This window comes from Aethalodelphis obliquidens, unplaced genomic scaffold, assembly GCF_003676395.1.
Source record: "Aethalodelphis obliquidens isolate GAN/ISIS:26980383/991018 unplaced genomic scaffold, ASM367639v1 scaffold28, whole genome shotgun sequence".
Lineage (NCBI taxonomy): Eukaryota > Metazoa > Chordata > Mammalia > Artiodactyla > Delphinidae > Aethalodelphis > Aethalodelphis obliquidens.
The window spans coordinates 2018018-2088099 of record NW_020837972.1 but is presented as its reverse complement, the minus strand read 5'-3'; the positions used below and the strand labels follow the sequence as shown (position 1 = coordinate 2088099).

The following is a 70082-nucleotide window of genomic DNA, read 5'->3' as shown; positions in this document are numbered from 1 at the left end:
TCCGATTTTTGCAGTTGTGGAAGTGTCCTGGAAGAGCCCCCCATTGTACAGGTGCAGAAACTGAGGTCTGGGGAGGGGAAGGTTGCTGCCCACAGATGCACAGACGCCCGGACACAGGCCCGTGGCATGACGCACCGGTGTCCTCGCTTGTGGCACCCCAGGGACGATGCCCTTCCCCAGGAGCCCCCGCCTCCGAAGAGCGCTGGCCGGGCCCCTCCCAGAGCCCCGCCCCCTGCGTTCGAGGCTGTTCGTCCCGCCCTTCCGGTGGACTCTTGGCCTCTGTCCCGGCTTTATTTAAGACAAAGGGAGCGACGGCAACCAAGGCCGTCGCCACCTTTCTGCGGTCTCCAGGGATAATTTTTTTTTTAATAATATTTATTTATTTATTTACTGGCTGCGTTGGGTCTTCGTTGCTGTGTGCGGGCTTTCTCTAGTTGTGGTGAGCGGGGGCTACTCTTTGTTGCAGTGCGCGGGCTTCTCACTGTCGTGGCTTCTCTTGCTGCGGAGCACGGGCTCTAGGCGCGTAGGCTTCAGTAGTTGTGGCACGTGGGCTCAGCAGTTGTGGCTTGCGGGCTCTAGAGCTCAGGCTCAGTAGTTGTGGCGCACGGGCTTAGTTGCTCCGCGGCACGTGGGATCTTCCCAGGCCAGAGCTCGAACCTGTGTCCTTTGCATTGGCAGGCAGATTCTTAACCATTGCGCCACCAGGGAAGCCAAGCCCTCCAGACATGCTTTTGACCCGATGACTTCTGACCAAGGCTGCTTGGGAGTTAGGTCCGAGTTGTAGGGAGCATTCGCGGCTACTCCGAGTCCGTGCTTCGGAGGAGTGCTTGACAGTCTTCGGAATCCGGAGGGAGCGCTCGGGCATTTCCGGCGCCGAGGGGCGAGGCTGACGGTGAACGCAGGCGTACCCGCCTCCGCCTGTAGAGTCTGTCAGGCCAGAGAGCCTGACAAATTCTGTATATCCTTTCTTCTTTCAGCCTTTAGCTCCTAATTCAAAGGTGGAGTCCCAGCTGGTGCGAGTCTGTCAGGCCAGAGAGCCGGCCTACGTATTAGCAGGCACAGAAACAGGCTCTGTAACCCTGGAGCCTCCATTACTTCCTCTGGAAAATGGGCTGATGACAAGTCTTGAGAGGCTCCAATGGAACCCCGATAAGTTTTTGAGAGAAACTAGAAGACACATTGGTAAATATCCACGCTATTTAACTTGCCTCAGTTTGTTCATTGTAATTAAGGGTAATTGTACCTTCCTTTCCTGTGTAAATTGTGAGAATTGCAAACTGTGGGAAAGATACATGTAAAAGATCTGGCACCTTGTAAGCACCCAGTAAAAGGCAATGATTGTGATAATGGGCAAAGCACCCTCCTTGCCAAGACAGGAAATAAAGTCCACGTGTCTATTCCTGCTTCCAAGGACCTTCAGCCTCAGAACCAGAAGCAAGGTAGCTGTGAGCCGCAGTGAAAGCACTGGCTGGGAGTCAGACCTGCCACGGACCACTTGGCCTCAGTTTCCTCATCTGTACAACTGATGGCCTTTAAGGCCCTCTAGCCTGGCTTCCTTGAACTCTGGGTTGTGAAACGCAGTCCAAGGTGGCTCTAATTATAGATGGATAAGGTGGAGGACAGTCTATAGGAAGTCACCGTGGACTGGCATTTATTCATTCAACAAACTTCACTGAGGTAATACTCTGGTACCAGGTCCTAGGGAAGCAACATTGAATAAGAGATGCCTGTCACCCTTGCCCAAAGTACAGTTAGGAGACAAATAGCCCTTTAGAATACAGTGTTAGGCTAGAATGAGGGAAAGGCAGGGGGCTATGGGAGCCCACACGTTGCGGGTAGGGAAGGCTCCCTGAAGGCAGAGTTAACATGGAATAGCTAAAGCATAAAGAGAAGTTATGTAAATGGGGGAAGTGAATTTGGGGTGGGGGAAAGGAGGTCAGAGAAGAAGTTCCGGGTACAAGAGATTATGGCAGAATCAAGAATTTCATGGAGGGACTTCCCTGGTGGCACAGTGGTTAAGAATCCGCCTGCCAAGGCAGGGGACACGGGTTCCAGCCCTGCTCCAGGAAGATCCCACACGCCACGGAGCAACTAAGCCCGTGTGCCACAACTACTGAGCCTGTGCTCTAGAGCCCACGAGCCACAACTACTGAGCACGCGTGACACAACTACTGAAGCCCCCGCGCCTAGAGCCCGTGCTCCGCAGCAAGAGAAGCCATGACAATGAGAAGTCCGCACACTGCAACCAAGAGTAGTCCCCGCTTGCCACAACTAGAGAAAGCCCGCACACAGCAATGAAGACCCAACGCAGCCAAATAAATTAATTAATTAATTAATTAATTAAATTAAAAAAAAATTTCACGGAGGTGGGCCTGGAAGGCAGGAGAGATTTGGGCAGAGAGGGATGTGGGCAGGGGAGGGCATACCAGCTCTCTCTGTCCTTTCCATCCAGCCCTGCCCCCTCCAAAGCCACCGCCAGGAAACATTCTTGTGTCCTCTCTGTGCCTCAAGTGTTTATATCCCCACCATATGTTCACCCACTGCACACATCCTGAGTGCCCCAGTACAAGGACCACTCCCTGCACTCATGGACTCATGGTCTAGGAAGGATGTGAAGGCACAGGCACCAGGGACTCCAGCACATGCCATCACCTAGGTCCCAGGACAGGCACCTAGGTGATGAATGGGGTTCAAGGCAGCAGGAAGGACATGGAGGAGGAGGAAGTCTCGGACTGAAGAGATGAGGCGGGGCAGCATTCCCAGGAGAGGTCCAGTTGTGAGCAAAGACAGGGAGGTGGGACCGGGTGGCCGTGTTCTAGAGCCAAGTTTTGTGCTTGGCAAGTGATTTAACCTCTCCAGGCCTCAATTTTTCTCACCAAAACTTCTTAGAGTGGATGTGACACCTAAATGAGATAAGGTATGTAAAAGACTTAACAGCAGGGCTCAATCAGTGAACTTGGAAGGTTGGTCAAGGCCAGATCAACACAGGCAGTACTGCTGTAGGGACACTGGTTCAGGATGTACATCCCCAGGCCCCTCCACCAGAGATTCTGACTCAGAGGTTATGGGCGGGCCGGGGGATTTGCTTTGGTGACCAGCATTGTGGCAGAATGTTTTAAATTTTTAAATAAAAAGCACATTTTCTCCACTAACTCCCCCCGAGAGAGCAAAGACCTCAAGGTCAGCTCTGTCTCCTCCTTCCTTCACCACTAACCTCCCCAGAAGCCAGAAGGCGGTTCAGGTGCCCAGCAGAGTTTTTACCGGCGTGTGTGACCGAGTGCCCGGTCCAGGTCTGCTATGGGCTCCCGCAGTCTTCCGTCCACCCATCCGTGGCAGGCGCCTGGCTCAGGGCCGAGGAAGAGGTTTTAGAAACCTACCTGGCATGTCTCCTTGCTGCTGGCGTTTGCTACTTTTGGGTGGTGCCAGGCTGCTGCCAGGCCCTGTGTGTCCTTATGCGGACTGACTTCAAAGGGATGGGCCAGGATGTGGCTGCCCCTCAGCAAAGCAAGCTTCATGTCCCCGGAGCCCTGGCTGTGCCCATTTGTAGGGGCCTCTTTTAAGGCCCAGTAATGCCTCATCTACCTGCCAACACCAACCATCAGAAATGAACTTTTATCCAACTGATAGTTCTCCCCCTAAGCCTCAACACCCCAATTTAAACTCATTTGCATAGAATCTTTCTCAAATGTACTATGGACAGCCTTCTCCTCCAGAATAAAGAGATGAAGCACCACGGAAATGTTTTTTTCTGAGAGCCATTGTGGATCCCAGGAAGTGCAGGTGGCCCTGCTGTGAGCCACAGCCCCACCACCACCTTGCTCAGTGACCTTGGCAGGTCACTTTCTCTGACTTAGACGTCCTACTCTGTATTGGGGGATGACCCTGCAGACCTAGGGCAGTTGTTGCAGACACCACATACACAGGGGGCCAGCACACAGCAGGCAAGTGCTCACCACACAGAGGTTGCCAAAATCGTTTTCTTGATGACTCAAGATCTACACTGTGAACATCAATCATGGTTCCATGACTGCTGTCTAGTTATCTGTCTCCTCAGGGTAGGCCATCCAGAAAGCTGCCAGCTGTCATTTCAACTTCCTGACTGTACTGCCTTGGGGGCCTCCTTCCCCAAGACAATGCCAGTTCTCAACCCCCCTTGCTTCCATCAAGATGCTGGAAGGAACTCCCAGAGCAAAGCTCCAGCCAGTGTGATGGGACCAGGAAAGTGCTGGGTCCAGTTCTAAAGCAGTGGTCCTGTGGGAACCTAGCTGGGCCTTCCTATGAATGTGAGAGGTGATAGCACAGTCTTGTAGTGGAGCATACTTGCTGTGGAGCCCATCAGACCTGGGTTTGAATCCCACCTTCACCACTTACTAGCTGTGACCTGGGGCAAGTTTCCCAACCTCTCCGAACCTCCATTTCCCAAACCATGAAGTGGGGATAGTAACCGTCTGTATTTCATAGGGTTGCTGGAATGAGAGAGGCCAGGTGTAAAAGAGGCCAGGTGTAAAAGCAGAGGTACCTCACAACTATACTCCAATAAAAATTAAGTTAAAAAAAAAAAAGAGGGCTCCCCTGGTGGCACGGTGGTTGAGAGTCCGCCTGCCGATGCAGGGGACACCAGTTCGTGCCCCGGTCCGGGAAGATCCCACATGCCACGGAGCGGCTGGGCCCGTGAGCCATGGCCGCTGAGCCTGCGCGTCCGGAGCCTGTGCTCTGCAACGGGAGAGGCCACAACAGTGAGAGGCCCGCGTACCACACAAAAAAAATAATAATAAAAAGAAAAATAAAAAAGAAATAAACAAAATGAAAAAAAAAGAAAAACTTGCATAGTGAAATTATGATGAGATGGACATTTTTGCACGTATGTAAAATTTCAGTTGATATGTCATACTCAACTGAAATAATGATGAACATGTTTTGAAATAATGATGAATGAACATGACTGGTTCAAAGCTTTAAAGAAAATATTTGATGATCCCTGCAAAAATGTCAAACCATGCAATAATGCTTTTTTTATGAAATCATGTTAGTTAAAGCACAACTATTTGATTTCCATTACTGAAGCAAATAAAATGCATCCAAAAAAAAAAGCAGAAATACCTCTTCCCCTCCTTAGCTGAGAGCCTTGAGTCCTAATATTGCTTAGCCTCTTGCACTAGATAACAAGAATAAAACAGCCCTAGAGCGTGTGTAACTCCAAATGCCTCATCCAGTTGCTAGAACTTTTTCCTTAGGGAAAACGAATGAACCGTCTCACCCTCAGACTCGGGAACCACAGCCGGAGAATCATTCATCCATAATTGCTCGCAAAGGGAACCAGAGCGGGAGAGATGGGGCGGATCTGTAAATCCACCCACCAGCTCCTGACCTTTGTGGCAGAATTCAGCCTCCCACACGGTGTCATCCCAGGGCGGCAGACAGATGGGTGGGCAGGCAGACCTGCTGCAGGCTTTCATCAGCTTTGGGCCAGTCCCCTTGTGGTTACAACTATGGGCGGATACTAGGAGGGGGAGGCTTAGGCAAAACTGCACGTAGTTCAGTTTTTGCTGTCTGTTTCATAAAGGGAGTAGGGGGAGGGAGGCTGCCTCCCCTTTACTATAAATCAAGGCCTGCAAAAATAGGACAACTCTAAGGAGCGGGAGGAGGAAGAGGGGAGGAGGAAAGGGATAAGGAGGACAGAGAAACTGGGGGTGGGGGAGAGATGGAAGAACATGATAGAAGAAGAAGGAACAGAGAGAAGGGAAGGAGAGAGAGTATGTGAGGCATGATGAGCACCAAAGAGAGATAAGGAGACAGAGAAATGCTTGGCACTTCACAAATACATAAAAGTAATTGAGGAACTCAAAAAGGAAAAGGTATTACTGAGGTGAGTTTGCAAGCAATGCAATGGGCAGGGCTTGAGCCCCAGCAAAGGTGACCGCGCGCAGCTCAGGATGGCTGGGAGGCTCCAAGCCTGCGGCGGCCACCCTCCACCCTCCAAGGGCTGAGCCGGCCGGGAGCTGTCCAGATGCCTGGTGCTGAAATGACCAGGTGCTCACCAGCTTCTCAGGCAGGACTGCTCAGGTATTCGACTACTTGTTAAACACCTACTGTTTGCCAGCCATTGTTCCAAGGGCTGAGGAAAGCTGTACTGAATAAGACAGGCAAAAGTCCCTGTCCTTATGAAGCTTAAATTGTATGGGAGGAGACAAGATAGTAGAATTTTCCATGTTAGAAAAGGTCAAGTTCTATGGAAAGGAGGAAGAGAATGAGTTTAGCAAATGCACCCCCAAACAGTGGTCACAGAGAGGTGACACAGTGGTGCAGGATGCCCAGGCTGGGAGTGAGCCCCCACGTAAAGGATGTGCTGACATTTGGTCACAGGTCACAGAGGCTCTCACCTGGGCGATCTGTCAGGGGCCAGACCCCAATTCTAGCCAGCTGCCTGTTCTCTCTCTGGGGGCCTCTCATTCCTCCAACCTCAGGCCATCTGGGCCCCGACTGTGCCTGAGAAATGGATTTCCACCCACTGTGCACAGCACCAGCTTAAACTTGGATGATTTGAGACCCTGTCACTGGGTCAACTCGGGCAACTCACTACCTTACTCTGGCCTTCATTTACTCATCTATAATAGGGACAGTGATCCTTGCCAAGTTTGAGGAGGTACCAAGGAGAAAGTGGTGGCCGAGTTCTCTCTGCTGTACACATGGGGGGATTCCCCCTCACTAGGGTCTCATTCTTCAGAGTCCCCACTGCTCACCAGAGGGTCTAATCCTGTAGACACTGAATGAATGAAGTAAGTGGCAGCAATGCTTGGCTGATATTCACCGAGGGCTGTACTGCTTTACCCTTCACACTGCAGCCCTGTTCCTGAAGAACACTAACCTTGGAGGTACGCAGGAGCCCAGATGGCAGCCCAGGGGGAACAGGGGCTGAAGCCCATGTCTGAGTGGGTTCTGCAGTGAGGGCCGATGTGGGTGACACTTGGGGACAAGAAGGGCCTGTGGTCTAATAAGTTTGGGGAAGTCGGCACCTCTGGGAGATTCCCGATGCTCATCACCACGTCCAGGCTCCAAGGGTTGCCCCAAGAGCCCTGTTTAACTCCTTTAACTGTGAAATTCTTCTTTTCCTCTCCTTTTTGAGGCACACTTATCACCATCCTCAAGAAGTTGCCCTGGGAAATGCTGCACTGGGATTTGGGAAGGACTTGAGAACCCTTGTCCCAGGGAGGCAATTTTAGAGGTTTATGGGGTTCTGAACCTCCGTGTTTTGTGTGTGCCTATCACATAGCAGGCACTCAGTAAACATGTGAAGAATGGATGAATGAATGAATGAATGAATATGTTGTTCTACTCACTTTCAAATGCTAAGAATTGAGGGCAGGAAGATGAAAGTGATTTGAGACTCAAGGACTCAGGGCAGGATCATTTTTAGTCCCCTCTAGACCACAAGTTTGGCTGGAGAACTGATGGAATTTATTCATCCATCCATTCATTCACCCAATGACAACTCGGAGTGGTAAGTGTGATGTGGTGGATTAGCACTGGGGACCATGGAGGGGATAACTGACTACCTGTAGGGGTAAAACGGATGGCTTCCTGGAGGTGAGCCTGAAGGGCCCTTTGGGGGGCACTGACCCCAGGACTCCCACCCTCATGTCATTTTCCCCAGCCACATGAATCATGCTTGGGACTTCTTGCTTAGAATCTCATGTTTGTGGCCCCCCAGCCTTGACAGAATCCATCTTGGCCCCTCCCCTCTTTTACCCAGCCTCTGCTACCACTCTCCCTTGCTGTCAGCTGCTTGTCAGCCTCCCCACACCCAGAGGATGCATCTGCATTATGCAGATGACTGAAAAGACCCAAAGGAACTGGGCTCTAATGGCAAGATTCCAAGCAGAATGACAAGTAATGGGGAGCCATGTGAGAGCATGGGAGTCCTCTTGAGCCCCCCAAATGCCATTCTCAGAAGCCTCAGACCAGACACTCACCTCCATCCTCCACCAACTGCAAAGGTGCCCTTCTGCCCCCTGCAAACTGGAGCATGGCTGGATCTTTAAACAGGGGAAAAATGCTTCATCATGTTCTGCTTCTCCATGCAAAACCAGAAACTCCCTTCCCCCTCCCTCCTCCTCCCCAGCGCACTCTCCTCCCTGTAAAACGTGGTTAAAGGGACAGCGCCATCACTTCCCCATCTCTGAGGGTCTGCTTAGAACCAGGGGTCTGGGAGTGAGGTGGAGGGCAAAGAGAAAAGAACTGGCATAGGTCTTTCCTAGGGTATTTTTCTGTCCCCATCCTGGGGATCCTACAGAATGAAAACCATGTTAAACTGGAAATGTAGTGGGGTTTGGGTTAACTGCCTGAGGGAGGCTCAGGTCTGGGAGGGGAGTCTACACTGACTCCCCAGGAGGTCTCAAGGTTCCCTCCTGGCATCTGGCATCTAGGGGTGTCCCTTCAGCTCCCAATGGAGAGGCAAGACAGCCCAGGTGTGTATGTGGGAGAACGTCACAGAAAACAGGGGACCGGATCCCTAGCAGAAGGTCAAGGGGCTGGGTCTCTGGCTGCCGGTGTTTCTCCACTGGATCATTCACCCATCCCTCCTCAGCTCCCTATCTGCATAACACAGGGATCAGGCAAGGGGGAGATAGCATTCCTCCGTCCCATCCCTCAAGGGAAAGGCAGAGGCTAATTAACCCCTTCCTCCCCAACAATGAGCAGTAGGCCCTGTCCCTGGTGCTGAAGCACCAGCCGCAGCGCCGCCCCCACTCCCAAGGCACTCGACAGGAGCCAAACCCAAGAAAAAGCCAAATAACCACCAGCTGTTGCAGGGCCCTCCAAATACCAGGGTCCTCTTTTCTACGTGAATTAGGGTTTATGGGGGTGAGGGACTCTGGTACCCTGAAAGCATCCCACCACTTCTCTGGGGGGGAGAAGGGAAATCTATCATGGCACCCACTTGTCTGTTGTGGGTGTCGGGGAGAGACTACAAGTTGAAGCTGAGGAGATGGGGAGGGGAGAGGAACAAAGATGGACTTCCTAGTTGTGGGAAAGTGGCTGCTATATCCACGGGCAGTAGGAGGTTCTCCTCCCCCAATTCTGCCAGAGATCCCCCAAGTCAGAAGCTGCTGGGGGAGCAGGGGGTCTCAAGTTGCAGCCTGACCCAGGGCAAGGTCCTTTCTCTGTAAAGATGGGAAAACCGAGTGGGGGGGATGGGGGACAACTTGTCCAAGGTCATTTGCCAGCAATTGTGGAGCTGACCTCAGTGTGCAGACCCTGGCCTGAGTGACTCCTAGCCCTCCTGTCACTTCCCCAACTCCCCACAGGCATCAACTCTCCCAGCTTCATGCCAAGTTCCCCGCAGCACGCCCACTCTTGGTTCTCTGACCCTCACACACCCTGCCTTTACAGGGGACCCTCTGCCACTTCACTGAGGGCCCTCCTTGCTGGGGCCGGTTGTAGGGTCTCCTGCCTCCTATCCTGCGGAGACCACTGTGTCCCCCAATCCAGGCTTCCCTTCTCCATCCTCTGCAGTGTCTCCCACACGCCCAATTCAGGGCAGCCTTGTCGCCCTCCCCAACTCCAGGTCCTCCCCCTCTATTCCGGAGCCGGCTGCAAAGTTCCTTGAGCCCTCTCCTGGTGGCCCCTCTAGCTACTAGGGGAACAGTGTACCTCCACTCAGGGGTTTTCTACCTCTACCCTCTGTAGTGCCCACTATGCTTCCATTCAGGATTACTTTTCTCCCTCCCCTATTCCGGGCCGGCTGCAGACACTCTGCATCCCCTATCCTGAAGGTCTAACTATGAGGAAAAACCTGTGCTCCCTCTCATTCGGGGGTCCTCTCATCCTACCGAGTTTTCTATCGCTCCATCCCGAAGGCATCCTGCCCCTATTCCCATCAGGTCTCCTTGCCCTCCCCCCATTTCAGGCTCCTTCTTTAATTCCGAACATAGTAGCAGGGTCTCCCGACACGCACCAGGGGGCTCCCCTTCGGTCCACTCCGGGAGTCCTCTACAGCCTGACTGCTTCGGGGGTGCTTCTCTGACGCTGCGTCGTCGATTCCCCTCCACTCCTTGGTTTCCCTGCCCCGCCCCTCTCACTGCGGCGGAGCCAGCCGGCCCCGGGCCGCTGGGGGAGGAGGCGGAGAGGGCGGGGCCCTCCTCCCCTGCTCACCCCCCCAGCAACTGCTGAGGGGCTGGACCCCGCCGGGCTGCTATAAAAGGGCCGGCCGGCCGGGTGCTACCGCAGTGCCGCCCGCCCCGTCCCGGCCTCGGGTTCCCACTCCGCCGGCAGCCGCACCTGCTCCGGCCAAGATGAGCTTCAGCGGCGCTGAGGCGCTGCTGGGCGCCTTCGCGCCGCTCCACGGAGGCGGCAGTCTGCACTACGGGCTGACTCGCAAGGGCGGCGCGCGCTCTGCAGCCGGCTCCTCCAGCGGCTTCCACTCATGGGCGCGGACGTCCGTGAGCTCCGTGTCGGCCTCGCCGAGCCGCTTCCGCGGCGCGGGAGCCGCCTCCAGCACCGACTCGCTAGACACGCTGAGCAACGGACCGGAGGGCTGCGTGGTGGCGGCGGCGGCGGCGCGCAGCGAGAAGGAACAGCTGCAGGCGCTGAATGACCGCTTCGCGGGCTACATCGACAAGGTGCGGCAGCTCGAGGCACATAACCGCAGCCTGGAGGGAGAGGCGGCGGCGCTGCGGCAGCAGCAGGCGGGCCGCGCCGCCATGGGCGAGCTATACGAGCGCGAGGTGCGCGAGATGCGCGGCGCTGTGCTGCGCTTGGGCGCGGCCCGCGGCCAGCTGCGCCTGGAGCAAGAGCACCTGCTGGAGGACATCGCGCACGTGCGCCAGCGCCTAGACGACGAGGCCCGGCAGCGCGAGGAGGCTGAGGCGGCGGCGCGCGCACTTGCGCGCTTTGCGCAGGAGGCCGAAGCGGCGCGCGTCGAGCTGCAGAAGAAAGCTCAGGCCCTGCAGGAAGAGTGCGGCTACCTGCGGCGTCACCACCAGCAGGAGGTGGGCGAGTTGCTCGGCCAGATCCAGGGCAGCAGCGCCGCGCAGACTCAGGCGCAGGCCGAGGCGCGCGACGCCCTCAAGTGCGACGTGACGTCGGCACTGCGCGAGATCCGCGCGCAGCTGGAAGGCCACGCAGTGCAGAGCACGCTACAGTCCGAGGAGTGGTTCCGAGGTTCGCAGGCGAGCGGGGACAGGGAGGATGGGGCGCCCTCTGTTGGTCGGTCAGTGAGGGGAAGGGTGGCGTGACAGGGTGCTGGTGGACTCTGCATAGAGGTGGCTGGACTGGATGGTGCGCTGCTCAGCTTCCTCCTGCAGAGTGAATGCCCCTTAGTTAAAAAACAGTTTTACTCTGGGTCTCTTGTGGAACACCCCCCTTCCCCGCAACTCTAGGTTCTCCTTTGGCCTTCTCCAGGGTCCTTATATCTGTCCTTCAACTCTGGGTCCTCTCTGCTCCTTCTCCCGAGTTTTGGTAACCCCACTATGAGGCCCCTTTTCATCAGGTTCCCTCTACTGCTCCAGAGCGGTGCCGGCTTCTAGTCGCTGGGGCGCTCTTTGCCCTTCAAAGTAACATGGCTTCCCTGTCCAATGCTGCCCGCCCCCTTTCTTGCACACTGCAGGGAACCCTATTCAGACACCTATCGGGCTCCTCCCCACTACAGTTGGGGAGGGTGGGTCATTCTCACATTCTTTCTCCCCAGGGGGACCACCATTACAACCAATTGGTGCCTGAAGCTGAAGTGGCTTGTGGGCCCTTTAATGTCCTTGCTCCCCTTCAGAAAAGCCGGGAGCCTCCCAAACCCATCTCCCTCCCCCAACTCCGTGCCACCCCGAGTCAGCTAGGTTGCAGCTGCAGCAGCTCTGAAGCTGTGCGCAGCACCTGCAGGGTGACTTTGACCAACACTTGCCCTCTCTGGTTTTCATTTCTTTTGGGGTTGAAAGGGGGGTCGACTAACTGGGCTTCTTACCCTGGGGAGCTCCATGAGCCTTCCTGAAACTGTCTGTAAAACTTCTGCATTGTTCTTGGGAGAGGGTACAGAGGCTTCAGTGATTTTCAGACAGGTCTGTGATCCACAGTGCGTAAGAATCCTCACCCACTTGGATGGTTTCTAAGTCTTTGCCAGTACTAGCAGAGAAGAACCAGAAAAGCTGGGATTTTGATGCATTGCTTTTCCAGTTCCTTCCTCTCCTCTGCAGTGGCAGAACCATCCCCTCCCCCATCTCTGCAGCAAGGCTCCTCCCAAAGCAAACCTCTCTGCTCTCTTGGGCGTTGCCCTTCATCCATCTCAGGACTTCTGGACCACCCAGCTGGCATCCCTTCTTCCTCCCCCACTCCCAAGACTCAGGTCCTGAATGTCATTATCTCAGGATTCAGGATGTCCACATTCAGGAGGTTCAGACTAGCCTCCAGACCCCCACTGGTCCCTGAAAAGTCTTCTGGGAACCTGCAGCCCATTGCTCACAGGGGCCAGGGTGTGGCTGCCATTGGCACAGGGGCTCCTGTGCTAGAGAATGCGCGACAAGGGGGAGGAAGGGACAGAGGAGCTGGCACGCAGGCCCCAGGCTCTGCAGTGACCTTGGTCTCTGCAAAGCAGAAACCTGCAAGGAAGGGGCTATGGCTACATGGTGGCTCACGGCGCCCTCATGCCTCTAAAGGTCACAGACTCATTAACTTGTTCAACCACAAGCTCAGAGTTAAGCCCCATGGGTCAGGTTTCACATATGACCCTCAGCACTGCCAGCCTTTGCTGGGGAGCTGAACCAGGAGGACCAGAAATGTGGGCTTCTTTTGCCCTGCAGAGTTTCCAGATCCTGAGTTTGGGGAGACAGTGTGATCTTTGGAGCCAGATAGACACTAGATCTGAATCCCAGCTCCGCTGCTCAAACCGGCCTACCGGCCTTGGGCAGTGGTCATTTGCCGATCACAAAGGATACGGTGAGTTCAACATCCCAGATGGCTCCGGCACTCAGAAGGTCCTCAACCCATGTGTGTCCCCTTCCGGATCTGGGCAGTAGAATCCAAATCCAGTTGTGTCTAACCCTGTGCCCTACTCCCTTCTCTCCCAGTGAGACTGGACCGACTGTCAGAGGCAGCCAAGGTGAACACAGACGCCATGCGCTTGGCACAGGAGGAGATAACTGAGTACCGGCGGCAGCTGCAGGCCAGGACCACAGAGCTGGAGGCGCTCAAAAGCACCAAGGACTCACTGGAGAGGCAGCGCTCTGAGCTGGAGGACCGTCATCAGGCTGACATCGCATCCTACCAGGTGGGCAGGGGTGGGGCAGAGAGCCAGATTGTCTCACCTGGTTGGGTGACCCTGGACAAGTCATTGCCCCTCTTTGAGTGGGGTCATCGTAGTTAAGACCATGGGCCTTGGAGTCAGACATACCAGGGGTACCAGTATGTCTTTCTAGCCGTGTGACCCCAGGAAAGTGTCTGCCTCTCTGACTCTGAATTCCCTCAATGCAATGGGGGAAAAAAAAGCCTCCTTTGCAGAGCTATGAAGCTTAAAGAGAGAGACGAACTTTTCACGTGAGGAGTGAGTGTGCTCAGCAGGGTCTTGGTCATAGTGGGCATTCAGTAAACAATAACCAGTGTCTATGAGTGAGGGTAGCCTGGGGAAGGCCTTGGCAGATACCTCCCGTTAAAGACAACCGCCAAAAGAAAATATCGCTTTTAAAGAGCTTATAATGCAAGTAATATATGGTGATTGTAGAAAAAGGAGGCAATAAAAATCAGCCATACTGATTCACTCCAAGCAGTGGCTAAGTGGCCTTGGGGTCAGGGGAGAAGCTTCAGCTCGTATTGCGTGTGCTTCTGTGTATTGTCTCGGTTAACAGATGCCTGCCAAGCCTGTACTGTGTGGCAGGCACTTTGGAGCACTGGGGAAACGATAGGGAGCCAAAGCAGACAAGGCCGTGTTCCCACTGAGCCCTTTCTAAGCTTAAGATCTGTAAAAATTCACCCATCATCCCACTGACCTGTGATGACCATTGTTGGTGTCTGGTGTGTTTCGTTCCAGACCACTCCCCAGGCTGAGGTTATACACACAGCAGGAGTTTTGTGCCAGGTGGCTTTCACGTCCATGAATGAGATCCGTAGCTTTCACCGGGTGGGGGTTGGCCCCAGCACGCCTGGCTGAACAGGACTACGTTGGGTTTGCGTAGCCCGCCCCAGCTCCTCCAGTGCTGAGGGCCAGAATGCTGACTGGCGCGTGACATGTATGTGACTTCTCCTCCCCAGGAAGCCATCCAGCAGCTGGATGCTGAGCTCAGGAACACCAAGTGGGAGATGGCAGCCCAGCTCCGAGAGTACCAGGACCTGCTCAACGTCAAGATGGCTCTGGATATTGAGATTGCTGCTTACAGGTGAGGGGCCAGGGGGCCTTTGGGTGGTGCTTCTTAGAAGGAGAAGCCTTGGATTTTAAGCCCCACAGTGAGGTAGCCTGCCAGTCTTAGAGACAAAAAAAAATTTTTTCTTTTCGTATTGCGGTGAAATGTATATAACAGAAAATTTACCATTTAACCATTTTTAAGTATACAGTTCAGGGGCATTAAAAATATTTACATTATTGTGCAATCATCACCATCATCTATGTCCGGACCGTTTTTCATCTTCCCGAACTGAAATTCAGTGCTCATTAAACAGTAACTCTCCACTCCCTTCCCTTCCCTCCCCCCAGCCCTGGCAACCACCATTCTACCTTTTGAGAGACAAATATATTGAGAGTGACTTAGTTTCATTCTGACAGTGATTCAGAGGGTTAAAGCTCCTCACCCTCTTCCCAAATCCAGCCAGCTAGAGGTTGGCTTGGAGGGAAAGGAGGTACTTCAGTTGTCAAGGGCCTTCACAACTCTACCTCTTAGAGATTCCTAGCTCTCTGAGCAGTTGTTTCCTGGGGAAATAAAATAGGGGTGATAATAACAGTACCCACGTCCTGGGATTGTTGGGAGGAGGTGCTAATCCTGTTCCTGAGCTAATCCAGGTAACACAGGTACCACTGGGCGGCCACAGAGAAAGCCCTCAGTAAAAAGTAGCCATGAGAAAGCCAAGAGACCTCCCAGCTTAGCAGTTTCCTGCTAAGGAACAGGGCTGACCCCGTGATCCCTGGGTGATTTGCATGCCGTTAAATTTGCAAAGCACTGGTCTGTATGGGTAACCCCTACACTTACTCTGAGGTAGGTATTGCCAGGTTTTTTTAATTTATTATTTCACTGAAACAACCCTCTGAGGTTAGGACTCTTAATGACCCTGTTTTTACCAACGAGGAGACTGAGGATGAAAGAGTTTGAGTGGCTTAGCTAAAGTCACACATCTAGTGAGTAGGAAAGAGTGGAAACTGCCCCCACCATGTTCCTAAAACCCAAAGGATGAGACTATAAGGTAACAGGAGACCCTTGAAATTCAAATGGGAACATTCTAAGACCTCTTAAACCCAGGTTTATACATGTGGAATTCCTTGCTCATATTCCCACCTTTCTCTTGAATAACATTTTAGTTGAGGGACAATAAGTATAAATGTTGTTAATATAGGTGTTTTCTCTTGAGGTCCATTTTTCAGGAGAAAAAGTTTTATAAGTTGCAACCTTAGCTGCATTAAACAAGAGCAGTGCCATTAGGGTGTGGATTCTGGGTGGTCCCTGGGATGATCTGCTAAGTGACCTTCTCCAGTCTCAAAGTGCCCACCATTCACACCCCTTCCTCCACCAAAGTGCATATCACTGGATGCGGTGGACCTTCAGAGTAGCTCAGGAAGCCCCCTAACTTATTGATCGGCTCTGAGTTAATAGTAACGTGTTCCATTATCCATTCTACAGAAAACTCCTGGAGGGTGAAGAGTGTCGGATTGGCTTTGGCCCGAGTCCTTTCTCCCTTCTAGAAGGACTCCCCAAAATCCCTGCCATATCCACTCATATAAAAGTCAAAAGCGAAGAGAAGATCAAGGTGGTAGAAAAGTCAGAGAAGGAAACTGTGATTGTGCAGGAACAGACAGAGGAGGTCCAGCTGACTGAGGAAGTGACTGAAGAAGAAGAGAAAGAGGCCAAAGAGGAGGAGGAAGGGGGAGAAGAAGCAGCAAAATCTCCCCCAGCAGAAGAGGCCGCATCTCCAGAGAAAGAGGAGGCCAAGTCCCCAGTGAAGGAAGAAGGCAAGTCCCCAGAAAAGGCTGAGTCCCCTGTGAAAGAAGAAGCAAAATCGCCAGCTGAGGCCAAGTCTCCTGAGAAGGCCAAGTCCCCAGAAGGAGTGAAGTCTCCAGAGAAGGCCAAGTCCCCAGAGAAGGAAGAGGCCAAATCCCCAGAGAAGGCCAAATCCCCTGTGAAGGAAGAGGCCAAATCCCCAGAGAAGGTCAAGTCCCCAGAGAAGGAAGAGGCCAAATCCCCAGAGAAGGCCAAGTCCCCAGAGAAGGAAGAGGCCAAATCCCCAGAGAAGGCCAAGTCCCCAGTGAAGGAAGAGGCCAAATCCCCAGAGAAGGCCAAGTCCCCTGTGAAGGAAGAGGCCAAATCCCCAGAGAAGGCCAAGTCCCCTGTGAAGGAAGAGGCCAAATCCCCGGAGAAGGCCAAGTCCCCAGAGAAGGAAGAGGCCAAATCCCCGGAGAAGGCCAAGTCCCCAGTGAAGGAAGAGACCAAATCCCCAGAGAAGGCCAAGTCCCCAGTGGAGGTGAAGTCCCCAGAGAAGGCCAAGTCCCCAGAGAAGGAAGAGGCCAAATCCCCAGAGAAGGCCAAATCCCCAGTGAAGGAAGAGACCAAATCCCCAGAGAAGGCCAAGTCCCCGGTGAAGGAAGAGGCCAAATCCCCAGAGAAGGCCAAGTCCCCTGTGAAGGAAGAGGCCAAGTCCCCAGAGAAGGCCAAGTCCCCAGAGAAGGAAGAGGCCAAATCCCCAGAGAAGGCCAAGTCTCCCGTGAAGGAAGAAGCAAAGTCCCCGGAGAAGGCCAAAAGCCCTGTCAAGGAGGAGGCCAAATCCCCAGAGAAGGTCAAGTCTCCTGTGAAGGAGGTCCCAAAGAAGGAGGAGGCAAAGTCCCCCATGAAGGAGGAAGAGAAAGCCCAGGAGGTGAAAGCCAAAGAGCCCCCAAAGAAGACAGAGGAAGAGAAAGCTCCAGCCACACTGAAAACCGAGGAGAAGAAGGACAGCAAGAAAGATGAGGTGCCCAAGAAGGAGGCTCCAAAGCCCGAGGTCCAGGAGAAGAAGGACCCTGCTGTGGAAAAGCCCAAAGAACCCAAAGCTGAAGCCAAGAAGGAAGAGGCTGAAGATAAGAAAAAAGCAACCACCCCAGAGAAGGAGGCTGCTGCCAAGGGGAAGGAAGAAGCCAAACCCAAAGAGAAGACTGAGGTGGCCAAGAAGGAACCAGATGATGCCAAGGCCAAAGAACCCAGCAAAGCAGCAGAGAAAGAGCCGGAAAAGCCAAAGAAGGAAGAGACGCCAGCGGCACCTGAGAAAAAAGACGCCAAGGAGGGGAAGACCACAGAGGCCAAGAAGCCTGAGGAGAAACCCAAAGCAGAGGCCCAAGCCAAGGAGCCCAGCAAGGAGGCCTCCACACCAGGCAAAGCCAAGGCAGAAAAGGCTGAGAAATCCTCTAGCACAGACCAGAAAGACAGCAGGCCTCCAGAGAAGGCCACAGAAGACAAGGCCACCAAGGGAGAGAAGTAAGGCAGGGAGAGAGGAACATCCAGAGCAGCCAAAGAAACTCAGGAGGGTCTGGGAGCTCAAGGGTCGGTGTAACCAATTTTCATTTTTTCTCCCTTTTCTTTAAGAAGAAACTTTGCTTAGACTATGGGCCCTCCTTCACCAAACAGGAATTTCTTTTAGCAATGTGTTAGCAAGAGAGGGTCCTTCCAAACCCCGGCCCCACGCCCCAAACCCTCCCTAGGCGATGGACAATTATGTTATGATAGCTTATGTAGCCGAATGTGATATATGCAGAATGCCACATGTAAACACTTGACTATAAAAACTGCCCCCTCCTCTCCAAATAAGTGCATTTATTTCCTGTATGTGCAACTGACAGATGACCGCAATAATGAATGAGCAGTTAGAAACACATTATGCTTGAGATGTCTTAACCTATTCCTGAATGCCTTCTGTTTTCCAAAGGAGTGGTCGAGCCCTTGCCCAAAGCTCTCTGTCCTGGAAGAGCTGGAGCAGGTGGGGCTGGGCGCTGGCCACTGAACCATGCCAGGGCGCACTTTTCCACTGGAGTCCACTTTCAATTGCTTCTGTGCAATAAAACCAAGTGCTTATAAAATGAAAATGCTGCTGTTGTTATTTATTCTTTTCCCGTGGGCAGGCTGGGGGATGGGCGAGGGAGGTCTTGATCTCACTCTTAAGAATGCACAGGACTGAATGGGAATCAGAGGTCTTGTGCAGGTCTGGGACCGGTTACAAGGCCTCTCTTGGGCTATTTCCCGGGCACAGACCATGTGCCAGGCAATGTGCTCGGTGCTTTATCTTTAAAATCTTGCAGACAGGTGGCCTGGTGTGTAGTTTCTCAGTGAGGTCCGTGGACCACCTACATGAGCATCATCTGGGAGCCTTATGAATAGGCACACTCCTTGATTCCACCCTACACCACCGAATCAGAATCCGAGGGGTAGGCCTGGGACAGTGAATGCTTCACCAGGTCCCACTTGATTCTAATGCACGCTGAAGCCTGGGAACAGGTGAGGTCCTGAGGACACTGAGCCATCTATTTAAGAGTTCTGCATGTGTCCTTTTTTGTAAGGAGGGATGAGCTTTCTGAATAGGGGCCATATGTAGCTAATTCACCTGTAGTGAGGACTATAGTCACCACTATTGGGAACAATTTGTCAATAGTCACTTAACTGGACTCCAACATGCTTCTCCAGACACAAGTTTGAAAGCTGTGGTGCTCCTGTGGATTTATGTGGGGTCTTTACTGTAAAATTTTGACCTCACGACTTACTTGTAATGACTAGAATATGGCAAAGCGATGGGATGTCATTTCTGAGAGTAGATTACAAAAAGATTCTGGCTTCTGTTTTGCTTATTCTCTCTTGCTCATTCTACTTGCTTATTCAAATGGAAGAAGGAGAAGCCTACATGGCCAGGAACTGAAAGAGGCCCCTGGCCAACAGCCGGTGAGGAACTGCGGTCCTCAGTACAACGAGAAACCAAATCCTGCCAACAACCACACTGTTGAGCATAGATGCAGATTCCCCCCTGCTGAGCCTTCAGCCCCAGACAACACACTGGCTGCAGCCTTCTGAGAGACCTTAAGGAAGAAGCACCCAGCTAAACGGCACCTGGATGATAGATGTTTGTTGTTTTAAGCCACTAAGTTTTGGGGTAATATGTTACATAGAAATAGATGACTGGACTTCCCTGGTGGCACAGTGGTTAAGAATCCGCCTGCCAATGCAGGGGACACGGGTTTGAGTCCTGATCCAGGAAGATCCCACATGCCACGGAGCAACTAAGCCCGTGTGCCACAACTACTGAGCCTGTGCTCTAGAGCCTGTGAACCACAACTACTGAGCCCGTGTGCTGCAACTACTGAAGCCCACGTGCCTAGAGCCTGTGCTCCGCAACAAGAGAGGCCACCACAATGAGAAGCCCGTGCACTGCGAGAAAGAGTAGCCCCCACTCGCCACAACTAGACAAGCCCGCTTGCAGCAACGAAGACCCAGCGCAGCCAAAAAATAAAAATAAAATAGTTAACTAATACAGCTTCTCTCTCAGGAAGGCCTTCTTTTCATGGAGATCCTAAGTAGCTATGGGCTTGCACCCTTCCAGGTACAAATCAGGGAGAGAGAGATTGTGTCCCCACCAGTTCAACCAAAGTCTGAGAACTGAGTCTCATTACATGGTCAGGTTATGTGCCCATCCTGAAATTAATGGAACATACTAATTGGACCTGCTGGGTCACATGTCAAACTCTAGATCCAGGGTGGAGGCAGCCATCTGAATTATATAAACTGGACCTGACATTTCAGAACTCAGGGATAGAGAGGATTCTAAAATCTTCTAGAGAGAGAGAGAGAGAGAGGAGAAAAAAAAAAAAAGGATCAAGAACAAGAATGGTCCCAAACTTCTCAATGATGGGAAATGCCTAGAAGTCTATACTGATAAATCAAGTGTGAGGATAGATAAAGGGCAATTTAAAGCATACAAGGTCCCAAAAAGTTACTTCCCATAAACCCTTTCTCTGAAATCACTAGGGGAACATGCTCCAACAACAGGAGACTATAAACCAAGAAATAGAAAATCTAAGAATACAGAAAACAGGGACTATAACAAAGAAGAGACAAGAAGGGAATCCCCAGGATGACGACAGAGGAGAGTTGATGGACAAGAGCTGTGCAGCCCTATCTAGACTAGAGTGGGTCTGGGGAGAGAAGGGGGGGTTCCAAGAAAAAAATTAAACTGATCAATTATTTGACATGATCCACCATGTATAAAATTGAATTGAAAGCCCTTTACTGAACTATTGGAGAGTGTGGGAAAATTTAGTCAATTTCAAAGAAAACAAAGTAACTCCAAGACAAACAAAAAAATTCCCTATAAGAGGAAGTGTAATTATAACACATTAGTCAAATCAACAGGTAACAATATTTACATAAAAATAACAAAAGCAATGAATATGGATTATACCAAAAAGCAAGATAAAAAATGGGAAAGGGAAAATGGAGTGTGTAATTGACAAAAATACTCATCTCTTATACTCCTCTGGAGAAAATGCTTAATATTGATAAATGAAAAGAAAGACTGAGAAACTATCACAGACTAGAGGAGACTAAGATGATATAATGACACAGGGCAATGTGGAACCCTGGACTGGATCCTGCAACATTCGTGGAAAACACGGTGACCTCCAAATAAAGATTGTAATTCAGTTAATAGTAATGTACCAACATTAATTTTAATTTTAGTTTTGACAAATGTACCATGATCATGTAAGATGTCAACACGAGATGGAGCTGGGTGAGAACATTCAGGAGCTCTCTATGCTGTCTTTGCAACTTTTCAGTAAATTTAAAATCATTTCAAAATAAAAAGTTTAAGAAAAAAGTTTAAGATATATCAATAAATTGTATATGATTAAAAACATGGAGGTAAATACCAAAACCTAAGAGCTATGGTTGAAAATAAGAATAGGGACTTCCTTGGCAGCCCAGTGGTTAAGACTTCGACTTCCAATGCAGGGGGTGTGGGTTCGATCCCTGGTCAGGGAGCTAAGATCCCACGTCTCCCCGCCAATAAACCAAAACATAAAACAAGCAATATTGCAACAAATTCAATAAAGATTTTAAAAAAAAGAAAGAAAATAAGAATAGATGGGGGTTGGGAAGAGAAGGCAAAGGCCCCTGTATATTACTATAAGTAAATCATAACCAGTCAAAGCAAATAGGGACCCAAATAGCATCTAGTCCAATCCCATTATACAGATGAGGAAATTGAGGCCAGAGAGACAGGAGCCTGCCTAAGGCCCAACAGCCAGTTGGTAGCAGAGCTACATTTTCCTATTTGTTTTATAGAGAAAACATGAATTACATGGATATTAATTTTTTTAAGAATCTGATATTTAGTTAATTATCCTCAGTGACCCTTACTTAGAAAATCTACATTTTCTTAGTTTTGAAACCACAGGGAAGACATGAAAGGTATTAGAGCTACAAGGGCTCTCTCTCATGAATCATTGTCTCAGCTGATGTCCACAGAAGAAAAGATGGGACTTGTCCAGACTAGAATCCATGGTCACCACTTACTGAGCATCCCCAAGGACTGGGCCCTGGACTGTACACTTTATGTCCACAGTCTAAAGCAGCCAGCCCAATGAAGTGAGCACTATTGAACCTGCATTTCTCAGTTGAGGAAACTGAGGCTCAGAGAAGCAGACTTTGCCCAAAGTCCAGAGCCAGGAAGAGGTGGAGCGTGGATTTAAATTCAGGCCTGCCTGACCACAGAACCCAGGCTCGTCCTTACTCTGCCATCCTGCCTCCATCCTCTCCAGGGACATATTACATGGCCACCCCTAAACCAGATGCTGAAGGTATTTAGAATGCCAAAAGCCCCAGCCCTCCTTGATGATATCATTCTCATGGTGGCTCTAAGTGGCACAGGCAGGGCAGAAGGATCTGACCAGGATGCCCCTCCTTTTTTGCCCTAACTGGACGTGTACCCAATGCTGTAGGCAGGATTCGCTGGCCAGATACCAGCCAGACTGACTTTAACCATCTGCCAAACAAAATCATCCTCCCTCTGGGAGGATAACAAACCTTAGGAAAAACCAATAGAGTCAATTTGCTATGGAATTGCTTGTCAGATGTTAGAGGCCTGGGGGACAGAGACGAAATGTGGAAGGAGCTGACTGCTTTAGGATATGCCCTTCCTGCTGGTTAGCTGTTGGCTCTGCAGATACAGCTGAGCTGATGAAAACCATCCTTCATTTTTTTCCCAGGGGGATTGTTTCAGAAAGAAGAGGTTAGGTTCTGTCTATAATAATGAACAACTACATCTCGGTGGCTTAACACAAAGAAAGCATCTTTCTCACTTATGCTATACACTCTGGGTAGGTCAGCAGGGGTCTCTGTTCATAATGGTCATTCAAAGGCCAAGCTAATAGGGGATCCATCTAGACCCAGGCTTCCAAGTTCACTAAGGCAGGGGCGAGAGGATGTGGCACACCAGGCACAGGCTCTTAAAACTTCTACCTAGAAGTGATACAGGTCTCTTCTGACAACATTTCATCAGCCAAAGCAATCCACACAGTTATATCTAACATCAGAGGGGATGGGCAGAGCAGTCCTACCAAGTGCCTGGAGGGAGGAGAGTAGGGACTCTTTTAGGGGGAATCAAACAGAATCAAACTAGTTTAAGCAAAATACTTGCTACTGATAATAATGATTGATATAACATATTAGCTTACATAACCAAGGAGTTTAAGAAGGTTGACTTGCTTCAGATACAGCTAGAGCCAGGAGAATTCTCAAGTAATGTTCCCCAAGATCCTGTCACTCGTTTCTTCATCTCTCAGCTGTTTCCTTTTGTGTAGGCTTCATTCTCAGGCAGGACCTCTCCATGTGGTCTCCAGAAGCTTCAGGCTTACACCCCACCTGTTTAGGAAACTTGGGGGGGAAAAAGAACTCTTTTTCAATATTCCAGGAAAAGTCCAGGGGTTGATTCTCGTTGGGGCCCTCAAACTGAAACTGAGAGTTTGTGAGGTGTGGTTCCAAAAGAAAATTAGAGGATGGTTAGCAGAAGAAAAAGGAGTGGATGCTGGGCAGCAACAATGATAACTGTCCACAGTGGCTTGAGTGCTTGTAGCAGAAGATCCAAATAGGCAGTAATACCCAGTGTTTGTGGGTGTGCAGAGAAACTTGAACTTTCTGACACTAATGATTGGAATGAAAATTGACAAAACCTTCCTGGAAGGCAACATAATGAGACATATTAAAAGCCTTAAAAGCTTAGACACTCTAACCAAAGTATGCCACTTTTAGGAATGTATCCTAAATAATCAGGTCTGTACAGAAATATTCAAATACAAAATATATTCACTTCGTTTTATGTTTTGAAAAATGGAAAATACTCTGAATATACAATAGGAGATTGGCTAAATAAATTAAATTACCTCTATTTTTTAAAATATTTATTTATTGTTTATTTTTATTTATTTTGGCTGTGCCGGGTCTTAGTTGCAGCATGCAGGTTCTTTTAGTTGCGGCATGTGGACTTCTTAGTTGTAGCATGCATGTGGGATCTAGTTCCCCAACCAGGGATCAAACCCTGGCCCCCTGCATTGGGAGCATGGAGTCTTACCCACTGGACCACAAGGGAAGTCCCTAAATTACCTCTATATTAGTAAACATGTTGCTGCAAAAAAGAGACAAGTTTTTAATTTTAAAAGTAATTTATATCAATGAGACCTAACAGATATCTATAGAACACTGCATGCAACAACAGTAGAATACACATTTCTTCTCCAGTGCACATGGAACATTCTCCAGGACAGATCATATATCTTAGGCCATAAACAAGCCTCAATAAATTTAAAAGGATTGAAAATGGAGGGACTTCCCTGGTGGTCCAGTGGTTAAGACTCTGAGCTCCCAATGCAGGGGACCCAGGTTCGATCCCTGGTCAGGGACCTAGATCCCACATGCCGCAGCTGAAGAGCCCACATGCCGCAATGAAGATCCTGCATGCGGCCACTAAGGCCTGACACAGCAAAATAAATAAATAAATATTAAAAATAATAATAATACAATAAAAATGGGAGATAACAAGTGTTGGTGAGAATGTGGAGAAAATGGAAACCTTGTATCATACATTGCTGGTAGGAATGTTAAATGGTGTAGCTGCTGTGGAAAGCAGTTTGGCGGGTCCTCAAAAAAGATAAACATAGAATTAGTATGTAACTGAGCAATTTCACTCCTAGCTATATACTCAAAAGAATTGAAAACAGATACTCAAACAAAAATATACACACATGTTCATAGCAGAACTATTCACAACAGCCAAAAGGTAGAAACAGTAGAAACTACTCTTCGTTGCGGTGTGCGGGCTTCTCATTGCAGTGGCTTCTCTTATTGCAGAGCACAGGCTCTAGGCACACGGGCTTCAGTAGTTGTGGCTCGTGGGCTCTAGAGAGCAGGCTCAGTAGTTGTGGCACATGGGCTTAGTTGCTCCATGGCATGTGGGATCTTCCTGGACCAGGGCTCGAACCTGTGTCCCCTGCATTGGCAGGCAGATTCTTAACCACTGTGCCACCAGGGAAGCCCCTCAAGAGATATTTATTGATCTCCTACTGTACCCACCTTGTGCAAGATCCTGGAGATATAGAGGTGAGCAAGATAGAGGTGTGTTCTGCCTTTTCTGGAGCCTGCAGTCTAGTAGGAGAGCAAATAAAGAAGAGTAAACACAAAGGGTTATGTAATAAAATTGGTTGTATGTTACATTCTTGTGGATCTCTGTTGGCTTTTGCCACTCTAGCTTCCATTTTTTCTTTTACTGATAAAAAGAGAAACCACAAGTCCCCACTCTCATGCCATGTATTAGGGTGAATAATGATCCCCCAAAGATGTCTAAGTCCTAATCCCTGGACTTTTCATATGTGATTAAGTCAAGGATTTTGAGATGGGAGATTACCCTGAATTACTTGGATGGGCCCAATGTCATCATAAGGCTCCTTATTAGAGGGAGCAGGAGTCAGAGGAGAAAGTGATGTGATGATGGAAGCAGAGATTGGAGTGATGCACTTTGAAGATGGAGGAAGGGACCACAAGCCAAGTAAAACAGGAAGCTAGCTCTAGAAGCTGGAAAAAGCAAGGAAATAGATTCCCTCCTGGAGCCCCCAGCCCTGCCAAAATCTTGACTTTAGCCCAGTGAAATTGATTTTGCACTTCTGGCTTCCAAAATAGTAAGAGAATAAATTGGCGTTGTTTTTAGGCCAGTAAGTTAGTGGTAATTTGTTACAGCAGCCACAGAAACCTAATATAGGCCACGTGGTTTGGGTGACCCCATGTACCCAGAACTCAGAGATGAACATGTTCCAGGCATTGCGGATCATGCACTATCCCCTGGCCTCTGTGATTAGTTCACAGATTCACATGTGATGCAAGTTTATCCAATGAGAGCCAATTCCAATGATATTGTGGGAGCTGTTGGAGCAGAGAAGCCTTACCAAAGGCTACCCCGAGAACAAATAGCAGCAGAGAAGACAGCATCTTGGAATTACTGACAGTGTTCAGGTGACAATGACACGGTTTGAAGAGCTGAATCGAGCCATGCCTGAAGTCTTCCTCTGCGGGACTTCTTAGTTACCTGGGTCAATGAATTCTTTCTTTTGCTTAAAAATAAAAAAACAAACAAACAAACAACTATAATGAATGCAATTTTTTAGTTATTGTATCAACAAAAATCCAAACGTTTAATAATATTTTGGTGAGGCTGTGGAGAAACTAGTCCTCTCATAGGTTGCTGGTGGGAACATAAGCTGGTATATCTCTCATGGAGGAGAATTGGGAAATATCCTTCCAAATTATGAAAACAGAGACCCTCTACTCTGGTATTTCTACTTTTGAAAGTTTAACCTACAGATGTATTAGCATATGGGTGAAATGGCTCTGTGCACGGGTTATTTACTAAAGCAAAGGTTAGTAACCAAATATCCATTAATAAGACTAAATAAATTATAATACATCCATTCAGTAGAATATTATGCAGCTCTAAAAAAGAACAAGGAAACTTTGTATCTCTGTACTGATAAGGAAAGATATCCAAGATATGAAAAAAAATCAAGATGCATATAGTATGATATTTGTGTGCAAAAATAATTGTGTTTGCTTAAAGAATTTGAAAGGATACAAAAGAAACTAAGCAACTTGGTTGCCTATTTGTGAGGGAGATGGGAACTAGGCAGGTGGGGGATAAGATTGGTAGTGAAACCTTTCACTGTATTTCACTTCTTATGTTTTCTGGTTTTTGAAGCTTGTGAATGTATTACACTTATTCTAAAAATTAGATTAAAAAAACCAATTTGTACACTGTGATCCAAGTTTAGTAAGAAAATAAATGTGCATGAAATCAGAAAATAGAAAACATCTAGCCTATAAGTGGTTATTCTGGATACAGTGGGAAGTAAATATTGTACTGGTTCTGTGGAATCAGGGAAGGAATAGCATAATTTCAGGGTCTACCAACTCTCTGCATTGCCAGAACAGGTGCCCCATCAGGCATTTTAAACCAGTTGCTCACCCAAACTGTCACATATTTTAACTCGAGCTGTTTTTACATCCCAGCACATGGGTGAGTGATTGGATTTTAGGTCTTTTTGTAGGACTTTACATTTCAACTTGTTAGACTGGGTTCATCTTCGAAATATTTTGGGACCCCCATCCATTCACTCATTTCACAAATACTCTGAGGGTCCTTCTCCACCAGCCCCACTGGGGAGTGCTGGGGTTTCCTTTCCCACCTTAGGTCATCTGCAGAGGTGGGGGAAAGCCAAGTTAGAACAAGATGTGGTGAGAGCCCAGGAAGTTGAGGTGATCCTCTGGTGGGGACCAGGACACAGGCCCACAGACAGCAGGGAATAGGTGTGGCTAACAGGCTGTGGTTGGCCTAGTGTGACGGGTAATGAGAGCCTGACTCCAGATGAGGACAGAGCCCAGCTTGGCCACTGACTGGTGGACATGAGGCCGAAAAGGAGGGACAGGGCCAGAGAGAGTGAGGCTTCCAGAGCCTGGGAACACTCCAGCAGGGGAAAGGGCATCAGGAAGGTAAGGCCTTCCTCACTCAGGAGGCCTCTTCTCCAGGTGGAAACCTGGAGGCAGAGACAAGAATCGCTCCCCTTTACTGAGTGGTGCTTGGTGTTGGACACGGTCCTGAGTTGATTCTTAATTCCCACAACCACCCTGGGAGGAAGGTTGACTGTCACCTCTAGTTGCAGATGAGGACACCCTGAGGCTTCGAGTGATTCATGCAATCTGACCAGGGTACACAGCTGCTCAGGGGTGGGACAGGATCCAGCTGGTAGGTCTGACACCAGGCTGTAACTCTTGACCACCACAGTACTCTTGGTGTACTTGTGTTGCTGAAATGAATAAATGGCCCAGAAGGAGCACCAGCCTGAAGCTACGTTGAGCCTGAAGCTACTCTTGTGGAAAGGAAAGCCTTGGAGGCAGACAGACCTCGCTGGGCTTGCATCCTGGGTGGGCAGCTCAAGAACCCTGTGAGCAATGGACAAGTCATTTAACCCTCTGAGTCTCAGTTTCCTCATCTGTAGACATGAAGGGAATGTGTACCCTTGGCAGCCTGCAGTAATTAAATAGGACAGTGAATGTAAAATCATGACTAGCACAGGGCCTGACCCAAAGTCGATGCTTGACATCTGAGCTCAACAGAGAGGCTGCTGAACACCATGGAAAGGCCAGAGTTGGGGCTAGCTACAGAGACAGGGACAAAGTTCCTTTGGAAGCCTGGCAGCTCTGTTCCATCCCATGGATAGGGCTTTTAGCTTTGTTTCCCCAGAGTGATCATCAGGAATGCCCTTAAAATAAAAGGGGTCTTTGGATTTACTTGCAGAGAAAACAATTAGGGGAGGGCAAGCTTGGAAAAAGGGAGAGACTAGGAGACACAGAGAAATCAAAAATATGGGTAGTAGCTTTAAAAAGGCAAGAACCTGGGCTGAGTCCCAGGTGTGGGAGGATGACAGAAGGGGGCTGCCATCTGGGATGTGCCCCAGTCAAGGCCAAGGCCAAGGCTGAAGAGGAAGCTTTGAGGTCCTCCCAAGCCAGGCCCCTTCCCCCTAAACTGCCCACTGGTGACACAAAAGGCTCAGTTCAGTAACTCAAAGGGGCTGGATTGTCTTGGGCTTCTCACTAGTTTTAAAACTTTACTCCTTAAGGCCAAAGGATTCTTTTGTTCAGCTTGTTCCTTTCAAGAGGGAAAATCTCTTCTGGAGGGTGACAGGCCCTGATATCCTCTGCCCAGGAAGCAGAGCCTCCTCCCAGCCCTCACAAGCTGTCTTTGCAACCTTGTCCCAGCTCTCGGAGACTGGCTTGTGTGCTGAGTCAGTTTGGCCGCCTTCCAGCCAAGAAGACAGTGAAGGCTGCAATGCAGGGGCCATTAAAGGAACTATTTTTAGGCTCCATTTCAATCTTATTCAGCACAGGCTGTGAGATGCTAGGCTTGAAAGTGGCCAGACCAAGGAGATGCTGGCGGAGACAGAGTCCCAGGCAAGTAGGTCAGGGAAAAGACAAAGAAATCTCACTATGGGAGAGAAAGAAGCTCCCAGAGGTTCATGTTGCTGTCCAAGGAGACAGCAGGTTCATGTTGCTGTGCAGGAGACAGACGAGGGGAGCTTATCAGAGAATCAGCCCTCCTGCATTACCTGAGGAGTCACCAAGAAAAATGAGGAAAGTACAGCGACTTCCAAAAAGAGACTAGGGCAACATGCACCTGGGGAGCTCATTAAAAATATACCTCCCTGGCTCATCTTAGTTATCTGAGTCCAAATATTACAGTGGGGATGTGTGTTTCCAACCTACTCCCAGGGTAGGTGACTCTCACACACAATGAAGTTCAAGGACCTGAGGGCTGGAGAGTATCTAGGTCTAGAATTCAAAGGAATGATCCAGACTGAGGGGAAGGAAAGGCACAGGTGGTGGTGGTTATTTAACAACCCCCAGAGGTGCCATTCTCCTTTCCTCACTGGTCTCAGGCTTCCACCTATAAAGTGCAGGGTCCTGGCAGGACTAGGAGTCTCTTAGTTCATTGTCAGATGTTTATAACAGCCACCAATCAGGAGAATTTGGCCATCAGAGACAGCGGAAAGAGTGAGGGGAAGGGGGAAAAAGAGCTTTTGCTTTTTGTGCTATGCTTTTTGTGCTATGCTTTTGCTTTTTGTGCTTTGGCTTCCCCGGCCACCTGCTAACAGCAGGGACTTAGCATAACAAATACCAAGATAATGAGGACCTGCCAAAGCAAGGTGAATTGTTCTCACTCTGCTTTTCTTGGCCACCTAGGGAAAGCCTATCCACACATGCTCTTTCACATTGTGCCTTGGCTCCCACCTGCCCATGCAGACTGCAAAGCCACCCCTTCTTCCCTAAGGAGACACAAAGGCCACATGGTCAGGTGACACTTTAATAGGCTAGAAATAGAAAACCTGTCTTTGGAGACTATCAAGAGCCACATGCTTTACATGTACCTGTCCAGTTTTCCCAGCACCACTTATTGAAGAGGCTGTTCTTTCTCCACTGTACATTCTTGCCCCTTTATCAAAGATAAGGTGACCATATGTGTGTGGGTTTATCTCTGGGCTTTCTATCCTGTTCCATTGATCTTGGTTTTTGTGCCAGTACCATACTGTCTTGATTACTGTAGCTTTGTAGTATAGTCTGAAGTCAGGAAGCCTGATTCCTCCAGCTCCGTTTTTCGTTCTCAAGATTGCCTTGGCTATTTGGGGTCTTTTGTGTTTCCATACAAATTGTGAAATTTTTTGTTCTAGTTCTCTGAAAAATGCCAGTGGTAGTTTGATAGGGATTGCATTGAATCTGTAGATTGCTTTGGGTAGTAGAGTCATTTTCACAATGTTGGTTCTTCCAATCCAAGAACATGGTATATCTCTCCATCTATTTGTATCACCTTTAATTTCTTTCATTAGTGTCTTATAATTTTCTGCATACAGGTCTTTTGTCTCCTTAGGTAGGTTTATTCCTAGATATTTTATTCTTTTTGTTGCAGTGGTAAATGGGAGTGTTTTCTTGATTTCACTTTCAGATTTTTCATCATTAGTGTATAGGAATGCAGGAGATTTCTGTGCATTAATTTTGTATCCTACCAAACGTAAGATAGATAACTAGTGGGAAGCAGCCGCATAATAGCACAGGGAGATCCGCTCGGTGCTTTGTGACCGCCTGGAGGGGTGGGAGGGAGGCAGACGCCAAGAGGGAAGAGATATGGGAACATATGTATATTTATAACTGATTCACTTTATTATAAAGCAGAACCTAACACACCATTGTAAAGCAATTATACTCCAATAAAGATGTAAAAAAAAAAAAAAGAGCCACATGTGCGCCAGAGCAGAAAGCAGAGGCGCAGCAGTTGGGTCTGGGGGGAAACAACAGGCTGAGTGGGAGGTCAGCGATGGCTGAAGAATCCTTGAGGATGGTTATATTTAAATGGCTTCATCCTGCTGGGGCCCCTAGAGAAACAGGAGAAGGGAGAATAGTGTTAATACTATACCCTTTGGGCTGATAAAATAAATTACAATTCATCCACACTAATAGGGACTACTATTAGCTGTTAAGGAAAAAAAAAAAGGAATGTTGTAAGAAAAGCAGACTGCAGAACAATATGAAAGGTGTGATGCACTTCTGAAAAAATGTCTTTATGTGCCTGCAAAGGCATGAACACAAACCTGGAAGGGCCCTCACTGACGATGTGCACTTTGGGGGACAGGGCCTGGGCACCCTCACTTTTTAGTGTTTTTACCAAACTGCTCACTGTTGTTTGTTATATTTAACAACAAACATGTTTTATTTCTATGATTAAAGAAAAACCATAAAATCCTCCTTTGCAGGGAGATTCCCATGCAGGTAGGAGTCTGGGTGTGAAAAGAATCTGTACAAAGTTCCTGCCAAGAGCCACGTGCTTTATACTCATTACTTCTCAGACGCTATTTCTATCATTTTATAGATTTTAAAGATGAAGAAACAGGCTTAGGGACGTAAACTGTCTGCCCAACATTATATGGTCAGAAAGCAGCACAGCACAAATTCAAAACCAGGTCTGATGCCAAAGCCTGCTGGCCACAGGCAGGCTGACAATCACAGCCAAAGCCTGGACCCTGAGAAGCTTAGGTGCTTCAGCTCCAATCCTGAGCCCCCCAAGCAAAACTTCACACAGGGTTCTTTTCCATACAACTCCACAGTGAATGGCATCCAGCTAAAGGGTCTCTCGTTTATCTGCCTATGACTGACATTCAATGGTAACCAGGAGGTGACACCTTGGATCTTGGTCTGAGGGAGGGTGAGAGGCAGTGTGTGGTATGTGTGTGTGTAGGGGTGTGCAATCACTTACTTAAGGGAGGGCTTACTCTGCCTGCACTGTGCTTGGCACTTTGCATGCTCTGCCTGGTTTAATTTCATCCTCCCAACAACACCTGAAGTGGATGCCATTTTAGGGATGAGGAATCTGAATCTCAGAGGGGTTAAGTACAGACCCCAATCACATAGGCTGGAGCTGCAATTTGAACCTAGGCCTTTCTGGCCCCAAAGGCTTTGCTCTTTTTTTTTCGACCGTGCCGCACTGCATGTGGGATCTTAGTTCCCTGACCAGGGATCGAACCCGAGCCCCCTGCGTTGGAAGCATGGACTCTTAACCACTGGACCACCAGGGCAAGTCCCCCAAAGCCTCTGCTCCTAGCCATGACGTCATGTACCTCCCCAACATCAGAAGGGTGCAGTCATCCAGGTAAGTCTAGGCATACAGCTGATGGAGACCCCATAGCCTGAAGGTACCCAGCCACAGGCAGAGCCAGACCTTGCGTTTCCTGCGGCCCAGGCCAGCCCTTTGCAGCCCAGCCCCTTGGCCTGATCCCAGTGGTCAGCTGAATTCCAGGCCAAGAACCTCACATCCCACATCTCATCAGTCATGGAATTAACTGGATCTGAGTAGCCAAAGGAGCACCTTCCCAGAATGTCCTGCCAGAGGAGCTCAGCCTGGGAGACATACCAACCACTTCAGAAAATGGGTCCTTCGGGAACCATTAGATAACAGAATATAAACACTGGCTGTGTGAGAACTCCCACCCTGGAAATGTGCTACAGCAGGCTGGGTGCGGGGGTAAGAGCTGAGTTCTCACGCAGACACACCAAGGAAAGCAAGTCCTAGAAGGCACCAACATCTAGCCGCCAGCTCTGCCTGTCAGCAGCCACTCCGGGGCTGCAGCTGGTTATTATCAGCTAGCATGACAAACCAGGCCAGGTGGAGGTGCCAGACGGAGGTGGGAGGATGCTGGGACAGCTTCCAGGAGCTGAAGCTGGCTGTGTGAGAAGAAGGTAAGGGGCAGGTAAGGCACCTTTTAGACTGACAGAGAACAAAGGGATGTCCTGATTAGATACAGATGCTAGCCCTTCGCAGACATCATTCCTCCCCAACCCCTTGCCCAAAAGGGAAGAGATGCCTGAGCAGTGTGGACTCTATAGAGTTCTGAAACTGGCTCTAAGAACGCTAGTTAAGGAATGAAAGGGAAAGAAAGGACCCAACATCAAGGAGAAAGGAAAAGCAGCTAGCAGTGCCGTGCATGTAGACACGCTAAATACCAAGCTGTCAGGGCCTGCTGGCATTTTCTGAGCCTCCGCCTGTGCCAGGATCCATTCTGGAAGCTTTACATGAACTCTCTCTACTTCATCATGAGTTAGAAAGTAACACCTTTGGGAAAGGTTCAGAGCTGAGCTGAAGTGACTCTTCCAAAGTCACACAGCTGGTGAGCAGGAAAGCAGAGATCTGCACTTGTGTTTGTGTTACTTCAAAGCTAGTTCCTTCTGTGACGCCTGACTGCCTATAGCTGCGATCCCCCGAGATGTTTGAGTACCTTAGGAAGTATAGCAGACTCTGGGGACTGGTGGAATGCATAGAGTTTAAAAAGTTCATTTGGACCATGAAAAGCAAACCTACTGTTTTCCACAGAAAGTAGAGAAAGGAAAGTTCAGTCAAATCCTCTTGCTCACTTGGCGTGTGACCCACCTCTGGGGGGTGTGCATGATGAACAACTGGACCAGGCTGGTAGGATGGGGGCCACAGGGAAAGTTTTAGGAATAAGGGAGCAAGCTCTCCCCAGGAAATCTGGCAGCAGGATTTTAATTTCCACAGTGAATGGAGACTAGTGCACCGGGAAACGTGCGTGCCTTCCATGCCAGGCTCACCTCTGCCCCAGGTCCCTGTGAGAGGCAGGGCTGGAGGTCCCTGGACCCGGCACCCCCACCCCTCCCCTCACCTCACCTGAAAAGCCGCAGACACATTTTCTCCTGGGGAAATTCCTTGGGCCCCTCCACGCTGTCGTCGTGGCTCTCCGTCTCCAGGTAGACATCCAGCAGCACGCACAGGCGCTGCAGCTGGTTCGTCAAGAGCTGGTGGCCGGGCCAGGGGCCACACAGCTCCTTGTAGCACACATTGACTTCACTCTCCATGGCCTATGGGTGGGAAAACCAGAAACTAAGCACCACTTTCAGGCCAGCTGGGTCTGATGGTTTCACAAGAACTGCACCCAGGCCTCCGCAGGAGCTGGGCCTCTGCAGATCAAGCCGGACCGACTTGTCCCGAGGCTCCCTCTCCTCAAGACAATGGGGTCTTCCTGATCCTGACTCAGAACTTTCCCTGCCTTGCACATCCACAGACAGAGACGAAGATGTGTAGAAGATGAATCTCAAGATGAGATCCAAATCAGGTGTTAGGGTTAAAAACGTGCTCCATGACTACTGAATCAAATCCACAGGTATAACAATAATTAACAGGTGCAATGATCCCAGACATCATCTCATTCCAGCACTTTCTGTGCATCTGAGTTTATTCTCATTTCCACAGAAGCCCAAACAACAACCTTTCACAGCAGGTATTTATATTACCCCTATTTCATAAATAGGGTGAACCTGTGGACCCCAAGCTAGATAAGGGGTTGGGATGGGTCTGAGCTCTTTCTGCTACTATGTCATGCACCCTCCAGCAAACTCTACAAATCCCGGCAGACCCCTCTGCCCCGGGAATTGTGCCAGTGCCCAAGCCCTCAGCTGCGGCAGGTTCGGCCACTGCCCACCTCCCCAAGAAGGTTCTCCCTGCTCCTCCCACCACCCCCAGCAGGTCCTTACCCGAATATTGTCGTCGTTGTTGTTGGTTTTCTCCCCTTTCCAGTTCAGACAGAGCTGGAAAATGGGTGGGATGGAGGAGTAGCCGGGGTTCAGCACCACGGCAGCCTGGAGCTTAGCTGGGAAGGGATGGGAAAGGAGGAAAACTCAGTTCTGAGACCTGGCTTGTTAGCCGAGGCACGCTCCCCGCTGGACCCCTGAGGGGACACGAGCCACGACACCCCTCTGTGTCTCACATTAATCCAAGTGCTCAAAGCACATTCTGGTACTGACTTTTACTTTTGTTCTAGAATCTCCCAAGTGGAACTGCCAGGTTGCAGAAAGTGAGGTCCTGTGACTCTGGTCCCTCCAAGGACACAGAGCTGTGTGGACTCCCCAGAGTCTGGTCCACAATGAGTTTGCCCAAGAGTTCTATTTACTCCTTTGGCAGAAGTTTGTTTTCATTGGCATTTATTTGCCAGCAAGTTAAGGATTTTCCCATGTGAAGGTTTCCTGTTTTTCCTTTTCAACAATATTGGGTATTAACTGTTACATTAGTCAAATATATTTTTTCTATTCTGTTCTTTATCTATTTTGTTATGTGCAGCTTTTTCATAGCTAACATTTAATGACTACCTACTGTTTTCCAAGCATTGTGCTAAGCCCTTTGCACACATTTTATTTCATCCTAATAACGATTCTGAGGTAGGTACCATTATTATCATCCCATTTCACATATAAAAAAACTGAGGCTCTGACAGAAACTTCCTTAAGATCATCAAGCAGCTGCAAAGCAGCAATGCTGAGTTTAATCAGAACTACCTGATGCCAAAGCTGTGTTCATAATCATTAAATGAAATATTTGCATTTTTTAACTTTTTCATTTTTTCTCTGGTGATAGCCTTTGCCTTTTTCAATAGGATGACATTTATCCTCTCCATCAATGGGCTAGGCATTTAGCCACTCCTTTTCATTATTTATGGAGAAAAAAAGGAACTCTCTGACCCACCAGTAATTCAAATAAATAAGAGAACAAGAGAGTGTAAGTTAAAACAATTCTTCCCTGACAGTCACAACAACATTTATTAAAAAGTGACACTTTCCTGTTGTTTCTGTGGTAACAGTTTGCACATATTTCGGGGTTTATCTCTATTCACTAATTTTTGGTTTTTAACCCATACCGTGTAACTGTTGTCCACTTATTCATTTAAATTTCACTCTTAATTTTTCAAATTCTATAATGCATCTAATGAAAATTTAAATGATCACATTCATTCCATGTACGAATCTAGAATACTTATCATCTTTCCAAGCTTTCTTCCGCTCAACCAGGAAGCAGAAATGATGTCCTCCAATGACCTCCCACCCTTGGGGCTTTGTAAATTTACTGGATGCATATTTTGTGCCCTTTCAAAATAGCACTCTGTTGTTTAGGGATGAGGTTAAAGTATTTTTTAAAAGGGGAGAGGATGGAAAGCAAATGCAAAATTCCAAATAGCAGTCACCTATCGTCAGGGTGAGAATGAAGTGGGATCAAGGAGCCTCAACTGTATCTGAAATTATTTAATTTCCTCAGAATATTTCTAAAAACATGCAAAGAAAAAAAAAGGAGAAGGGAAGAAATAGAGACAATTGAACATCAAAGAGTGCAAGCTTTCCTGACATGTCTCGTACTGTCTTGGAACTACAGACAACTTCCTCCGCCCGGTGGCCTCAGCACTGAGCCCCTGGGGTGGGATCCTGCAGGCTGTGCCAGACCTGCCAAGGCTGGGGCCGGATGACAGCACCACAGGCAGCATCAGGGTGGCTCCAGCAGGAAACCCTGGCCGATCAGATGCCAGGACAGCTGTGAGGTATCACAGCTCTCGATGCCTCCCAAGTGAGTGTAGGGACTGCAGAGGGAGGAGGGTCCTGCACTTCACATCCTGAGAGTGACAGCCCTTCCCTGAAGAGGGGGACGAGCAAGCATCTGATTCTAAAATGTAATGAAACAAAGGGGCTAAGAGCTCAGGCTCAGAGGTCAGACTGGGTTTGTAACTAAGCCCTACTTTCCTCATCTACAAAGCAGGAATATCACCAGCCCCAGGACTGTCCTAAGGATTAGCTGATAAACCACGGACATGACTGTTGCAGAACAAGTCCTGGCTGAATGCTGCCTCTCACAACTATGACTGTTTGCTAAGTCCCCACTACAGGATTCCAGGATCTTTCGCTTCCTTTGGGCAACTCCCAGGAGTGTTTTATTCTCAGCGGCTCCCCTTGCCTAGAGCAACTGTGATCAGCAGAGCAATTACCTGTGCCCCTTTCCACGAGTGCCATATAGTAGAGATTGGTGTCCCCAGCCAGTCCCGCCTCCATGATGTCTTTGGTAAAATGCAGTTCCTAGAAGTCACCGAGGACAAGGGGTGAACTGCTGGCTCCTCTAGTCAAATCACCTGCTCTTCTGGTGGAGGAGCAGGAGCTGAAAGGTGACGTGGGCCTGCAGTCCCCAGGACAGCAACAGTGGCCTGTCACCCCTCCACCTACCGTATAATCCTCATGGGGAATCGTCACCCACTTCACCAGGCGAGAGACAACCTTTGCAGGGAAGAGGTACTGGCAGTCACTGGTAACTGGCACAATGCCGTGTTCTAAAAGAGAGCAGGACAGGTGGTGTCACAGGTAGAAATCAGCTGGGTAACTAGCTGTGTAACTAGCATCTTCTGTAGGGCTCAGATGGCCCTGCCAACTGTCCAGGTACACTCGGTACTCAGGTGCCCAGGTCAACATGTGCCAGAAACGAAGGCACACCAACCTGACCTTTACCCAGTGCTTGTGCTTGAGGCCGGACCCAGCACCAGCATTCACAGCACTTTATCCTTAATGCAAATGATGGCCTGCCAAACAAAAAAACCCCCTGCAGCCAGAAACAGAGATGTACGGTGTCTCTGCAGCAGTGACTGTTAATTAGACCAAATAGCCAAGAGGGCTGTTCTCAGAGCTGACCTTGATGGAGAAAGGACTGAAGTGTTCTGTGTTGGTTCCTCTAAGGGAAAAGAGCAGGAGGACTGCTCCAGGGTGAATTCCTGCTGGCGTTTCAATAAGCAAACGTGCCAACATGGTAAACGCTGTCCAGGATGACAATCACCCAACCCTGGGACAAAACAAACTAAGCAATGCTGATGGGGAGCAAGTAATGCTGCCCTGGAGAAAATAGGGTCCACGTGAGGCCTCCAGACGGGTCCTGGGAACTCAAAGCCTTTCCTGACAGTGGCTCTTTTAGATCAGAAAGATCTTAACCCTCACTCCTTACAAGTCCCTTGTACATGATAGGCTCTTACAAGTATTTACAGAATGAACAAATGAAAAGCCCCACATGGCCATCATCTTGGTCAAGGGCTCATCAGAATAACCTGGGACCTTATGGAAAACACAGGGGCTCAGCCCCACCCTGGAGGATGTCAGCTCAGGTGTCAGGGGAGGGATGAGGCGTGGATCCCTGGACAGCTGTATTCAAGTAAGCTGAGCGTAAGCTCCACAAAAGCAGGGCTCTGTCTTGTGCTCATGGCTCTTCTCCCAGCACTATTCTGGCTGCCTGGAATGAATTAGGTTCCTATTAAAACGCACATCAGGACTTCCCTGGTGGCACGGTGTTTAAGAATCCGCCTGCTGGGGCTTCCCTGGTGGTGCAGTGGTTGAGAATCCGCCTACCAGTGCAGGGGACATGGGTTCGAGCCCTGGTCTGGGAAGATCTCACATGCCGCGGAGCAACTAAGCCTGTGCACCACAACTACTGAGCCTGTGATCTAGAGCCCGCGAGCCACAACTACTGAGCTCGTGTGCCACAACTACTGAAGCCCGCATGCCTAGAGCCTGTGCTCCACAAGAGAAGGCACCGCAATGAGAAGCCTGCACACCGCAACAAAAGAGTAGCCCCTGCTCGCTGCAACGAGAGAAAGCCCGCGCGTGGCAACAAAGACCCAATGCAGCAAAAAATAACAAATAAATAAATAAAATAAATTTATATATATAAAAAAAAGAATCTGCCTGCCAATGCAGAGGACACGGGTTCGATCCCTAGTCTAGGAAGATCCCACATGCTGCAGAGGAACGAAGCCCGTGTGCCACAACTATTGAGCCTGTGCTCTAGAGTCCGCGAGCCACAACTACTGAAGCCTGTGAGCCACAACTACTGAAGCCTGCGTGCCTAGAGCCCGTGCTCTGCAACAAGAGAAGCCACTGCAATGAGAAGTCCGTGCACCCCAACGAAGAGTAGCTTCCGCTTGCCACAACTAGAGAAAGCCTGCACATAGCAACGAAGACCCAACACAGACCAAAATAAATAAATAATTAAAAATGTATTTTTTTAAAATAAATAAAACGCACATCAAAGTCTGACGTGCACTGACCTAGCATGATGCTCCTGACCAATCTGCTAACCTGGGCCCCCAAAAGGCTTTGGGCTGAGACAGCCCTGGTGGCCCTGAGGAGAGCTCAGACCTCTGCTTGGCAGCCTACAGCTCTCCCCAGTGGCCCAGCTAACACCTCTGCTCAACAAGAGCCAGAAAGCCAGCCCGTTTTGATTTGTCATCAGGATTCAAGACATCTGAGTGCAGGGCTCCGTTGTCTTTGTCCCTGTGTTGTCTGAGTGGCTCTCAGGTCACAGCCCTAACTAGCACCAGCTTACCCAGGGAGGCAAACTGCTTGTGGAGGGCCAAGCGGGACTGCACCCTGGTCTTCAGCAGTTTCATGGTGGTCTCCATGTGGCTGGCGCTCAGAGAGTGGTCAGTGATCACAGTGTGCTGTGGAGGACAGCGAGTGGCACACATGTTAGTAGCTCCCCATCCCTTCCTCCAGGCACCCCTCTCTCCTAGGACCTGCCTGCCTGTGGCAACCTGGACTACCCACGTCCTGAGATGCCTTCTGGGGACAGCAGGGTTTCCCTACTGTGACAGGCCAGAGGCTGAGTCCCAACAGGAACGATACAAGGTGCTGAGATCTTAAGAGGTCCCCTAGGGTTCATTTCTGGCACCTTCGTACATAAGACCAAGGGGTAGCAGCGCCTGGAGCTGCACTGCACGCAGGGCAAGGATCCAAGTTACTTTGACCTAGAGGGCTAACAGGCTCATGGCAAAGGCAAAAGGTACCTAAACACTTGTAGGCCTTGGACATTTTAGTATCCTGAGTGGAGGGAAGATAGATCATAGCCCAGAGGGATAGCATTCTGCTAGTTCAAAGTCCCAAAGCCCTTCTGGAGTCTGTATGGGACAAGAGGAATAGAGGTCCTCAGCCGAGGGGACCGGATCAGTAGACACACCTGGGGCTGCTCTTTGGGGAAGTGGAGGCCACCCATCTTCTGCACCCACAAATAGGGATGCCCTAAGTCAAGTACGTAGTCCCTCAAAGTCAGGATGCTGCAGATAAGAACACAGAATGAAATGATTCTATAAGTCATTTCTGCAGTGGTCCCCGGATATATCCCTCCTCCCACCTTCTCATCCCCCCAAAACAGAACGGTCCCACAGGCTCAGCTGCACCCACGGCCAGGCTGCCAGCAAAGCCTCTTAACTTCATCAGTTCCCTACTGTGAATTTCATCTCTCCTAGTCACTTTTCTCTTTTTCCCTTGGCAGCCTTCAACTCATTAGCAAATATCAATAAAAAGGCAGTACACTTGATCTCTTCATCAGTCCACCAATTTATAAAATATTTTTTAAACTTTAATCCTCAGAGAATTAAAATGTTAAATACATCTATTATCACGTTCCCAGAGTTTTGATCCTTCCACCCTTCCCCACCCTCCATGGCCTCATAAGCAGGAAAAGGCATGTGTTCCCTTCTCTGGACAGAGCACTCCCTCTTGCCCAGCCGCCTCCCCTGTCCCCTGGGAGGCCTCTGGCCCTAACAGGTCTCCAGCTTTGGGTTTGAGCCACAGGAGAAACTCAGAAGCAGAGAGGCTGGGAGAGGAGGAAATGCTGCTGACTCACCCAACTTTATCAAACTGATACTGATTGGCTGGATTTGGAGTTTTCTTTCCATGATCCCCAGGATACAAACAGCTCAGTACTGAGTCAGGAGACAGCAAGTCACTGGAAGAGGAAAAAGACTGCAGTGAGAACGCCGGCCAACCCATTGCTTCCACGCAGACGTGGGCATTTGGCGGTGGTAACGCCCCCTCTCACTGATGATCAAAGCCAGACCCTTTACATGCCTGAGGTCATCAGATAGTCATAACCCTATGAGGTAGGGAGTATCATCATTTCCATTCTACAGAGGAGAAGATCAAGGCTTTAAAAGATATGGCTTGTCCAAGATCACACTGCTATTAAGTGCTGGAGCCAGGATTTACTCTATTCCATCAAAGACAGTAATACTCTTAACCACCAATTTTTTAAGAAACCTATCCCTTCAAGAGTTACATGGTGACCAGAGCCTTTTCCTCAGGGGAGCAAAGCCCTGTGACACAATAGGAATAATCAGAATTTTCATAGGAGCAAAACAGATCCCTTCTACCCCAGAGAGATCCAGTGTGAAGCTTTGATATTGTGCTTATCTCACTTTTTACCAAATCTCATGCTATCACAGAAATAGGTCCCCTTTAAAATTCCCAGAAAAAGATATATCACATAGACTGGAGACAAGGTGACCTAGTGCTGTAAGCAGAGAGACACGGTGATGCCACAGCCACCTACTCACAATGGTTAAACATGTAATTAAACGTGACAATCAGAGAAGAGATGGGGAGAGAATGGAGTAATTTGATCACAAAGGTCAACGAGGCCCATTCTTTCCCTTCACCAAAGGGAGTTCCCCTTCGCCTTCCAGGGACAGCGTCAGGAGTGACTCAGGCGGAAACTGCTGCTCTGAGCCAGCAGGCCTCCAGGAACTTAGCACCGGGAGGGTGGCAGCTTCTGGCTCTGCCCTGCTCTCTCTCCTGACAGTGTCTCCCTGCACCACCACGACCCCCAAGGGTCTCTGTCCCCTTCACTGCTTCACACAGAGAACCAGCTAGAAAATGAATAATTGTCAGTCTTTTAGCCAATGTTTAGTGACTGTTACTAATATACAGAATCAGCCAAAATGAAACAGAACAGCTAAAAATGCACAAGATTAGGATTTTAAATTGATGAAACCTGATGGAAGAATCAAATCTTCTCGACAAAATTTCCATCTGCAATATGTGGCTCAGGACAACTGAATTTGGTAAAAATAATGGCCATTAAAGAGAAGGCTATATACTCATAAAAATATGACTATTCAAAACACTATTCAATTACTCAAGTCTTTGTTACAAAGTTTTAAAAAAAGAGATTTTTAAAATCTTCGTAAAGTGGAAATGGAAAATAATTTAAAATAATTCAATGCCTTAATGAAAAACTGATTAATGAATTAAAGTGGCCTAATGGAGATCATTCTGGAAAACAATTTCTTGAGGAAAATTCAGCAAGGTTCATATAATTCTGAATAAAATGTTTATAATAAAAACATGAATTTCCTAATGAATTAAGAGATCCTGGCATCAGTCGTCAATGTTGCTAACATCTCAAAAATAGAGACAGCCGGTGCCTCCTGATAAAATCATGCAACATCTCTGACACAGTGCTGCACACCCACCTCCCCCGCTAAAAATGGAATCTGATCAGGTCTCTAACTCTACCTACAATTTACAGGAAATACAGGGGGAGGGAGTAACACGTTCAATTGTACCGCAGGGATGCAATCATCAAAATGCAGCCTGGGGGAAACCTACAGAGCAAACAACCTACTTTCCTCAACAAATAAAAGATGGCAGGACATTCAGATGGGAAGACACCTGAAAGAAGCTTCATCCAACTGCAACACATGGATCTTAAAAAGATCCAGATTCAAAACCCAAACTGTAAGAACAAAACTAACAAAGAACACTTATAGGGAAATCTGAACTCTGACTAGATAATTGATATTAAGGAATTAGTGTCATACTGTGATTAAATTGAAATTTTTAAAAAGTATCCCTGTTTTAGTTGATAAATAAATAAAACCACACACCATGGTGTCTCCATGGGGCAAAAGCAGCCTTGAGCAAAGGCCTCTAGGCTGCGAGTCTGAAGTCTAGGCCCAGCACTTCCATAATTGGACATATGCCCCTGAACTCAGTTTCTCCATCTGTAAAATAGGGGGATGAGCTAGACAACACCTGAAGGCCCTTAAAGAGCTAATCCTGGCTTCAGGGTGGTGTTTCCTTTTGGGTTTCCTCCCCTTTGGGGACCAGGGCAATGACAGTAGTGTAGTACCATGGTACACAGGCCCAGCTGGCTTTGAATCATCACTCTCCATGCACTACCTGTGACCCTGGGGCAGCCTCTTAACTCTGCAGAGCCTCAGTTTCTTCACCTTGTAGAGCTACTGTGAGAATTAAATCTGATGATGACAAACAGCTGTCATTTACCAAGCATTTCACCTATGCTAAGCATTTTACCTGACTCACACAGGCACCCTGGGAGGGGATCTAATTAATGACCGGAGTGAGGAAACAGACTCAGAGGTCAGGTAATCTGGCTAAAGGTGCACACACAGCTGTGAGGGGAGACCCGGCACTCGCAGAGCTCGTAGCCAGTGTGCAGTCCTGCCCCTATCACGGTATGTGCAGTGCCCCGCAGGGGAGTGGGCTTCAGTGCACACTGGGGCCAGCCTGCAGCCCCGTGACTTAGCAGACAGGACATCTGAGAAGTCAGCAGGCAGAACGATCACGACAAAGAGCTCCACTGTGGCCAGGGCCATCATGGGGCCCTCGAGCTGCTCACTGGACCAGCACTGCAACTGGGTTCTCTGAAGAAGCCAGCCCTAGGCTCCCTCTGCTGGGGTGAGGTGGGAACAAGGTCAACTCCATCCAGAGTGCTCGGGGTGGTCCAGCAACACTCTCAAGCACAGGGACCAAGGATGCAGCCTGAAGGGGGTGTGGACTCTAAGTGCAGGGTTGAAAACCCAGGGGAAACGCCACCATCAGGCAGGCCTGGGAAGAGTTCCATCCCACCAGACCCACGTCTCCCTCACTGATCTTTCTACACCTGACGTGAGGACTCACTGGAAGCAGGTGGGGCAGGGTCGGGAGGTGTGCCAGGCCAGGTGAGCCTATTTCACCCCCAGGCCCTCTCGGTCCTCCTCCCTTCTTCCCACGCTGGCTGTGGAACAAGCAGCCACGGTCAGGGCCTTTCTGGGGATGCTCCACCTGTGGCTGCCACTACGTGCCTCTGCTCACCCTCCTCAAAACCCCTACAGGGACCCGCCAGTCTTCCTCCCACTGCCCAGGTAAGGACAACCTGGGATTGAGCTGAGCTGCAAAGTGAAATCCCAGCACCTTGGGACAGAAAGAGACAAGAAAAAGAGAGGCCTAAATTTGTCAACCTGGTAAGGTCTGCCAAATCTCACTTTCACATTCACACTCTTTCCACTGGTGTAAAAGGTGGTGCCCTGCCCACTCAATTTACAACAGGCTGTAGTCACTTCTAGCATCTGCTGTGTAGTGAGAGGACTTCACCAATTCAAGTCAGTGAGTGCTTTCCAAATACCTGTGATGTACCAGGACTTCGGGGCTGTGTGGACGTGACAACAGAAGCCAGTGTGGCCATGAACTCCACTCAGAGCCAGATGAGGGAGGATCCGAGAGGAGCCCAGCACCAAGGCTGCCACCACACCCCCCTCCCACGCCCCACCTCCCGCAGCACCTGTCCAATACCCTGCACTGATGGGGGTGATCAGTTCTGTGGCAGTTGTCACTTTGGCTTTTACCGTCATGATGTTGAGGTTCATGAGGTAGTAGAAAGTCAGGTGCAGTACACTGTCATCTGGAGGGGAGGAGGAAAAGAAGACATCATTTATGAGTTAAACACTAGAAGAGCGTCAACAGTATTATAGAAAGCAAAGTCAACAAGACTTTTAAGATCTTTCACTATAAAAACAACTTGATGGCAACTTAACATTGAGTAAAAAAAGTCTCTACAAATTCTTTGCTACTACTCTCTCCAAGAGGTGGAGCTTCATTTCCCTCCCTTGAGTGTGGACTGGACTTAGAGACTCTGCTTCTAACTAACACAACATGGAAAGGAAGCGATCAAGGGATCACCAAGTGATATGGGTTAACATCACTATTAACGAGACGAATTGATACCTCCGACCCCTGATAAGACGTGACGGTGAACACTGCCATCTGTGGTATTCCTTCTCCAAAACCCACAACCTCAGTCTAATCAGGAGAAAACAACAGACAAGCCCAAATTGAGAGCCTTTCTACATAATACATAAACCTCATCTCCCAAAGTGTCAAGGTCATGAAAGACAAGCAAAGACTGGAGGAGACTAATAGGCATGACGACTAAATGCAATCTGAGATCCTGGATTGGATCCTGGAAGAGAAAAAGGACACTGGTGGAAAAACCAGGGGAATGTGAATAACTTTGGTAGTTAATAGTACTGTACCAATGAAATTGACACTGATTTTGATTACTGTGGTTAAGAAAGATGTTGATATTGGGGTGAAGAGCAGGTGTGAAATCTTTGTATCATCACTGAAACTCTTCTGAGTCTAAAATTATCTCAAAAATTTTTTTATAAAAAGGCAAAGAGAAGACAAGTGTGTAGAGTGTTTCCATTTATGTAAAAAATAAAAGGCGGGGCTTCCCTGGTGGCGCAGTGGTTGAGAGTCCGCCTGCCGATGCAGGGGACACCAGTTCGTGCCCCGGTCCGGGAAGATCCCACATGCCGTGGAGCGGCTGGGCCCGTGAGCCATGGCCGCTGAGCCTGCGCGTCCGGAGCCTGTGCTCTGCAACGGGAGATGCCACAACAGTGAGAGGCCCGCGTACCACCAAAAAAAATAAATAAATAAAAGGCGAAGGGGTTAAGTATAAACTTGTGTAAAAGCTTCTAAATGCATAGTTTATTTCTTGAAAATACATAGGAAACTGTCACAATGGTTGCCCTTGAAGGTAATGACCAGGACCAGGGTCTGGAAGTCTGGGGTGAGAAGGAAACTTACATCTGACTGCTAACTCTTATCCTGCTGGGATGCTTTACCATGTGCTCCTTTACCCATATGAAGCCAGTTTCAAAACCCACTGTCTCTGCAAAATACGAAGTTCTACTTATATTTATTAAATTAAGCAGGTTGGTCATATTACTCAAAGCCTGCATACTCTTGGCAACTTGTTCTGTGTATCTAACCTGTCAAGTTCAGAAAGAGGTGTAGTTCCATCAAGCATCCCTAATGTGTCTGATGGTTTTGCTATGTTTTCAAAGTTATGGCTTAGGAGGGGGGAAAAAATCAAACTCCATGAAGAACAACAAAGGAAAACAGAAATATGAAACCAGAATCTTTTCCTGGGTAAGGAGGCATCAGCTTGCTGGACCCCGCAGAGCGGCAGCTGGCTGCACTCCTAGGCGCTACGAGATCCCCCAGACCAAGGGGAGCCAGACCTTTGCACCTCAGGTCCAGCATGACGGACAGCGGGTGCCTCTTCAGCATCTCCTTGCGCTTGTCGTCCAGCTGAACTCCCAGTGTGGGTCGCCGGCGTTTCTGGACAAAGGAAAGGGTCGAGCCGGTAAGCACTGCTCACGGGAATCTCCCCCGTCCCCTTCTCCCTGCTGGCCAGGGCCTCACCACTGGGACCCGTGCTTCAGCTCTCCAGCTGCCAGGATCCCAGCTCCCTTTCTTTCAAACCTCTTTCTTCTGCTTCTAGGGAGGATGGCACCCGCCAACTAGTGGGCCCCTAGGGCAGCCGCTCGGCACTCCCCACACTCTCACCGTGGTCTGCTCCTCCTCAGCATCCGAGTCACTCTCGTCATCTGCAGCGACAGAGAGAAGGCAGCTCGAGGTGAGGGCTCCCAATTCTCCTGAGAGCACCTCAACCCAGGGCGCATAATAGGGCCCAGGCTTTTGTAAATGGGTTCCTTTAGAATAAATATTTGCTGCTTCTTATTCAGTATAGAAAACAGAGTGATGCAAGGAAAAGAAAAATGACTTATAATCCCATCACCCTGTTTTTTTTTCAGTGATTTTTAATGTCATCCTATGGACCACAAGCTCCTCCATTGGTGGTGGTGGTGGCAGTAATAACAGTAGTATAAACAACAATAACAGAAGCTCATATAATTTGAGGGGTTACTGTGTGCTGAGGATGATGCTAAGGGTTCTGCATGCATGACCTCATTTAATCCACATAATAATTCTACATGAGGTATTACTATCTTGTTTTGACAGGAGAGTAAACTGAGGCTCCGAAACGTTAAAGAACTTCCCTAGGATCAGTGAGCTGGTGAGAGGCAGGCTGAAATCCAAAGGCAGTGCTTTTCCCTGTCTACCCCGAGCACTAAGACATTAAAGCTAAGCTCCCTGCCACACAGAACCAGTACGGCTAATTACCAAAGGACCAGCACTGGCCCTGGGTGGTGACCTGGCATTCCTGGAACCAGCTACAGTAGACGTGGGGGAGGATCCTGACCACCACTTACCTTGGGAGTCCTCGGGAGGCTTGAACAGAGCCTTGGCCTCATCCACGCTGCCTTCAATCGCCACAGACAACGTCTTATCTAGGAGCAAGAAACAGCTTTCTGTGAAAGTTGCTGAGAGATGGAGCTAAGCTACACGACCAGGCCCGCCCTGGGGCTGCACTTCCTCTGCTTCTGTCACAGCTTCTTACTGACCGGGGCTGGAGGGCAAAAGTCCTTTCTCCAGATGAAGAGGAGCAAGGTGGGAAACCTAAGTTTCCCATCATTTTTTCCCATCATTTACTGAAAACAAGGAACCCAAAATGCAGATTCATGGCCAAGCATCACCTGAGACTAGGGGTGAATGCCTCTCTTTTCAGGCTTACACCAAGGCACAGAAATCCAAATCGATGGCCTAAAGCCACACGGCACAATTCTACCAACTGTCTTAAAGGTTCTCATCCAGAACCTGTAACTGTCCACATTCTGGAAACGACAGCTCTCCCCTCAGTTCTTATTCTCTGTTCTGCACTACACCTAGCACCTGGCACCTGCCTGATACCACAACATTTAACTGGGAGGCAGCAGGACAGTGGGTAGGAACCTGGAACCTGCAGTCCAGTCCCGGCCTGAGTCTCTGCTCAACCAACTCCCAAACTTACAACCTGGAAAGTTATGTCACTGCTCTGAGCCTCAGTTTCTGCACCTATGAAACAGGGACTTGACAAATGGTGGCTGCCCAGTTGGGTTAGGAGGACTGAATTTTAATTATAAAATTACTTTTAAAAATTAATTTTCAATCCTCACAGCAATCCTATAGGAGCAATACTATTATTCTAGCCATTTACAGATGAGAAAATTAAGGCTCAAGGAAGTTAGATACAACAGCCAAGAGGTAAATAAGTTAGGATTCAAGACCAAGTCTATTCAACTTGAGCTTGGTATCTCAAACACAAAGCTAAGTGGCCTGCTCCCTGCACCAGGCCTGACACCTCAATGAGCAATGCCTGGGCCTGCCTCTGTGCAACTCCGTGGGTCTAGCGCTGAGAGATCAGATAGGCCATCACCCTTCCTTCTCCATTCAAAAGGGTATACAGAGACGCAGATAGTCACAGGAGCCTGAAAGGGTTTGTTCAAGTGCACAAAGAGGGATGACAAACTTCCCCCAAGTGGCGGGCCCTTGGGATATTCCTCAGTGGCTGACCACTGCTTATCTCTGACAACCCTCATGAACCATCACACCTCATCCCAAACAAGCTGGCTGCCCCCATTAACACTGGCAAATGCTAGACTGTTCTTTTGACTAGTTTATTCCTGGAATTCTACAGTAAAATGGGAATGGAAACAGGCTGGGTTTTAAACACAAAAGAAAAGAAAATTACTCACCCTGTCTAGGGGGCTGGGAGGATTTCATATGAGCTGATGATGAAAACAGGAGGGAGAAGAAAGGGGAGGGAGAGGATCAAAAGGACCAGGAAGACACAAGAAGAGAGACAGTAATGTGTTGATGCCCATGGCTGGGAGGAGAGGCATGCACTGGCGCAATGTGTGTCTGTCTGATGCAGTGGGGTGGGCGTAGGGAAGAAAACTTTAGGTGCTGGGTGAAAGCTTGCAGTAGGGCAAAAGGCAGGATCTCTAAAAGCTTCTCAAAATCCTAGTGGAGTCATGGGCTGCCTTCAAGCTTAATGAGGACACCTCCTCTCCTTCCGTAATTCACTGTTATGACATGCAGCCTGTTCCAGGGCTTGGTGAAAGCCTGAGACAGCTGGCTGGGACCTGTGTTCACCAAACCCTCTCTGTGAAGAGAGCAGGAGGCACTGATCCACCTGCCAAGTGTGCCTTGATGGGGTGAGTGCTTGGGAGGCCAGACAGGCTGCCTGGGCACTGAACACAACAGCCAACCAGTCAGGCTCATCAAAGATTCAAAGCCATCCATTCTGAAATGCCCATCAGGTTAGTCCAGCCTCAGGCCAGCTGGTCAAAACAGCCATGCCGGGCAGTGCAGAGGGGAGGCAGCATCTATCACCTGAGGGCTTCTGAGTAGGGCCAGGGAGCTTTCCTCAGCAGGAGGTGCTTCCAAATGACTCAATTGGCCACAGCTGCTGCTCCCACAGCCCCTCCCTGCCCAGCCCCCATACTCACCACAGGCTTGCCCATACGCAGTGGCCTGGACAAAGAGGACATAGAGGGGAGGTGGTAGGTGTCGGGCTGTCTCATACTGCTTGTGAGCTTGGTCGAAGGGCATAAACAGATACTCCTGCACCGGTAGGGAAGCCTGCGAGCAAGGAAGGAGGGATTTTGTTTTTCTTTTACAGGCACACACAGGAACATGTGGCTTCTTAGTTACTTAGTATACAGTTTTTTATTTATGAAAGTGATAGCAGCAATAAACAGTAAGAAAATGAACTTTAAAAAAAGATACCATTTCGTCTAGCATCAAGAAAACAACAAATATCTAAATGTCAAAAGTGTGTCAACCTCTACACAAACACCTGAGAAATGAAAGATCTAAATGAATGCAGATATATGCCATGTTAATGGCCTCCAAGGCTTAATACCACCCAGATGTCAATTCTCCCCAAAGTATCTATGGATTCAATGCAATCCAATCTAAATCCCAGCAGATGAAAATAGACTAGCTGATTCTAAAACTTATATGTAAATAAAAGAGGCCAAGAATAACAGAGATAATCCTGAAAAATTAAATTGGAGGACTTACATTATTGAGCATCAAGACTTCTGATACAGCTAGAGTAATAAGTCAGTGTGATATTGGTGCAGAGACAACTAGATCACGCACACACAAACCCAAACATATACAGATATCTGATTTATGACAAAAAAGGCACTGCAGAACAGTGGGGGAAAGAATGGTCTTTTCAATAAATGAATCAGCTGAATACCTATGTGGGGAAAGAATCTGACCTTCACCTCACACTATATACAAAATTCACTTCCAGGAAGACTATAGATTTCAATGTGGAAGGTTAAACAATAGGGCTCTATAAGAAAATACGAGAATATTTCCATGACCTTGGGACAGAGAAAGGAAAAGACTGATAACTGGATCATGTTAAAATTAAGAACATCTGCTCATTAAAGGATACTATTATGAAAGTGAAAAGGAAAGATATCTGCAGAAGACTCATCTCCAGAAAATATAAAGAATTCCGGGCAACCCAACAGAAAAATGAGCAAAAGACTTTAACAGGCCCTTCACAAATGAGGTACTCCAAAAGCCAGTTAGTATATAAAATGTGCTGTGCTCAACGTCACTGGTCCCCAGGGAAATGGAAATTTAAACCATAAAAGATACCCTCCAGAATGGCTATAATCAAGAAAAATGACAACATCAAGAGTTGACAAGGATGTGGAAAATTAGAACTTTCACATGGTGATGGTGGGAATTTCAAAAATCAGTACAATCACTTTAGAAAATTGTTTCACTGAATACCAAAACTAAATATACGCATAGCATACTATGATCCAACAATTTCATTCCTGGGTATATATTCAAAAGAAATGTGTACACATGTACACCAAAGGACACGTGTAAGAAGGCTCCTAGTGGCATTATTCGCAACAGCCCCAAACTGGAAACACCCCAAATCAAACACTAAACATCAATGAGAATAAATGAACTCCTGGTACTCACAACAACCTAGATAAATCTCACAAACTGTTGAATCAAAGAAGCCAGACACAGGGCTTCCCTGGTGGTGCAATGGTTGAGAGTCAGCCTGCCGATGCAGGGGACACCGGTTTGTGCCCTGGTCTGGGAAGATCCCACATGCCGCGGAGCGGCTGGGCCCGTGAGCCATGGCCGCTGAGCCTGCGCGTCCGGAGCCTGTGCTCCGCAATGGGAGTGGCCACAACAGTGAGACCGCGTACCGCCAAAAAAAAAAAAAAAAAAAAAGAAGCCAGACACAAAAAAATATGTATTATATCATTCCATCTATTTAAGTTAAAAAACAGGCCAGGACTTCCCTGGTGGCACAGTGGTTAAGAATCCGCCTGCCAATGCAGGGGACATGGGTTCGAGCGCTGGTCTGGGAAGATCCCACATGCCGCGGAGAAACTAAGCCCATAGGCCACAACTACTGAGCCTGCACTCTAGAGCCCGTGAGCCACAACTACTGAGCCCGCATGCCACAACTACTGAAGCCCGTGTGCCTAGAGCCCGTGCTCCGCAACGAGCCACCACAATGAGAAGCCCGCACACCACAACAGAGTAGCCCCTGCTCGCTGCAACTAGAGAAAGCCCGCGCGCAGCAACGAAGACCCGTAGCAGTCAAAAAAACAAAACAAACAAACCAACAAAAACAGGCCAAGCTAACCTGTGATGTTAGAAGTCAAGATTAAAGGTTATGGGGTGGGGGGACAGTGACTGGGAGGGGAATAAAGTATCTTCTGGAAAATTGCTAATGTTCTTGATTTGGGTGATTACACAGATGTGTTCACAAATGTGTACACAGGGAATATCCACTGAACTGTGAGTATGCTTACGAGTTGTATGCTTTTCTTTATATAAAATTATTTTTTTTAAGTAGTATATGTACATTTTTTTTTAAAGTTGTATTCTAGTTTATAAGGCAAAAATTCCCAGTTCCCAACCACCAAAGGTAACTGTTAATGGTTTGGTGTGAAAACATACTTTTCTAAGCACATACATGACTTACACATATATACAGCCATTCGAATACTTTGTAAATGAAGGTATACAAATGGGATTATACATGTTCTACAACGTGCAGTTTTTGATTTCATAATTTAATAGATCTTTCTGTCCAGTTATTCTGTCAGTAACAGGATGCTCCATACTTCCATTATAGGTGTAAGACTGAACCACACAAGAATTTATTTAACCTGTACCCTATTTAGGAGCATTCAGTGTTTCCAGTTAACAGGAAAAATTGAAGTACAACCAAAATTTTTAGTTTCTGATTTTTGTCCCATATGAAGTGTTACTGAGCATATTTGTTAACTCTAATTCTATGCCTAGAGTTGAAGAGAAGAAATGTAGATCTTGCCAAATCCTACAAAAGTGAATTTTCAATTTCACTAGGGTCCTTTTACAAAGTTCCTCCATATTAGCCATTTACCCTGCTTTATAAAACTATATTTAGATCAAACTTGGCTTCACAAAGCAAACAAAAATCAGGTCACCCATATAGAAAGAAATTACATTTTACAGGTAAAGTGGGGACTTTTCCTCCTAAGGTACCTAACGGTTTTCAAATATGAGTAAAGTTCTTTTCAGAGCAAGTAGATTTGCTGAGCAGCTGGCCCCTGTGGTGCAGTCAGGGGGATCTAATAGACATCTGTGGAAGCATGCTTAGATACCTGCGGACTGTGGGCTGGCGGAGATCACGCAAGGTGTAAACTAAACTTACAGTTTGTGAAAGCGTTTTACCCGGAATAGGCGCTGGTGAAAAGAATACACCGAGGTACGTGTGTGTATACGTTCCAGAGCGAATCCTGCTAGCAATTCCTCCACACAGGACACAACCTTATCACACCTGCTGTGGGCATGCAGACGGGACCATCCTTGCACTGTGCTCTAACACTGATTAGGGTAACAGACCCGACAAAACCCACAGGGTGATGTGGCTGCTGGTGGCCTCAGGTCAGCAATGTGCCACTGAGTGGTGAAGGCAAAGCAAAAGCCGAGGAGGTGGCAGGGTGTGGGGAGACCCTCACCTGCATGATGCTGTTGAGACGAGGCTGGAGGCTACTCAGGTACTCCTTCTTTACTTCAATCTCCTTAAGGATCTTCTCCTTGTTGGACAGGCACTCTCGGTACTTCTCCGCCAGCCTGTTGGGGGAAGACAGAGCACTGTCGCCTGATGCTCTCCAGGGACACCCCAACACACCTGTTCACTATCAGACTCTACCTAATGACAGCAGTCACGATTATCTGCTAATGTTTACCTAGCACTTACTATGTGCCAAGCACTTTGGAAAATGGTGTACAAGCATTATGGCATTTAATCCTTATAAAAACCCTGGAAGATAGGGACTTTTTTTTATCCCCGAAGGAGGAAACAAAGGCTCAGGGAGGTAGATAACTTGCCCAAGGTCATCCAGTAAGAGCAAGCACAGAGCTGGGCTCTGAACCCATGCCTGTCTGCTCCAAAGGCTGTGCCCATGACCACTGGTATCACCTACTGCTCCGTTTCTTGCCTCAGAGGCTAGACCCAGAACTTTCACAAATATATGGACTCAGCAGCTATAGGACACAAATGAGGCCCATGGACCTGAGTGGGGCAGAGTGGGGATAGATTCCAGACCAGAGCCACAGGAATGGAACACTTATGGCTTAGCCAAGGGCAAGTGATGTACTGGACAGGGGTGTGACAGGCCAGCCCCATCTGCTAAAAAACTGACACCAAGTCCCTAAGATCCAGACTCAGTACTTATTAAATTCATTATGTAGACCAAAGGCACAAAATATACTCAACAACAGAAAAAGGTAAGGAATTTAAAAACAGCAGCTTCTCTGACAGAAAACAGAACAAATGTGCCAACCAAAAGCCCTGGAACTCGTGTACAAACATGAAAGGGAAAAAGGTCACCATGATGGAAGGGATGCAACCATAAAAAGTTCAGGATGGGGCTTCCCTGGTGGCGCAGTCGTTGGGAGTCCGCCTGCTGATGTGGGGGACGTGGGTTCGTGCCCCGGTCTGGGAGGATCCCACGTGCCGTGGAGCGGCTGGGCCCGTGAGCCGTGGCCGCTGAGCCTGTGCGTCTGGAGCCTGTGCTCCGCAGCGGGAGAGGCCACAGCAGTGAGAGGCCCGCATACCGCAAAAAAAAAAAAAAAAAGTTCAGGATGAAAAAAATATACATACCATATTCTAAGGAAGATCTAGATTAAATTATACAGTATAGACATTCTACTTACGGTTAATAAATAAAAGCTCTTTATTAGTACAAAAAGTTTTATATGTAAAGGGGTGCCTCAAAGCATTATTTATAATACCAAAACAATGCAAACAACTTAAAGTCCAATTCAATATGGGAACAATTATGTGATTTACAATTTACCCTGGAATGTTGTACAACCTCCTAAAATAATGTTTGCACAGCTTTGCAATACCACACAAATATGCTTACAGGTGGGGGAAAAGGCAAAAAAAAAATCAGATTAATAATACAAAAGGTATTTAGGTCTTAGGCACTAAAATTTTAAAGAAAAGGTTACTCTTTCGCATAACGGCGTTAAGCAATTCCAACCCCACTTATGATGCAGTTCAGTTGGTCAAGTGTGAACTGCTAAGTGTGAATTAATCACAAAACGGGATTTGGTCTTAGAGACTATTCTGCTGGTTCCACAGTGCTTTGCTATCTGATCCTGGGTCAGGACAAAGCACTGTCCCTCATGGATAAAGGTCCGTGTCTGCACAGGTGAACAAGGGCAGGAAGGAGGAAACGCTACCTTTTCCGCTGCTCCAGCTCCCAGTCCAGACGTGCAAGGGTTTGCTGGTGAGGGTCTCCCATGGTGACTTCCACCTTGCTGATATCTGGAGGAGCCTCCTTATAAAACTCCTCTAAGCTGACCAGATCGATTTCTTCGTGCTTTGACCTGCAGTCAAAAACTCAATGTCAGGGCTTCCCTGGTGGCGCAGTGGTTGAGAGTCCGCCTGCCGATGCAGGGGACATGGTTTGTGCCCTGGTCCGGGAAGATCCGGCATGCCGCGGAGTGGCTACACCCGTGAGCCATGGCCGCTGAGCCTGTACGTCCGGAGCCTGTGCTCCACGACGGGAGAGGCCACAACAGTAAGAGGCCCGTGTAGCGCAGAAAAAAAACCCCAAAAAACTCAATGTCAAGCTGCTGCCCTCAGAAACCCAAACTGTGGCTTAAACAGGCCCAGAGTTCCACCCCGTGTACGTCAACTCAGCCCTGGTCTACAGCTACCCAGGAACCTAGAATCCAGTCTTCTCAGCAAATGCTCATTAGCAGGTGTTTCAATGTGAAGAGAGGTAGTTGGTGACATGCCACAGGATCCTTATCCATGTTGCCCAAGCTTTATATCCATGATTTAGCTGAAAACCTAAAAATACACTTATGAAATTTATAGACCTCTCCAAGCTGTGCAAGAGAGCTAAGAGCTTAAAGAATCAAATAAAAACACCATGGTCTAGGTCTAGACTGTCAGGTTGAAACCAAGAAATGCCATTTAACAGGAATAAACATAAGAGTCTACACTTAAGTTCAAATTATTAACTGCCTAAATATAGCATGGGGAAGATCCAACATAATATGACCAGATGTGAAAAGATCTAGAGGCTCTAACTGTTGATGTACAGTGACACACAATAACTGAGATGGGGATTTTTATCTCCATTTTTCAAATGATAGAGGCTTCCATCAGTAAGCAGCTTGCCCAAGGTCACACAGCTAGGGAGAGGGAGAGCTGGGATTTGAACCCAGACTGTCTGATTCCAGGGCCCCTGATCCTTCCACATGGCCACCTGCCTCGCTACAGGGTTTGCTGGCTTTCATCTGAACAACGGTTACAGGTGGAGCATCCTATCTTTCTTCTTTTTAAATAGTACTATTTTTGAAACTTCTTGTAAGTCTTAAACTGAGAGTTTATTTCCTCCATGAACCCTTCTCCCAGGTTCCCCCAATGATAATATCTTATCTAAGCATAATACATTGTCAAAACTAGGAAACTGACAATTGTACAATACTATTAACTCAGGTACCTGATGTGGATTTCACTTCTATTAGTATTTAAATATTATTATGTGGATGGACTCGTGAAGCAGATAAAGAAACCTCTCAAAAATCAGCATACACCAGACCCAATGCCTAACGTGGTCCCCCTCATCCCAAGTTTATTACAAATAAAACCTGACTCCTTACAGTTTACACAAATAGATCTGACAAGGCAAGAACACGTTCCCTTCTCTTATTTTGTCTATTCCGTCCTCTTTCACATCTCTCAGCTTGGATTTGCCAAGGGGCATCACAGTTTAAGGACACTGACAAACTGTAGTTTGTTCACCTAAAGGCAGCTAGGCAGCAAGAAGTTCAGGTTACAAATAATGAAATCCAGTTGCAAAAATGAATTGCTGGAACTTTAGAGAGGAAAGCTGGGCCAAAAGGTTAAAAAGATGTAATTGGAAGTGAGCTGCTCCCATACAACGTGCTCAGGAATCAAACTGGTAACGCAAAGGCTCTGCCTGCTGGGGAGAGACAACTGTTTTTCACCAGGTTCAGAGCACAAAACTCAAAAGGGTCAGACAGGCTTCTGAGGTTCTTTGTGCAGCCTGGAACTACTGCTTCCAATTCTCCCACTCAAAGTGATCTATTCAGCCTTCCCCCAGATCCTGTAGTCTCCAAGGGCATCTGACTTCTTTTTAAAAAAAATGGCTCATACTGAGCTATGTAGGAAAAAGCAGTTACCAACAGACCATCTTGCCAAAGCCCTGTGCTCCAACACTCACTTAAACTCCAGACATTTGGTGATCTCCTTCTGCAGGTGCATCACCTCATACAACAGGTTCTGGAGCTGCAGGTGATAGGCGTCCACTTTCTGCTTGGCCTGAAAGGAGGACAAGGTCAGAGGTGAGTGGGGCAAGTCGGGGTGGGGTGGGGCAAAGCAGAGCAGCAGCAAACTCAGAAAAGGGGTAAAGGAGATTAAAGATGGGATGAGAAGGAGGAAGAGGAGGGTTAAATCTCTCAGCTCCTACCTCATGAGTCTGATCTCTTCCTTTCTTCAACCTGATGTGGGCTAATCGGTTAAGCTTTTTTAGAGTCATGAAATGCACACAGCTCTGGATCTTCCGATCTTCGATCTCAATTGCCTACAGGCCAAAAAAACTGGTAAAGACCTTGACAACTGGAGCTGGCTCAGCTTCCTTCAGCCCCTCACTGCTCATCCTCATCCAGAGTCAAAAACAGACACTAGGGCTTCCCTGGTGGCGCAGTGGTTGAGAGTCCGCCTGTCGATGCAGGGGACATGGGTTCGTGCCCTGGTCTGGGAGGATCCCACATGCCACAGAGCGGCTGGGCCCGTGAGCCGTGGCCACTGAGCCTGCACGTCCGGAGCAACGGGAGGGGCCACAACAGTGAGAGGCCCGCATACCGGGGGAAAAAAAAAAAAACAGACACTGGAAGGAGCTCAGAACCATAAGAAGTGTCGGGGGAAATGGAAGAATGACTGTATAAGGGAATGCTTAAGGTTCCCAGGCATAAAAAACTAATTTCTACTTGGACCAAAGTAACAGGAATCAAAGATGGAGCAAAGGCAGCCAATGCAAACAACAGCTGTCTCTACACAATGTACACAGAGATCCTAACAACGACAACATCATGCCATACAACTTGACCTCTGTAAACAACATTACAGAATAATTTAAATGAAAATAGCAGAATTACAGCTGTAAAACTTGACTACAGTAAAATAGATAGAATGTAATAATCTTAACAATATTGGCCAGTATAAGAACAAATAAGTGAGATTCCTGGAAAAATATGGATTGTTTTATTTTGAACTTACCCATTTAGTTTTCAGTCACACTGTTTTGCTTCTCTGCTCTGAAACCTTTTTTTTCATTTAATATTAATACTTTAATTTTTGGTCTCTGATTTATTTGTACATAACTAGCCTTATAATAGCAATGGTGATTGACATGTACCATAATTTCTCCACGCCCAGCACTTAATAAATATCATTTGGATGAATTATCAAATTACAGTTATGGAAAACATTAATTATCCTGTACTTTCATGACTGTAATTGATGACTGGGTGGTGATGTTACAATAAATTAATAGGCAGGTCTCTGGAGCCCTCAGGCTCTAACCCCATGATAATGGCAGGACATAAGACCAATATAAAGAAGGGCTCTGATAGGTGCGAAACAGGTCCATCCATGCAGACCCACCAGGTCCGTGTCCTCCCAGCCCCACTCCTTACCACATCCTTGCCTCCCCTGCTCTTCAGGTCCTGGATCTCCGCCATGAGCCTCTGCAACTCCTGGCACGTGTACTTGTACAGCTCATAGTCTCTGCCAGGGTCCCGCAGGTCCACCTCAGCCTCCTCGCTGTAGTATTTACCTTCCTGTGGAGGCAAGGATATATGCCTTGGGTGGAGAGTAAAAGTCTCTCTGTTGGAACAGGGACACTTGGCTGAGATGAGTAACAATGAAGCCCCAAATCAGGTCTCTAAAGGATCTGATCTGCAAATCAAATGTTTTTCTTTTTTTCAAAATGGAAAAGAATTCCTCTTTTCCTCTTTCTGATTATAAAGTAATGCATGCTTGGTGTCAGAGATTCAGAACATAGAGAGGAGTATCAAAAACAAAACGAAAACTTGCCTATAATCTCACCTCCCAGCCTGAAGTAACTCCATTGTTAGTATTGTGGATAAATACATTAAAAAAATAAATAAGGGCTTCCCTGGTGGCGCAGTGGTTAAGAGTCAGCCTGCCGATGCAGGGGACACGGGTTCGTGCCCCGGTCTGGGAGGATCCCACGTGCCGCGGAGCGGCTGGGCCCGTGAGCCATTGCCGCTGAGCCTGCGCATCCAGAGCCTGTGCTCCGCAACGGGAGAGGCCACAACAGTGAGAGGCCCACATACCGCAAAAAAATAAATAAAATAAAAAATATAAATAAATAAATAAATAAAATAAAATGGGATATTGTTCGTGCTATTTAGTGCAATTTCCCATCACAATAAATATAAATCTCCATCAAAATGGCTACATATAGATGAACCAGAATTCATTTAACCAAATTTCTACTGATGGGTGTTTAGACGGTCAAATCAAGCTTTAGCAGAAACTAAAATATCCTAATTGGTCTCCCAGACTTTGGCATAAACAAACACATCTCTTTAAGAGAGAGTCAGTTACAATTAAAAATATTGCATTGCATATTTGAAAGTTGCTAAAAGAATGGATCTTAAAAGTTCTCATCACAAGAAAAAAATTTTTGTAACAACTATGTAACACGTTGGATGTTAACTAGACTTATTTCGGTGATCTTTTCACAAAATAAACAAATATCAACCATTATGTTGTACACCTGAAATTAATATAATGTTATATACCAATTATACCTCAATTTAATCTTTTTAAAAAAGAGTCAGAATCAATACCTCCCAAAGGATAAGGTTCTTCGTTAATTTTAATTTCCTAAATCTGAGGAAAGCATCATCTTCCATTTAAGTTGAAGCTGGTATGTTTCTCTATTCTAGTTAAAAAACAAACAAAAACCACAACCAACCAAAAAATCAAGTTAAGTCATACAATCTATGGACTGGGAGAAAATATTTGCAAGCGATGCGACCAACAAGGGCTTAATTTCCAAAATACACAAACAGCTCATACAACTCAATAACAAGAAACCAAACAACCCAATCAAAAAGTGGGCAGAAGAGTAAACAGACATTTCTCCAACGAAGACATACAGATGGCCAAGAAGCACATGAAAAGATGCTCCACATCGCTAATTATTAGAGAAATGCAAATCAAAACTACAGTGAGGTACCACCTCATGCCAGTCAGAATGGCCATCATTAACGTCTACAAATAAATGCTGGAGAGGGAGTAAAGAAAAGGGAACCTTCCTACACTGTTGGTGGGAACGTAAACTGGTGCACACTATGTAAAACAGTATGGAGGTTCCTCAAAAAACTAAAAATAGAGTTGCCATATGATCCAGCAATCCCATTCCTGGGCACATCCAGACAAAACTCTAATTAGAAATGATACATGCACCTCAACATTCATAGCAGCACTGTTCACAATAGCCAAGACATAGAAGCAACCTAACTGTCCATCGACAGATGAATGGATAAAGAAGATGTGGTGTATATACAGACAATGGAATACTACTCAGCCATAAGAAAGAATGAAATAATAGCATTTGCAGCAACATGGATGGACCTAGAGATTAGGTACAAAGTGAAGTCAGTCATAAAGAGAAAGACAAATATCATATGATACCACTTACATGTGGAATCTAAAATATGACACAAATGAACTTACTTACAAAACAGGTTCACAGACACAGAGAACAGATTTGTGGTTGCCAAGGGGAAGGATGGATTGGGAGTTTGGGATTAGCAGATGCAAACTATTATACATAGAATGGATAAACAACAAGGTTCTACTGCATTGCACAAGGAACTATATTCAAGATTCTGTAATAAACCATAATGGAGAAGAAAAAAATTGTTAAGTCATAAATTAGCTTGACAGATTCAAGGACAGAGAAACAGCAAAAGAAGAACCTGCTGACTACAACAGCACTCAGGCCTCAGAAGACGTTCTTTAGCTACATGGTTCTGGTACTGTCTCGGTAGCAGACCAGGGATGTCACATCTCCAAAGCCTTAGTGGCCGCTGCGGATGGACTGCCTTCTTCTGACCATCAGGAAAGCTGGAGACACACACCATACTAGAATGCATTCTCTGTTCAGGCACTAATCGTGTCTAGTACAGGCTTGTTGGTTCTTGGGATGCTGCAGCTAAATCTGACATGGATTCTCAGGTCTTGAAGAGCCAAGGGAATTCCAGGCACCTGGTCAAACAGAGGCCACCTGGGAGGTTACGCCTATGATCCTCGGCTGCTGCAAACCCACAGCCAGGTGCTTGGCCACGAGCTGCAATTTCTCAGCAGCACAGCAGCCCTGGCTGATCTCACCTGTTCAATGTCAGAACGATTACGCTTCCCTTCAGCTGGAGCTCCATCACTTCGGATCACTTTGGGCTTTCGTTTTTTGCTCGATTCCGATGACATGGTTGTTTGGTGAAGTCAGGAGGAAACAGCAGAGACCTGTTAAGAGGAGAAAGCTTCTGAGCTTTTCCAGAGTTGGAACTGGAGATTTTCCTGGAGTCAGAATACTGAAGTCTAACTAGCAGTTGTGCCCGCTTACACTCTTGGTAACTCAAGAAAAGTCATCAACCCTCCAAAGCCTCAATTTAATCCTCTGTAAAAAGCAGAATCATCCCTCAGACTGTTCAAAATGAACTCATCTTCCCCAACTCCACCTCCTTTAAAGGCACCACCACAACCCCACTGACCAAACTCCTCAGCCAGGCACATAAGCCCATTCTCAACACAACTGATTGATCATTGTGTGCTGGACCTTGATCTAAGCACTTCAAAGGTATGTTCTCATTTGGTTCTTATAACAAGGATCCTCTCAGATATGAACAAGCACCATTTTACAGGTGAGAACACTGAGGGTCAGGAAGGTGAATGACTTGCCCAAGGTCACACAGCTAGTGTGCTAAAGCTAGGGTCCAACCCATGCCACAGCAGTGCTCCTGACAACTACGTTACTGTATCTTGTAGTGCTGCCACCATGTCATCTGGCGATGCCATCAACTCCCTGGTTGACGCGAAAATTTAAAAGAACAGAATAGGGACTTCCCTGGTGGCGCAGTGGTTAAGAATCCGCCTGCCGGTGCAGGGGACACGGGTTTGAGCCCTGGTCCGGGAAGATCCCACATGCCGCGCAGCAACTAAGCCCATGCACCACAGCTACTGAGCCTGAGCTCTAGAGCCCGCGAGCCACAACTACTGAGCCCACGTGCCACAACTACTGAAGCCTACACGCCTAGAGCCTACTCCACAACAAGAGAAGCCACGAAGAGTAGCCCCTGCTCACCACAACTAGAGAAAGCCCGCGCACAGCAACGAAGACCCAACGCAGCCAAGAAAATAATAAAAATAAAATAAAATAGAAAATAAAAAATTTAAAAGAACAGAACATACATTCATGGGCCTCTAGCGTCACAAAGTATCCTCTCTCTGCTACCTCTACTGACTGTCACCAGCAGCCTCTGAGGTGGGCAGCACTAACCCCCCTACCCCAGTGAATCTGTCACCAACACTTATTGAGGGAGCCAATGCCTCAGAGGTGTGTCAGAGAAACCCTGGGCTGGAGTCTCCAGTCCTCTATTTCATGGCTGAGTCCTGCAACAAGTCACTTCACTTTTCTCTGCATCTACTTCCTCCCATATCAAATGAAAATAGCCATCCCTACCTCAGAGGTGGCTGTGGACATTAACGCAGGAGGCGCTCCACTGGGGCAGGTGATGAAGATGATCTGAGAGCAGGGCTTTAGATGGTACACAAGTGGTTAATAATGTTAAACACCTACGGAGAAAGTTAATCCCTTTCAATTCTTTTTAGAAACTTCTGATTGCTTCAAGAAGAACGTGTCATTTCCCTAGTTAGTCTTTAACACCTATGAATGACAACGTCCTTTTGTTAACAAAAGGATTCTATCTCAGACCCTTAGACAATGAAATCTAGCCACAATTATTAACGATAACCTTTACATATTAAATACATTAATTTTTATCACTACCTTCTGCATAGGACAAGTGAGAAAAGTTTTCCATTTATGGTAAAGATTTAAATTTTTCTTTTAAAGTAAATTTAAATTTTAAAAGTGACTCAATTAAAAGCCTTTAGTAAACAATCGTACAAGATAAGTTGATTTTTCACAGAGGGACCCGAAAAGCGTTAAGTGTGCGAAATCCTGACTTTGGCAAGACAGTAGACAGTGCCTGGCACACACAAGCGCATAATAAATGTGAGCTGATATCACCACCACCGTGGTGGTCGTTATCTAGAAGCTGCCCCATAAGGCCTGACGATGCTGCAGCCACCATTTTCCACAGGAGGAAACTGAGAGTGCGGCGCCGAGCAGCCGGGGTCCCCGGAGAATAAGGACGGAGAACCGGGTCAGACCCCAGCCCGGGGACGCCCTCGGGAGGTCCGCACACCAGTCCCAGCGCGCCCAGCCCCACCCCGGTCCTCTCCTCACCACACTGCACCCCGACCTGTCGCGGCCAGCGAGCCACTTCCCACAGCTCCCGCACCACAGAGAAGCGGAAGGAAGGAGTGGCCGACCGGAAGTGAGGCGTGGAGGCCGGAAGCGGAGCGCGAAGGGTCCCGACGCAGCCACCAAGCGGTGCGGGCGGCTGCTGGGCTGCAAGGGGTCTAGGAGCTGGTGGCACCTGCGTTGTCTGGGCGGGTCCCAGCCGGCCAACAGCCTCACGCTGCCCTCTGAAACCAGGAAACCGAAGTTGCAAGGGCAAAGACTATGTGCCTCGTTCATTCTTTCCCCAGCGCCTAAAGCTATGCCCAGCAACTAGTAGGTGCTCGGCCAAGTATTTGTTGAATGAATTTGTCGAGAGCCCAAGATAACCCAAGAATGTAGTAGTGCCATGATTTGGACACTTGTGAATTTGCTTCCATAACCTGGATTCTTAACCACTGTCATACTCACCCGAACATCCCACACTAGCAAGAGCAGCAAGTCAAGGTGGGCATTAATCCCATCTAACCCCGCCTCTTTCCCCCCACAAGTTCATCCCCATTTTAGGCCCGATTTGCCCTAGGACAGAGTCACAAATCTAACGCAGCATTTGACAGCTTCAAGTATTTTCTACCCCTGGTATGAATTGTACTGATGAGGTTCAGTAAATCCTACTCATCTGAAGATAGAAACACTGATGTCCTGAATCCCTGGTTATGCAGTGTATTTCCTTCTGCCGTAGAAGGAGGCCCTCCCCAAAAGTAGCTCAGGGAATGCAATAACCTCCAGTGGGGTAGATCAGCCAGGTGGACCTGCGAAGCTGGCCCTGCCTGGGGCACTTGCCAAATTTCCTTGCAGATGAAGAAAAGACACCATGGTTATAGTAAATATTTAACTGGTTCCATCAGTGACTCCACCACAAGTTTTCCTGAAACGGAGGCAGAATCAAGATACTCAGAAGTTCATGAGGTGTGGGGGTCACTGAGGAGGTCCCCAAAGTCACTGACCCCACTAAACACACCTGATGGCCCAGTGGAATGAGGGTTGGGCTGAGAGAATGTGAAGAGGGAGAAAAGGAATACGGGGTGAGGGAAATACGGGACCTAGTCCGTAGTTCTGCTTGCAGGAAGGCAATAGGGAGGGCAGAAGACACTCCCTGCACAGAAGGGCTGGAACAACTTGTTCAAGTTCTCAACCTCATTATGTGGGAAGAAAGAGATGCACCTCTCTCCAACTGTCTTGTATTAGGAACCCCTCCCCAAGTGGTCTTCTGTCATCTCTGTTCTATCTTCCCAATTCTGTATTCCAAATTCTTCAGTTCAAACCCAAGTTCTGAGTTCTAAGTTCTACCTTCTGGGTTCCTGTTCCATTCTGCTTCCCTCCCCCAGGTCCTTCCCAGCTCCCATCCCTTTTCTCAGCCTTTCTGGGTGGAATATGTGGATGTCCTGCTGACTTAGCTAACTTGAGGGTTTTCCCTTTTGCTTCTTGAGGAAGTTCTAGGCTTTTCTCCAGCAGAAGGGACTTGGCTCAGACTGTCCACCAAGTGGGTGGGCCAGTAGAGACCAGGGAATTCCTGAGAGCCTGGCCTGGTCTGACCTCCTCCCTTCCCACCCCACCTCTAACCAATGGACACACTACCTTTTGTACAACTTAAGCAAAGCTGAGGATTTCCACGGTGATGATTATGGACTGGTGGCCTTGAGATGAGGACTCTTAGGGGAAAATGTGAAAAGACACAAAAGGTTGCTGTTCTTCATTCACAGAAATTAACAACTGCTTCCAGCAAGGGGAACGGGTGTGCGGGGAAGGTGGGAAGGGTCTGGACAGGGCTGCGAGTCCTCAGAACCCCATCATCCTTCAGCTCCCCCTTCTCTGAGCTGAGCACTACTCCCAGAGTCCACAGAGTCTGAGAGAAAACCAAGACATCAGGGCTGGGATCTCCTCTGTCCATGGCTACCCTGAGGGAGAGGTGGGAGGAGGTGGAGGCAGCGGCAGCATCACTGGAGAGGTGAGATCTTCAAAGGGATCATGATCCGAGACTCCATGTGTCGAACCAGGGGGACTGCAGAGAGAGAGGCAGAGGTCACGAGGGGGCTGAGGTGAGCCAACCGCCCAAAACTAGCCCCTGAAGGAGGAGGAGGCCTGGGATGCTGAGACAGGGAAACCCCACTGCTCTCCTGGAACGGCCCATGGAGAGCACCACATCTCCCAAACTGTGGGATATGAGGGGACTTAGGCTGTGATGAAAGGCAGCTTTTAAACTTTTTCATAATTGGGACTTCCCTGGTGGTGCAGTAGTTAAGAATCCGCCTGCCAATGCAGGCGACACGGGTTCGAGCCCTGGTCCGGGAAGATCCCACATGCCGTGGAGCAACTAAGCCCGTGCGCCACAACTACTGAGCCTGCGTGCTGCAACTACTGAAGCCCACATGCCTAGAGCCTGTCCTCCACAACAAGAGAAGCCACCACAATAAGAAGCCCGCGCACCACAACAAAGAGTAGCCCGCGCTCGCCGCAACTAGAGAAAGCCTGCACGCAGCAACGAAGACCCAACACAGCCATAAATAAATAAATAAATAAATTTATTTATTTATTAAATTTTTTTTCATAATTATGTATTGACTTCCTATGTATGTGAAAAAACAACCAGCATAGCTTAAAAGTGATTTCACAGATATTATTGCTTAGGACAAAGCTAGGTGAAGAACAAAGCAGGGGGATTTAAAGGAAGAGATCAAGAAAATAATTGTAGCAGAAGAAAATTGGCAGGACAAAAGCTGTGAGGGTGTCCTCAAGGGGCTAAAGTTTGAAAAACACTGATTTAGTTCAACTGACTCATTTTACAGGTGGGGACACTGCAGCTCAGAGTGGGTCACCCCAAGGTCACCCAGAAGGTCAGACTCTTTCCTCCTGCTCAGTGCAGTTAAACTTTACCATGCTTACAAATTACCTACAGTTCTCGTTCAAGTGCAGATCTTGATTCAGTGCGGGGAGGTAGGGGGTTGAGATTGGGCATTTCTAACAAGCTTCCAGGGGATGCTGACACTGTCATTTGGGACCACACTTGGAAGAGCGAGACTCCCGCTAACTCCTTCAGGAGATGCATTCTCCCACACACCAGCTGTTAAGTGTGGAAGCTCAGCTGTAAGTTCCTTAAGGGCAGGGCATTCTCTGCCTCCCAACTCCCGCCCACCACAGTCCCTGGTACACAGTGAGTGCTCACCCAGCACCTACTGACTCCAGGTGGTTCCCAGGGGTCCCTGCAAAGTGGCAAATGCTGTAGGCAAAAAACTTGCTCGAAAAAATTGACTGTGCGCCTCCTCTGCGCCAGAGTCTAGGCCAAGCACTTTTCATAAATTAGCTTCTCCAGCCCTCTGAGGGAGGCTTTCTCACCATTGCCACCTTACAGATTGAAAACAGCATCAGTGAGGTGAAGAACCAGGCCCAAGGTCACACTGTGTGCTCAACTACAACACTTCTCTGAGGCAGGGACCACCTGGCTGTGTTATTGTCCCTTAGGGCACTCACCCAGGACAGCCTGCATCCCGGGGAGCATGCCACCAGAACAGGAACCTACTAACTCATTGTCCTGAAAGTGAGTTCTCCATCACGAGAGGTAATCAAACGAGGTCAGATCTACTTGCAGAGGGGATTCCATCCTCAGATAGGGCTCTTGGCAGATGACCTCAGAGGAGGTGCTCACCTGTGTAGTAGACATTTTCGTCCCAGCCCCTCTTCCTCCAGGCAGCATTTCTGGTCTCCTCCCGAGACTGCAGGTCTTTATAGGCTGTGGGGGGAAGGCATAGGCTCATTCCTGAGGCACAGAGGATCTGAGCCTGTACCCAGCACAAGGCCCTCCTTCCGGTGCCCCAAACCCTGCCCTGCTGTCTCTTCCTCCCCGGATGCCTCCAACTGTTAGCAAACACTGTCTGCTTTGACAATCTCATCCAATCAGTACATTTCTTGTGTATTTCCAGCCCAGAACTCTCCCTTGAGCTCTAGACTCGATTATCCAGTGTTCACTTGACATTTCCACTCAGATGTGTCAGTGTCTCAAAGGTAACACTTCTAAGGACCAAAAGTACACTCCTGACTCTCCAACCTGCTCCTCCAAGGGTCTCAGTAAGCAATACAGAGCTGCTCAAACAGGAGTCTTGGTGTCCTGGGGTCCTCTCTCCCTCCCCCACCCCAGACAGACAATTCATCCACCAGTCCGATTGGTTCCACCTCCAGACCAAAGAATCTGTGGACTTCTCAGCATCCTCATTGTCACCACCTTAGGCCAGGCCACCATCCTCTCCCCCCGAGCTACTATAACCATCTCCTGATGCCCCACATCCTCTCTCGCTCCCCTACAAAGTGCTCCCAACAAAGCACATGGCAGCCAGAGGAACCATTAGAACACAAATCAGGTCATTTCATGCTGCTTGAAACGCTGCAGCAGTCGCCCGCTGAAGTTAGAATAAATCCCAGGAATTCCCTGATGGTCCAGTGGTTAGGACTCTACACTTCCAGTGCAGGGGGATCAGGTTCGATCTCTGGTTGGGGAACTAAGATCCCTCAAGCCTCGCGGTGCAGCCAAAAAAAAAAAAAAAGGAGAAAAAGAAAAAGAATAAATCCCAACTCATCTCATCCCCATGGCCTGCAAGACCTAGTCTAACCTGGTCGATCCACATCTTCCCACTCTCTTCCCCACTCCCTCCACACAGGCCTCCTTTGCACTCCTCAAAACCCTGAAGGCCTTTCCCCGCCGCAGGGCCTTTGCACGTGTTGTTCCCTCTACTTGGAATACCCTTCCCTGGCAATTCACAGCTGACTCCTCATCCTTTAGCTGAGCTTACATTTCACCTCCTTAGAGAGGCGTTCTAGTCTATCAAGCCAATGAAACTTCCCATATTTTTCTTCATTATTTCTCCCTCTCTCTTTATGATTTGTAATAATCTGAAATTATCTTTTTTGTTACTTTATGTCTGAGGTGGTATCTCCCTCTGCTGGAATGTAAGCTCCACAAGGGCCCTAATGTATTCGCATTGTTGACATGGACTGAGAGTAGAGAAAGGGGGCCACAGAGGGTCCTGGAGGGTCCCCAGCCTACCCCAGAGATGGTGCACAACGTATAGCTCTCCTATCTGCGAGAAGAAGCCGCCCACTGCCTCCTGGTTCTCCTGCCGGTACTTGATGGCCCGAGCCCTGGGGATGGCAGAAAAGTGTGGGGCAGAGGCCAGGGCCGGTGCAAAGGGCCCTCCGGGGTGTTCCCAGGCTGGTTTCTCAGTTACACATCAAGGGAGGAATCTGAGGTAGGGCCCTTGGCTCTCAGAAATGATCAGGGACCAGGGTGATGGAGGTGCAGCCGCTGGCTGGGTGTTCTACCACAGTGGTCTAGAGAATCCTCACCCCCCTGGTTGGATCATCACCATCTCCTGGAGATGGCATGGAGGATGACGGGTTCCCTGCTACAGGGCCCTGGGAAAGGTGGTCCACCAGGGGCCTTGATGGGGCAGGTGGGCAGGGTACCCCCAACTCCCCAGAACCACCACTCACCAGTTGTTCCCCCATTCGATCATGGTTCCCGGCTGAAAGAGAACCAGAGCAGAGGAGGCGAATGAGCCCCCTTCTGGTACTTCAAGCATCACTGTTGGGTGGGGATGGGAAACTGTCACGTTTCTGCAGCTCCTGGGGCCGCTTCACCTTATTCATGGGGCCCTGACTCACGCCTGGGTGTGCACGTGTGCACACATGCACACACACCTCTGTTCTGGGGCCAGAAGCCCCAATCTAGGTGCTGGGGCACCAGGCCCGCCCACCTCAGGGTACCAGGAAAGCAGCGCTGCTGCAGGAGGGGCGGGAGACAGGCGGGGAGCTGGCGGGGGAAGCACCTTGAGCTTGTACGTCCTCAGCTCGTAGATGTTGGGGCCGTCTCTAGGCTGTGGCTCGTTCCAGAAGCTGAACTCGAGGAGCAGCTGGTTCCTCCTGGACAGCAGCATCTGGCTCCGCTCCTTTCGGAACTCTAGGTACTCCTGCGGGCATGGTGGTTTGGGCACGGCAGCCAGGAAGTGCCCCGGCCCCATCGGTGTGTCCCACAGGGTGACGGAGGCAGCCCCCAGCACAGGGCTGAGCCAGAACCAGCATCTGGAGAGGTTTGCCGAGTGTATGCCAACATACCTTGTTGTTTTTGAGCTTGTTCATGCAGTCCATGAGGGCTGGGTAGCCACCTGAGAATCGCCACAGGTGCACTGTTGGGAGGCAGGGAGGACGGTACAGGTCAGGGGGCTGCGGGGACCCTGCCCTGCTTACCCCGAGGCTGGTTAGGTGTGTATGTAAAAGGGGAGGCTCCAGTCTGGTTCCCTATAGCACCAGGACTCTCTGAGTTCCCTCTGCCTTGGTGCGGGCAGCTCTAGGCAGGCGGAAAAGCCAGACACAAGACCCGGAGACCTAGGTTTGAGGTGCAGCTTTGCCAGGTGGCCTTTGATCCCTCTAGGACTCAATGTCCTCATCTTGAAAATGAGAATAACGCTCCCACCCAAACTTCTTTAAGTAGCAACAAGAGGATCAGACATGAACTTGTACCCTAGGAGCTGCGCATGCGTAAAGCAGACCACCAGGCCTGTGGGGGACAGGCTGGGCCAGAGGAAGGGGTAGGTCTGATGGGCAGAGATGGATGACTCCAAAACACTGAATTAAAGGAAAAAAGCTAAGGAACAGAACAGCATGTGAGGTATGGTACCACGTGTGTTTAGAGGGGGAAGAACATATCCAGAGATGCTGGTCTATGTACCACCTCTTGATGGAGAGCCATCGGGATTGTGACAGGAGATGCCCTTGGGGCAAAGAACTGAGGCCTGGGGTTCACAGGCAGGAGGGAGGCTTACTTTTCGTTGCAAACTCTTTGTACCGTTTGCATATTTTATCACCGTCTCTGTACTGGGTTAAATAGTGTCCTCCACCTCCACCCCCAAATTCATGCCAACCCAGAACCTCAGAATGTGACTTTATTTGAAATAGGGTCTTTCTAGTGGTAGTCAAGCTAAGATGAGGTCATATTGGGTTGGCCCTAACTTCAATGACTGATGTCCTTATAAGAAGAGGGAGACTTGGACACAGAGGGCAACACCACGTGAAGACAGACACCCAGGGAGAACACCACGTGACTAAGGAGGCAGAGATTGGAGCAATGCATCTGTGAGCCAAGGAGTGCCAAGGATTTCCGGCCACCACTAGAAGCTGGAAAAGGCAAGAAAAGATTCTCCCCTAGAGCCTTTGGAGGGAGCATGCCCCTACCGACACCTTGATTTCAGACTTCTGGACTCCAGAACTTGAGAGAATAGATTTCTGTTGTTTTAAGCCCACCAGTAGTTGGTACTTTTTACAGCAGCCCCAGGAAAACCCTGATACACCTTCCAGTAATAAAGAAACCTAGTCTGTGTGCAAGAGAAGGAACAGTCTTGTCATGCTTGGGAGCATGGCTGGGGCCAAGGGAGCAAGGTCCCTAAAAGGTCAATCGGGCAGGCTAAGGCTGAGAGCATTTGGCTGGCCAGTGGCTTGGCATTTCAGACTCTTGTTACTTATCCCC

The 70082-nt window shown here is 48.4% G+C and overlaps 3 protein-coding genes across 10 annotated transcripts in view; 1 reads left to right on the top strand and 2 right to left on the bottom strand.

Annotated features, from left to right (window-relative positions):
- The first annotated feature begins 10279 nt into the window (after positions 1-10279).
- On the top strand, positions 10280-18322 carry NEFH (neurofilament heavy chain). Its single transcript, XM_027125256.1, has 4 exons — positions 10280-11157; positions 13050-13249; positions 14227-14351; positions 15801-18322. Exons 1-4 carry the CDS (start codon positions 10290-10292, stop codon positions 17623-17625), a joined length of 3018 nt encoding a protein of 1005 aa, XP_026981057.1. The 5' UTR covers positions 10280-10289; the 3' UTR covers positions 17626-18322.
- Positions 18323-30411: 12089 nt separating this feature from the next.
- Positions 30412-63012, bottom strand: THOC5 (THO complex subunit 5). 7 transcript variants are annotated; one of them, XM_027124358.1, is made up of 22 exons: positions 62519-63004; positions 61730-61842; positions 60382-60513; positions 57651-57794; positions 56423-56536; positions 56177-56274; positions 54159-54305; positions 52424-52538; positions 48866-48998; positions 48110-48142; positions 46748-46825; positions 46041-46081; positions 45713-45812; positions 43980-44088; positions 40252-40353; positions 39583-39679; positions 38953-39067; positions 36813-36916; positions 36581-36668; positions 34311-34426; positions 33448-33638; positions 30412-30646 (listed from the first exon to the last, which is right to left on the bottom strand). In XM_027124358.1, the coding sequence occupies exons 3-22, from the start codon at positions 60475-60477 to the stop codon at positions 30583-30585; spliced, it is 2085 nt and encodes a 694-aa protein (XP_026980159.1). In that variant the 5' UTR covers positions 60478-60513; positions 61730-61842; positions 62519-63004; the 3' UTR covers positions 30412-30582. The 7 variants fall into 7 exon arrangements, 6 of the variants coding, with proteins under 6 accessions (XP_026980159.1, XP_026980161.1, XP_026980162.1 ...); XM_027124360.1 differs by having other exon boundaries at positions 61730-61804; XM_027124361.1 differs by having other exon boundaries at positions 61730-61804; positions 62535-62553.
- A 1224-nt stretch (positions 63013-64236) lies between these two features.
- The window catches only part of NIPSNAP1 (nipsnap homolog 1), a 15962-nt gene continuing 10116 nt past the window's right edge, over positions 64237-70082 (bottom strand). The window contains exons 5-10 of one of the 2 annotated variants that reach the window (XM_027124365.1): positions 68675-68745; positions 68389-68529; positions 68054-68085; positions 67608-67702; positions 66216-66299; positions 64237-64574 (exon numbers count right to left, since the gene is read on the bottom strand). In XM_027124365.1, coding sequence (XP_026980166.1) covers positions 64510-64574; positions 66216-66299; positions 67608-67702; positions 68054-68085; positions 68389-68529; positions 68675-68745 — 488 coding nt within the window. In that variant the 3' untranslated portion in view covers positions 64237-64509. The remainder of the gene's footprint in view (positions 64575-66215; positions 66300-67607; positions 67703-68053; positions 68086-68388; positions 68530-68674; positions 68746-70082) is intronic. The other variant, XM_027124366.1, reaches the window with a different exon arrangement.

Coding starts and splice junctions, on each gene's coding strand:
- NEFH (XM_027125256.1), top strand. CDS start 10,290: ATGAGCTTCAGCGGCGCTGAGGCGCTGCTGGGCGCCTTCGCGCCGCTC. Junction 13,250..14,226: donor CTGACATCGCATCCTACCAG/GTGGGCAGGGGT, acceptor TCTCCTCCCCAG/GAAGCCATCCAGCAGCTGGA. Junction 14,352..15,800: donor ATTGAGATTGCTGCTTACAG/GTGAGGGGCCAG, acceptor TCCATTCTACAG/AAAACTCCTGGAGGGTGAAG.
- THOC5 (XM_027124363.1), bottom strand. CDS start 60,477: ATGTCATCGGAATCGAGCAAAAAACGAAAGCCCAAAGTGATCCGAAGT. Junction 56,275..56,422: donor GAAGAGATCAGACTCATGAG/GTAGGAGCTGAG, acceptor TCCTCCTTTCAG/GCCAAGCAGAAAGTGGACGC. Junction 46,082..46,747: donor GCCTCCCGAGGACTCCCAAG/GTAAGTGGTGGT, acceptor CTGTCGCTGCAG/ATGACGAGAGTGACTCGGAT.